At 48.3% G+C, this 70637-nt stretch overlaps 1 protein-coding gene and 1 pseudogene across 1 annotated transcript; one reads left to right on the top strand and one right to left on the bottom strand.

Moving 5' to 3' along the window:
- Nucleotides 1–10266: 10266 nt before the first annotated feature.
- Nucleotides 10267–58067, bottom strand: MAPKAPK2 (MAPK activated protein kinase 2). The gene is made up of 10 exons (XM_017525487.2): nucleotides 57458–58067; nucleotides 16025–16164; nucleotides 15774–15838; nucleotides 15401–15480; nucleotides 14691–14817; nucleotides 14064–14139; nucleotides 13581–13705; nucleotides 13144–13229; nucleotides 12946–13026; nucleotides 10267–11973 (listed from the first exon to the last, which is right to left on the bottom strand). The coding sequence occupies exons 1-10, from the start codon at nucleotides 57737–57739 to the stop codon at nucleotides 11830–11832; spliced, it is 1206 nt and encodes a 401-aa protein (XP_017380976.1). The 5' UTR covers nucleotides 57740–58067; the 3' UTR covers nucleotides 10267–11829.
- LOC119470710 lies at nucleotides 46726–51645 on the top strand (annotated as a pseudogene).
- Nucleotides 58068–70637: the final 12570 nt, after the last annotated feature.

Genomic DNA, 70637 nt, shown 5'->3' with positions numbered 1-70637 from the left:
GAGGGAGGGAGGGAGGGAAAGAAAGAGAGAAAGGAAAGAAAGGAAGGAAGAAAGAAAAGAAAAAAGAGAGAAGAAAAAGTGACATGTGAACAAAACTCCAAATGAGTTTTGCTGATAACCGAGGAGTGTTCCGCCGTGGGGACCTGGAGGACAAATAGAACGGCTTATGCTGCACCCGTCCAGCTCTGCAGGTCCATGAACTTTGCAGGTCCCTAAGCTGTGGCTTGGCCTTGAGCCTTTCTGAGCTTCAGATGCCTTCACTGTCTCCCCTTTGCCTTTGGGCAGTGTCCCAAGAGGTGATAAACCTCCAGTGAACTACAAAGGATTGTTTCCTAGGTACTTAATCAAGCTGAGCCTCAGTTTACAAATGGGGATAATTATTCTACTTCCTTATGGAGTCATTGGGGATCAAAAATACAAAACAAAGGGTCACAAAGGGGAACTGGCAGTCTCTGAACTGAGCTGAAAGGCTCATCATGGGGCTTTCATTTAGGAGCTAGGCTAAAGGTTAACACTGATGCGCTACCTTATTCTCACAACAGCGCTATGACAAAGACACTCTTAAATCACTGTTCTTACTAAGTGCGCAATTGAGGCATACAAACACTGAGGGCTCTGAGCTGTCAAGTGGTAGAGCAAGACCATGAATCCAGATCTGTAGGAGTCGGAGGTTCCAGCCTACACACCACACAACCTCTCTTGAATCTCTCAAGCCAAATTTCCTCTGGTGGTGTGAGCGGGAAGAGCCAGGTTCTAAAACCCAAACTAGACACTGCTGCTCTCACATTTCCTTCCAATCAGCCTTAATCTCTGTGGTCTCCTTTGCTGGGATAGAACCCAGCGGTTTTTTCTGTCGAATTCTTACAAGAGAACGGTACCCCCCAAAGCCAAGGGCCTGATTAATTTTGGCAACTGTGGGAGGGAGAGAAGGGGAGGCATTCTTAGAACTGGGGCCTAGGCTGGGGCTGGCGTGCTCCACTTTGAGCACATTGTAGAGACCATGGGCATGAGGGTTTGAGAGAAACCTGTGACTCACCTCGCCTCTCATGGTCTGTTTCACTCGGAGGCACACTGTCTTCCCATCATCCTCCCTTGGCCCCCACCGCCAACTCTGCTCAGCTGCCAGCACCCCTCAATGACCCACCCACCTACTCCTGCTGCCTCCCAGCAAGCCTACAGCTCAGCATGGCAAGGGCTCCTCTCTGCAAGGCTAAAGAGCCACAAATCCACTGGGACTGAATGCCCCTGCAGCAGACCCTTGTAGCAGCCTCCCTTCTCAATGAAAGCCACACAGTGTTAATAACCTTTATCCCGCAAAGAGGAGTCTGGGAACAGCCTAGGGCATCAACACTGACAACTACCACTCTTATTAAAAGGGCATATGCCAAGCACAGTGGCTCATTCCTGTAATCCCAGCACTTTGGGAGGCCAAGGCGGGCGGATCACAAGGTCAGGAGTTCGAGACCAGCCTGGCCAATATGGTGAAACCCTGTCTCTACTAAAAATACATACATTAGCTGGGTGTGGAGGCAGGCACCTGTAGTCCCAGCTACTCGGGAGGCTGAGGCAGGAGAATCACTTGAATGTGGGAGGCGGAGATTGCAGTGAGCCGAGATAGCGCCACTGCACTCCAGCCTGGGTGACAGAACAAGACTCCGTCTCAAAAGAAAACAAACAAATGGCACATGTGAGGGGATAGAGAATTCAGGAGATGATGGAGCAGGGAAGGGGCAGGAAAGCAGGCTTCTGGACTCTCAAATGCCATCTCCTAAGTGAAATCAACCTGCTTACACTGGTACAATGATGACTACAGTACCCACTACACAATGCGAGAGAAGATATGATAATAATGAGAGCTAACTATGTGCCAGGCTAAGGCTTTTCCATAATTGTTTACATGATTTAACTACACTAAGGCTTTCACATGCTTATTTTTTTTCCCTGATTTTTCGTTTGGTCCTCACCACCTTGTTAGGTTAGTGAGAATATTATAGTCTAGGTTTTCCAAGAAGCAGATGCCAAAACAGGATTACACATACAAGGGATCGGTCAGGGGAAATTTCTTTATGAGAGAAAATAGGCAGTGTGAAGCAAGGCTGGGGGAACCACCAGACAGCGGGTGACCCCACTAAAGAAAGAGGGAGAGGAGGACGGGTGCAAGGGTCCCAGGCACAAGTGTCCATGAAGTTGCCAGGTGCAAAGCTGGCCATCTTTCGAGTCCTGGTTCTCCTGGGAATGGGTGTGCCTTCCCACTACTGTTGTGCTGTTATTGACTGGGAGCAGCAGGAAGGAAGTGTGACCTCCACACAAAGGAGACAGTGAATTTCAGAGTGCAGCAGCTAGGGCCCTTGGACAATTAAGCTCCCCATAATAGGAGGTCTGTGGGGCACATGTTCATGGCGATAATTATCCCCATTTCACTGGTTGACAAACTAAGGCTCAGAGAGGACAAGTCATCTGCTCCTAGTTGGGACCCAGCTTAGAGTAACTCCAAAGATTTCTCTTGTGCTGTCTGCAACTGAGCTACTGACAACCACATCCCAAGCCATCCCCAGGACTGATGCCTCAGATTCAGTACCCACAGAGGGCTGGGAACACAGTGTCACAGTGGGAGGCAATGTGGCTGAGCTCCTGTCTAGTGGGAACTGCATGTGTCCTGTGTGCCCCACAACACCTAGGACCCCAAGTCAAAGCCACCACCTCCTCCCTGCTATTCCTAACCAGAGGGGCACCCCCTCCATAACTTCCCACAGCACGCTGGGCCCGACAGCACCCACCAGAGTCTGCCTATATCACTTATGTTACGTGCACACCTGTCGTCCCCCACAGACATTTGCGTGCCAGTCAGAGAAGCAGGTCAGGTAGCCCAGTCAAGTCAAACACCAGGAGGCTGAACAAGGCTGAGCCTCAGATTTTTGTCTTGGAGTCATTCTGCCTACACACCCAAAATATATGCAAATAACCACAACTGAGTGAGCAGAGCCACTGACATGGGGAGAGGTTAAAGGAATCCCCTAAACCCCTCTATATCTGACTTTTCCACTCGCCCACAATGTGGCAAGGGTCCGCATCTATCAGTTTTGGGAAGTGCTGCAAATGTCCTTTTACTCTTGGCTGACTCTACCCCCAGGTCTGCTGCTGACAGCAAACACTTTCATAAAGCTCTCACTTGGAAAACAGTATGCAAAGTGCATTCATTCATTCATAAATCGATACTGTCTTTCTGGCAGTGCCTATCAAAAGCTAAAATGTATACACCCTTAGATCTAGCCATTCCACTGCTAGGGATCTGTACTACAGAAATCCTTACACATGTGTTCAACGATATTACCCAAGATATTTATGGGATCTAAATCAATAGTAGAAAAAGAGAGGAGAGTAAGTCCTTCAATGCAAATGAGGTTAAAAAATAAATTAGAAAGAAAAGGGACCGGGAATATCCATCCATAGCAGATAAATTGTGGCACATCCCACTACAGAATACCCTGCAACTATTTAAAAAAGAATATGATAGTTCTATGAGTTTGGTCGTGGAAATTCACAATATATGCTAACTGAGAAAGCAGGCTGCATGTTGCTTAATGAATATGAAAATGTTCTGTCAGTTGCACAACAATGTGAACACACTAGTATACACTTAAAAATGTTTACGATGGTAAATTTTCAGTTAAGCGGATTTCATCACAATTTTTAAAAAGCAGGTTGCAGAACAATACGCCTAATGATTCCATTTATACTTGGTATAACTGCCAAAGAAATTTCTTAGTTGTGCTTATAAGTATATTAGTATCTAGATAAATTAAGAGAAACTTTTTGGATAAAAAGTTAAAAAAAAAAAAAAGCTGTTCAATGAAGTTTTTTCTGGAGAGGGAACTGGCATCGCTGAGGTGGAGAGGTTATAAAGAGAAAAGTTCACACCTCACTCTGTATGTCTGTATATGGATATATAATGTCTTGTTTGAGTTACTAAAATTACTTGTGTGAATTTTCCTTTAGACGAATTCATCAATCCAACAGATACCAAGCACCTACCCTGAGTCGGCTGTCATTTTCAGAGCCTGAAATAAACAGATCAGACTGAATTTCTCATCAACGCTTTCTCTTCCTTGTACACTGGCTCAAAGAACACCCCACTGTCATCCCTCCCCTCCTGCCCTCGACCCTCCTGTGGGTGGGTAGGATGAGAGGTAAGGCTAGAGTCTCACTATGAAGACCATTTCCTCAGAACAGTTTTGTGACCAGAATAGGAGACAGCTGAGTGCCAGAAAACCAAAGTCCCCTCTAGGTCTTACTACAAATACCAAGTCTCCCTGCACCTCAGACTCCAGCTAACCAAGGTCTCTGTCTTAGACTTAGATGAGATCGTGGTTTCTTTGAACGGTAAACCTTTGACTGGTGAATTCAGAACCACATGTCTCCAAATCAGAGGGTAAGGGCTGGGAGAACCCAGCTCATTCTGAAACTTGAGGCCTTATTACCCCAAGAGGCAGCAGCTGTTTGAGGAACAAGAGACCCACAGCTGCCTGGACAGAGGAAGGAGCAAGATCACGTTTCACACACTCACACAGCAGTGGTCAGAGCTAGTAATTGCCCTGGGCTAGGACCCAAGCCACCCAGACAGGATGCTTATTTGCATAACTCATACAGAAACTTTGCCTATCAGGGTCCTGGGAACACTACTCCCCTAGGATCAGAGAGGTTACGACTAGCATTTGGTCACCCAGGAACTCAGAGACAAAACCAAAACCCAGGTGTAGGAGAGGGCTAGGAAGGGGGAGGTTAGGAAGGGAGGAGGACTCTTGAAGGGGGAAAGGGGAAAGTCAGGCTCGGTATTTCACTTGCAAATCCTGGCAGCGGAGTGGGATGGCAGTAGGAAACTACTGTCCCTGAGGGCAAGAAAGTTATGCAAACAAATGCATTTGCATGGCAGCCCTGGTCCCTAAAAATGACTTACTATACACAGGTTCCACTGCCTTGGCAGCGCCACCTGATATCCTGCAGGCTTGACAGCCAAAATACTTCCTGGCCAGAGGCTCTGGACGGGAACTTACCCTCCAGGCAATTATGACTCCCTCTAGAGAGGAGACAAGTGAATTCCAAGGTAATCTTACCTGGGAACAAGTAAGTTCCAGATGGTGGTGTGTTAAAAATGGAAAGGGTAGACGCCAAGTATATTGACATTTTTGTGTGTGAACACCAGGGAGGCTCCCAAGGGCTCCACTTCCAAAATGAGTGGAGTAAGAACCATGAGGACAAACGGATAAGAAAGGCTCTTCAGTGGCAGACGGAAGAGGGGCAAGGAGGTCCCTGACAACTGTTCATCCAGCTCTTCCAGAAGGGCTCCCAATTTCGTGTAATGTCATCATTTTTCATGATGATTCACAAAGGGTCTAACTACAAAGGATCTAAGTTTAAGGTGTAACATTGTAAGACTTTTTAAAAAATTAATGAATTGAGTGAGATGTGGCAAGATCCCCATCAGACCACATTCTCAAATTTTGGTTTTCGGGGCGCAAACATCATTTATGAGGGGAATCCAAGTGGGAGGGGCTGGAAAGGGAAAATGGACAGAAAACACCATGGGCACCCCACAGAGGGGAGTAAATCATATTTCCATGAGCAGAATTCATGGGGGGGGGGTCAAAGGTCAAGCTATAGAGATGAGCAGACAGCAGTTCAGACCAAAAGACAGGAGGCGTGATGAACCTGTCCAAGAAGGACCTAGCTCTCACAGAGAGAAGCCAGAGGAGAGTTGCAATGGGGAAATCTCCATTATGCTGTTCCATTTTCTACCATCAAAACCGTCAGTCAGATGCCAGCTTGAAGGGCTCCTAGGAAGCTCTCCTGGGTCTCTGACAGAATAGCTCCACCTATGCGCCCCCCACCACTGCTCCTGTTTTGGAGCGCATCTGCTTTCAGTCTGTTGCACCAGCGTCCGCCACTCCTCCACGGTGAGCTCCACAAAGGCTAGACCCGCTTCTGGACTCATCCATGTGTCTACAAAGTCCTAAGCTCGGGCCGGGACACAGGAGGTGCTCAAGATGCGCTGAATGTGTTGAAAATGTGGCCTTTTCACTCTTAGATAGTGGCTGAGGGTCTTCTTTTCAAAGAACAGCTTGGGCTGAAAAGGCCAAAGCACTGAACCGCTGAATGGTGGCCCAGAGCCGGGGTGCAGGCCTATCTTTGCACGCCCATGAGTTGTGCGTCACTCACTTTTCAGTCTTGGCACAGCCTCATTTAATCTTCACATGCCTGGGTGGGGAAGGACTGCAATGCTCCCCGACAAGGCATGGATGAGGTCTTTGTCCAGAGGACAAGGATCCAGGGTGTAGTTTGCTTTTTTGTTTTGGTTTCTGTTTTTTTATGTCACTCATGCTCATCTCAAAACCTCTTGGGCCCTAAGAGGCTGCCCTATGCCACCTGGGCTTGGATGACACATTGCTCACAGTCTGGAAGAGCCTCTAATGTGTCCAGGCCTGTGGGTACAGGAAAGACAAGCCACTTGCTGCTGCACACAGGCATCTCGTATCTCCTCAGCTAGGTTCTCAAGGACAGGAACTGGGTCCTACACTTCATTTGTTTCTCCCAAAGCACAGGGCACACACCAAGTGTCTGGATATCTAGCAGTTGAGTAGCTGAGTACGCTGGAGAGCCACACTGTCTTCTGACAGTGCAGGATGGCAACAGGGAGATGAAGTCAGCAAAAGGGCCCAGGGTGGCTGGAGCCCCTAAATGTAGGCTTCCAGAGACAGCCAGAAGAGGCTACAGTCTCAGGGCTGATGATGCAGTGGCTGCCCCTCAAAGCCTCCCCTGTCCCCACTCTGCCCCACCAGGAGAGTACCCAGAGGGTTTGTTTACACTCACCAGTAAGTGGGCCAGCCACTTTCCCCAGCCTCACCACCCTCACCCTCCTCCCTTGAATAACTGAATTTCCTTCACACCCTGAGCAGGCCCGACCTACCCGCTACACAGTCGACCAACCCACCGCTATGCTACCCACTCGTCATTCACAGCCTCCTGCATTTCCTGTCTCCAACCCAGTCAAAGGAAAACACCAAATTTACTGTTATTGTTTACCAACCCAACTGCCTGCTCACCACAAGAAAGAGAGACCCCCTCCCCCCCGCCCACCCCGCCCTGAAGCTCAGAGCAGGAGCATGGACCAAGTGTAGGCCACTGACTTGACTCCAAGCCTTGGGCTTCCTGTGCCCCCACTGCTGAGCAGCTCACTGAGGGGTGGAACCCTCCTGGTGATAAAGGCCACCTGACAGCTGGCATTTTAGAAAGTATTTAAATCCACCATCTAGGCTGAATGCAATGGCTAATGCCTATAAATCCCAGCAGTTTGGGAGGCTGAGGCGGCCAGATCACTTGAGGTCAGGAGTTCAATACCAGCCTGGCCAACATGGTGAAACACCATCTCTGCTAAAAATACAAAAATTAGCTGGGCATGGTGGTACCTGTAATCCCAGCTACTTGGGGAGCTGAGGTAGGATAACTGCTTGAATCTGGGAGGCGGAGGTTGCAGTGAGCCGAGATCGCACAACTGCACTCCAGCATGGGTGATGGAGTAAGATTCCATTTCAAATAAATCAATCCACCATCTCACTGAATTCCTTATAACAGCCACGGGCCTAGGACTATCACCCTCATTACCTAGCAAAGAAAACTAGACCTTTCTCAGTGGAGTGGAGTCCAGCCTCCTATCTCCTCTCCTCCCCACCCCCTCCACACTCCCTTGCCAAGACGATGTCCATGTGCTTTCTTTCTTTTTTTTTTTGAGACGGAGTTTCGCTGTTGTTGCCCAGACTGGAGTGCAATGGCACGATCTCGGCTCACCGCAACCTCCACCTCCTGGGTTCAAGCAATTCTCCTGCCTCAGCCTCCCGAGTAGCTGGGACTACAGGCACGCACCATCATGCCCAGCTAATTTTTGTATTTTTAGTAGAGACGAGGTTTCACCTTGTTGACCAGGATGGTCTCGATCTCTTGACCTCGTGATCCACCCGCCTCGGCCTCCCAAAGTGCTGGGATTATAGGCGTGAGCCACCGCGCCCGGCCCCATGTGCTTTCTTAAAGAAGCTCTAAACTTGGAAACAGGAGATCCAGGTCAGAATCCCTGACTAGCTGTGTGACACTGGGCAATTCCCTTTACTCCTCTGAGCCGGAGTTTCTTGTAGATAAGCTGTAGACGAGAATGACTACCTCAGAGTGTTCTGATGATGGTGAAGAGATTGAGGTGAAGAGCCCAGCATCGGCGTTTGGCAGGGACCCAGGAGTCTCTGTAAGCTCTTCACATCTCACACCACTTAAGGGTGTTCCAGAAGCACACCTGCCCCTGAACCCACGCAAGCCAGCATCTGCCCTTAGGGGGATCCCACCCCAGCATTTAGCAGAGGTGTTATGTTCTTTCTGGGGACAGGGACTCACAGGGCCATGCCAGCATGGAAGGTCAGGGGCATGGGCACGGGGAGTAGAAAGGTGTGGCAAGACCCCACTAATCACGCCAGACACCTCCTGGCCTTTCACCCCAGCCATCTTCCCTGAAAGCCAACCCCAGGCTAAATCCTTGCTGACCACAAAAGCATCCTCCTGAACTGGGCTGAGTCAGGGAAGGAAGCAAAACACAAGGGCCAACGTTGGGCATGAGGACAAGGAGGCTGTGAGACAGGCCTCTGTGACAGAATCCTGGCCCCCAGTGATGCCTATGTCCTGGTCCCTAGACTGTGGATATGTTCCTTTACACGGCAAAGGGGACTTTGCAGATGGGATTATGGTTAAGAACCCTGCAATGAGGAGATTATCCTGGCTTATCTGGGTGGGCTCAATCTTATCACACCAGCTGGGTCAGAGAGATGTGACCACAGAAGGATCAGAAATATGTGACGTTTCTGGTTGAAGATGGAGAAAGGGGGCCACAAGCCAAAGAATGCAGGAAACCTCCAGAACTGGAAAAGGCAAGGAAACAAGCCCCCAAAGAGTAATGCATCCCTGCTGAGACCTGGACTCCAGCCAGCCTAGTAAGACCCTATCCCACTCCTGACCTACCGAACAGGAACATCATAAATCCGTGTTGTTTAAGCCATTAAGATTTATATGGCAGAGGCTTTGTCAACAGGAAATGAACACAGCTTCTGAAGACAGCAGAGCTCTGACAACTTCCTCTCCTTCTCTCCTTGACTCCCTCCTACTACCCCTCATTCCTCCTTCTCGAGCTCTCATTGCTTTTAACAACTTCATAAGTGCAAACAAAGTAAGTGGATTTCTCTGAAAGCAAAACCCCATGCTGGTTTGTTTTGAGCAGTGATTTTAGAGTGATGAGTCGAGTCTCAAGGTGGGAGCCAAACTCAGCAACCCACTGTCATAGAGGGGAGGTCCAGGGCCTGCTCTCCTCATGAGCTGAGCGTGGAGATGTTGTTCTTCTGGCGGCAGAGGGGACAAGAAAGTCTCTCAGCAGGGAGAGGGATCTGAGTTCCAATCCCACCATGCAGCTGCGTGACCCCCTAGCACATTATCCCGTCCTCTCAGTTACTTTCCTCACACATGAAACAGAAATCAGCAGCCACCCTATATAGCCTCTCCCTGGCAGCTCTGAGGGTAACATAAGAAAATGCGGGTGACACAGTGGAGGATGTGCTATTTCTCCACCTGACCCGGAGGGGGTGCAATGGGGCAGGCAGCCCAGTTTCTACTTCAGACTCTGCTGCAGGTCAGCTCATCACGTGGCCCCAGTTCTGGGCCTGTCTTCTCCTCTGTGCACTGAGAATGGGCCACAGGAACTCTGAGGTCTTCCAGCTCGGAGGTGGAGCATTTGGCTTCCGCATGACGCCCATCACCGCCTCCCAGAGCGTGCAGGTGCTACACTAACCTGCTCCCCTGGTCTCTTTGCCAGGATTTCAACCAATTCACCACCAACCCCTCTTCCCTGGACCCTATACCAGCTGGCTTTTGCAGGCTAAAGGTGCCAGCACCTGGTGGTGACTATGCAGGTCAAAGAATCATATGCCAAAAAAAGCTTGGCTCCTGATTCTGAATCTGGTAAAAGATGGGCTGAAACCCTTGCAGCCTCCCTGTCCTGCTTTGAGGATGCCCTACACACATCCTGCCCAGGTCCTCACCAATGAGGTGCTGCCTGCTCACCCAGGAGGCCCTCACCTCCTCTCCCAAGGCCCCCAATCCACCCTCCCCCCACCACAAAACCCCTCTGCACATGGAGGCAGTGGGGGCTAGGCCTGAGCCCCAGGAAGAAAGAGGAAAAAAAAAAACTTTCAACTATTAAATCTGTTTAGTAAAGACAATTTCGCTCATACAAAACAACAGTTTACAACAATCGAGTGCTGGACACACCATCTGAGACGAGGGAGATGCTGCAGGTACCCAGCGCCTTCCCCCATGCACAAAGACGACCCTGGACGCCCCTCCACCACCTGCCCCTGAGGGAGAGGAAAGGTGAAGTCTTCCTGCCACCTCTCCCTCCAAGGGAAGGGGGAGTGGGGGGCTATGGCACAGGGAGCCTATCCCCAGTTGCTCCTCATTTGTGCTGGGGGAGGCCCCTCCCCTCACCGGCCCCGAAGCTGAGTTGTTTGGGGTGATGGCAAATGGCTGATGGGCAAGGGAGCCAAGTCGGGACATCTTTGGTGCAAAGACTCCCCCCCACCCACCAGGCCACACAATGGAAATTTGAGGAAAGACCTCAAAAGTGGCCCTGCCTTTGCCCACAAGGTAGCTGGCTGATGCCCCAGAACCAGGGGAGACACAGGAAATGCAAAAGCTTTGTCAACAGAAGCTGCCCAGGCTCACCCACATGAGCTGAGAGGCGGCCCATGGAGAAATGGCTAGAACTTTAAGGAAAATAAACAAAAATGGGTTAATAATGGCAAGAAGGGGAAGCAGAGAGGTCATTCAGTAGATAAGTGCCACAGAAGACCTAGGACCAGCACTAAGTGAGGGAAAGGGGGCCCTGGGGGCTGGGGGTCCAGTCTTCCTGATCGCTGTGCCAGTGCCCGGTCACTCCTCTCTGCCTCCCAGAACTCAGCTAACGGAGACAGGCCACCGAAGGCCTGCTTCAGAATCTGGACGGGCTTCCCAGGCACTGTGGCAGGCTCAGCATGGGCAGGGCAGATCCAAGAAGGGAGAAGGTTCCTAAGCCCCAGCAGGGCCGTCTCCCTCTGCAGCCATGCCTGCCCCTGGCCCCTCGAATGCACGATCCCAGGCACAGATCTGCGCACTCGTACACACGTGTGCACACATACACACACACATACACTCACTCCTATTTGTCTGGCACACTGGAGATGTCTGAGGGCTCTGAGAGAGGAGGTGCATGGCATCCTCCTCCAAGATGGCCGTTAGCTCCCAGAACGCGTGAGCCGGCGGGGACGACCCCAGGCTGTTGTGGGGAAATAGGGAGGGCAGATGGGACAACACAGGGACAATCCCTATGACAGTTTCCACAAATACCCTCTAACAAACCACAAGCGTTTGCAGTATCCAGAGAGGAAGGCGTCTGGTGGAGAGGAGGAGTAGGGGCAGGACAACAAAAGAGGTTTCATAAAAACTCTAAGTCAGATTACCGATAAAATTGCAAAACGAGCACAGGTTCAAGAGTACCTTGCTCACTTCTCTCCACAGCCTCCCAACCTCCCAGCCTCTCCCACTCCGGGGTGGCCAGAACCAAGGCAGAATTCAGCCACTGATGCAGTTCCAGGCTCCATGCAGCTGAGGAGGAGAGGAGGCAAATGTGGACAGTTCTGTGTCTCTTCGTTTAAAAAATATATTCCTGTAGAGAGTTATTGCTTGTCCTCCCGCGGGCAGGAGCAGCGTGGTGGCTCAGTGGGCCAGGGCCGCGGCCTCCAGGGCCCGAGCTTTCTTCCGCCTCTTCAGCAGCAGAGGGTTGGACGCATCTTCAATCTTTTTTATCTTGATCTGCTCATAGTCAACACGCATTGTGGCCAAGGCACTGGTCATCTCCTCCTGGGGCCACAGCAGCACCAGAAAGGCACAGAGAGAGCCAGAAGACAGGAAGGAGAGATGGCAGGAGAGAGACATGAGAGGCAGAGACATGACAAGGGCAGGGTGAGGGCAGCGGGGGTGGAAGCAGAGAGAGAAGATGGACTGGTTAGTGGTCTACGCCGCTGACGGCAGCCTCACCCCAGTGCCGGCCAGCAGAGAGCCTGGCTGCAGCACTGCTGCTGTTCCCTCAGAGCCCCCCAGTGACGCAGCAGGAAAGCTGAAAGAGCCCTGGACCAGGAGTCAGGAAACCTGGATCTGGTCCGCCCCCATCAGTCACCAGCTGCGTGACCTGAAGGAGATTGGCCTCTGCCTCTGGGCCTCGGTTTCTCTTCTGCAAAATTAGAAGATGATTATATCTGATGGTCTTTAAGGTCCCGTTAGAGACCCAGGGAGTAAAGGGATTCAAAGAAACAGCCCCGGCAGTGGCCAGGTATGGTGGCTCATGCCTGTAATCCTAGCACTTTGGGAGGCCAAGGCAGGTGAATCACTTGAGGTCAGCAGTTCAAGACCAGCCTGGACAACATGGTGAAACCCCATCTCTACTAAAAATACAAAAAGTCAGCTGGGTGTGGTGGTGGACGCCTCCCAGCTACTTGGGAGGCTGAGGCAGAGGAACCGCTTGAACCCAGGAGATGGAGACTGCAGTGAGCAGAGATGGTGCCATCGCACTCCAGCCTGGGTGACAGAGCAAGACTCCATTTCAAAAGAAAGAAAAGAAACAGCTCTGGTAGAGTTTGGGCAGGAACAGAATCCTCTGCTCACAACCTGATCAGCCAAGTGGCCCAGTTACTGTTCTTGTTGTAATGAAGACACCCCTGGGGTAAGAGATACAGAATCGAGCTCTCCTCTGCCAGCACCATGCCTCACACCTGGGCACTCCCTGCAAGCCGCCCACCCCACCTGGATCCCCTCTCACCCAGTGGTGCCCCTCACCTTGACATCCTCCCACCGCTCCTTGTCCTCCTTCAGGACCCGGCTGGTGTGCAGTGGGGTTTGAGGGACCTTCGTTGATTGCTGAGAAGAGACAAAAGGGGTCCGAATCAAAGCCTGGGGTGGGCAGAGTCCTGGCTAAGACCCTGTCCTGTGGAACAGTCCCGTGGGACCCAAGGCTCCCCAGCCTGCCGAGCTTACCATGATCCAGGGATGGTTCATAAACTCGGTGATGGTCATTCTCTGGGTGGGCTCTGTTTTTAGCAGGTTCCGAATGAGCATCTTCACTGCGGGGTGGGACAGGGGGCAGGGACAGCTCAGGGGCCACTCTCCCTGGTCTGCTCCTTCTCCCAGTTTTCATGGGGTTCAAAGAGAGGTGGCATGGAGGCAGACTGCCCAAGGAACTCCCCCAAGGACTGTTATGGCTATACCACTTATAGGCACTACACAGACCCACAGCCTCGGCCTTGCCTCCAGCCCTCCACACAGGCAGGATGCACCCTTCAGGTGTGGGTGCAGGTGCTAACCCACAGTTACACCACATGAGATGGAGGCCCACACGTGACACACACACACACACACACACACGCATGTACGCACGCGCGCTATTCCCCTTGTCCTAAAAACCTGGTTCTTACCTTCCTCTGATACTTCTGACCATTCTGGGTTGGGAAATTCATACTGGCCCATTCGGATGCGAGTCTTCATGCCCGGAGAGATGGCAAGGCCGTGGTTGGAGTAGAAGGGGGGATACCCACACAGCCTGCATCAACAAGAGGAAGGAAGTGGGAGACCAGGCAGCTGTTACTTAGGGACCCTGCACCAGGAACAGAATGAGAAACAGGCTCTTCTCCTTGTAAAGGTCACAGAGAAATCGGGGCTCACTGAACAGGCATAACATACAGTCAAGGACTGGGCCCAGGAATCTAGCATAGCAAGTATCTAAGGCACCCATGAGCTGGTTTACAATGCTACTTAGCTACGGGAACTGAGAGAAGGGGCACGCAGGGGACTCCCCTGTCCAAAGGAGAATGCTAACATCTGCCTCTTCCTCTTGACCTGGAGATGTACAGCCTGCCCTGACTCCCAGCCCCACCCAGTCCCCTCCCCAGCACACTCACAGGATGTACATGATGACACCCAGGGACCACATGTCACAGGACTTGTCATACTTCTCTGGGCCCAGCACTTCTGGAGCTGTAAACCAAAGGTCAACATGGGTGGGCCCGGCTCTCAGAACCCTGCAATCCACTCAGTTTCTCTGTGAAAGATGCTCCCCCTCCCAGCCTTTCAGCCTGTCATGAGGTCGCAGCAGCTGGGGCGCAGGAGGAAGAGCCGAAGACCAGCCCCAGGACTGGAACAGACACCGTTCTCCACGAGAAACCCTGGAACTAGGATCTTAAGTCTCATGCCATCCATTTAATCTGACAGACACTCTGAACACGCTTTGAAAGCTTCTTCCATGCCAATGAGCCCAGAACAAGACCTGGGTCCCAGACGCCACTGAGAATCTGATGGAAACCATGGCTCTTCTCAGAAAGCTCCTGGTACAGTCTTCCCTACACTTCCTCCACTGCAGTTTCGCTCTAACAAGCCCTGCTTCTCAGCAGGTCCCAGCAGAACCAGCACCAGAAGGGGCCATACAGACACAACTCTCCTAGGCTCTGCGGCCCCCCACTGAGCCAAGAGGAGGGGGCTGAGAAAAGTTCTGGGAAAAGCCTAGGTCCCTGGGCCTCCTGTGGACTTACCCACATAGTATGGCGTATAACAAGGGGTGGTCAAAGAGTTGTGGCTGGTGGTTTCCTTGGCAAAGCCAAAGTCTGTGAGTTTCAGGATGGCGTTGGGCCTTTTGGAGGTGTATAAGAGATTCTCAGGCTACAGAAAGAGAGACAGAAAAATAACAACCCTGTTGGACCTGGGAGGGGCTGTCAGAAACCAAAGGGGTCCTGGTTCCTCCCTTCCTCTGCTCATCCAGCAACCATCTGCCTATCCCGGGCACTGTCCACCACAAGGAGCGGCAGCTCTCTATGGGTGTCTGCCTGGCCCATGCGCTGCCCACCACGAGGAGCGGCAGCTCTCTATGGGTGTCTGCCTGGCCCATATGCTGCCCACCGCGAGGAGCGGCAGCTCTCTGTGGGCAGGTGTCTGCCTCCGCAGTTTCCAGAGTGCCTGGAGATGAGAGACTGACACACAGAACCCGCAGTAAACACCACAGGGACAGAGAAACCAAGAATGTGTCTGTGAGATTCTGCCTGCGGAGAACCACAGGGCTGAGTGTGGCCAGAGAATGTTTCACTACTGGGTTTATGGGTTTGCCCATGGGCAGAGAGGGCAGAGAATGGTATGCTCAGGAACCAGGCAGTAAGGATGCAGGGTGGCCTGGCAACCATCCCCGGGGTGGCCTAGCCCCCCTGCTGCTCCCACAGTACTCGGGCTCAGGGCTGTGAACAGCTGGCACCTTGACATCCCGATGGGCAATGTTGATGGAGTGCAGATACTGGATGGCCTCACCAATGCTCTTCATGATTTCGGATGCTTCTGTAGAGGGGAGGTAAGGGGGAGTGGGAAAGAAAGTCACGAAGACACATCATTAGACTTGAAAGCCCAGTGCACCAGTCCCACCCCTGTGCAGCCTGAGGTTCCCCACAGCCACCACCCACCCCAGAAACAAAGCCACCAGGAGCTGCCCTGGTCAGCTGAGGCAACCCTTGCAGCATGCTGGAGGGGTATCAGCCTCTACACCCTTCCCCGAGAGCAGGCACTGCAGAGGCCCCTTCAGACCTCCACTGCCCTGCCTGCCTGCACCTGTTCCTGCAGCAGATCGTTTCTACCTCTTTCTGTGAACGCCTGGTCTCCTCGGTCCTGGATTCGGCTAAAGAGTTCTCCACCATCCAAACTGAAACAAAGCCACAGTGAGATCCAGAGAACACTGCATCCTGCCGCCACTCTCCACTGCCCCCAAAAGAAATCAAGTGGTGACATTCCAGGCTTCAGGCCCACGCCTGGGCTGTCCTCAGAGGGCAAGGCACCTGGGTGGGGAGTGGGGACAGGCTGGGCAGGGACCAGAACAGCGGCTGCTTACCATTCCATGACAATCAGCAGGCACTTCCTCCCTGCGTACAGATTCTCATAGACATCCACGATCCGCACGATGTGCGGGCACTGGGAGGCCCGCCAGTGCAGCTCCACCTCCCTGCGGGCCTTGGGGCAGTCCTGAAGCATCTGCAGGCCAAACAACTTCCTGAGGAACTGCACTCTCACATGGGCCTGCTCTAAGCCCCTGGCCCGCATGCCCTGGCATCACCACCGACATACCACAAAGCCCCCACTCCCGCTGGCCACTCCCTACCAGCCCCCTGGCACATTTCCTGAGGCCTCTGCAGTTCCTTATCTGCTCTATATGAAATCTCACCATGACCCTCTTGGGGCCTTGACAACTACACTGAGATCAGCCCTCGGACCATTCAGTCCAGCTTAGGGCCTATCTTCAGTTTAGGCCATGACGTCTGCTCCAGAAGGCAAGCAGCAGTCAGGTACTGGGAAGCAGGGGGTGAAGGGGTTAGGGGGAGAAAGGCAGACTGAGAAAAACCAAGACAGCATTGGAAAGGGGACTAGAGCAAGGAGAGACTCCAAAGTCCATAGGAAAAGGTACCTCCGCAATTACTCAGACCCAGCACACCAAATCCAGAGCGATGTCCTCTCTACCTCTGTGGCTGACTTCAACCAAGCAACAGATGGCCTTGGAAGTCAGCCAGATACTGGTCTGAATCCAGTTATTACTGGATCGGCAAGCTTGAGCAAGTAACTTAACTGGCTGAGCCTCATTGATGCCCCTTCTTCTCCCTGGATCAGTTGGTTGGGAGTATTACAGGAGGCTAGCTCCTCACCAGCCTCAGGAGTTCAATCTTGACTTGTCTAAGCCAGTCTCATTAATTCCAATTCCTTTGCTAGTGACTCGCTTGGGAACAAGCCTACCACCCAACTGACCAAGATCTTTGTAAGAAATCTGCTAAGAGACTTCTTAAAGGGAGCACAGGAAGCCTATATCATCACTCCTGTATATGGCAACTGGGGCCGTGACAAGCACATCATGACCAGTAAGGGGGGCCTAAGAGGATAAACCAATGCACTGAGGAAGGCCACCAGGAGAGATGGCAACCACCTGGATTGTTGCTGACATCAACCAAGGATACCTCATGACTTCTTTCTGACAAGATAATAAACTTTTCTTACTGTTTAAGCTGCTTTTCATGAAAATTTTTATTGCTTGGGGCCAAAAGCATCCTGATCTACCCTTCCTTTGTAAAGTGGGGATAATGGCTTCTGTTTCACAGATTTGTTGTAAGGATTAAATGAATATCTCCACAGAACACCTCAGAGTGAGGTCACATGTGCTCACTAATAGCTGTCATTTTTATCACTGATCGTCTGCTAAGTGCAAGCACAGGTGCCAAAATAATTAAGACAGGGACACTCACAGATCTAGCATCTTCATGGGAAGTCAAGATGTAGTCCACACTCCAGCTGCTTTGGACAAGCAGAGGGCTAGGGTGTCCAGGAGACAGGCTGGGAAGAAAATGGACAGGCACAGGGAAGGCATCCAGGCGGGGGGAAACGTGGGAAGCAGGTGCTAACTGACTGACTGAGGTGGAGTGGAGCTGGGATGATACAGTAGGGAGGGCCGAGAACCTGCTGCAAAGTGTCTGAAGCTTGCAGATAAGATCAGATGGCCAAGATGGAGATGGCGGATGGCAGGGAAGGGCAAATAAGCATTTCCAACAGTAAGGATGGCATACATTTATGCTATGGCCCATGATGTGTTGGGCTTTTCCTAACTGTAAAAAATGTAAAACATTTGACATTTTGCAGGATGAGGAAAGTGAAGCTCAGGAAAGTAGCATGCCCAAGGCTACATTTCTGAGAAAAGGCAGAGCCAAGGCTGGAATCCAGGCCTGGTAGACTCCAAAGACCAAGTCTTTCCACCATACCACCTAGCTTTTAGAGGAGGCTGGAAGCCAAGACTTCTCAGACTGACTCTGCAGAGGCCATTCCCCATCAGGTGTCTAGAGGGAATCAATGACAAGATAACTGGGTCTCTCCCATGGAGTCAAGGTTGGCTGGAGCCCATGGTTGCAGGAGTCAAGGTTCCTACGAGGTCACACTGCCACCTTGTGGCCATATGAGGACACCGCATGGGTCTTGAGTTCTGCCACTTTCAACTTCATTCGGGTTTTTTTGTTTTTGAGACAGGATTTCACTCTGTTGCCCAGGCTGTAGTGCAGTGGCACAATCTTGGCTCACTACAACCTCCCCCTCCCAGGTTCAAGCGATTCTCCCACCTCAGCCTCCTGAGTAGCTGGGATTACAGGTGTGAGCCACTATGTCTAGCTAATTTTTTGGTATTTTTAGCAGACAGGGTTTTAATGATGTTGGCCAGGCTGGTCTCAAACTCCTGGTCTCAAGTGATACCCCGCCTTGGCCTCCCAAAGTGCTGGAATTAGAGGCGTGAGCCACTTCACCCATCCTTCAACTTCATACATTTGGATGTACCAGGAAAAAAGTTTACTTTCGCATGCTCTAAGAGGAGCAGGAGAAGGCACTGGCCAATTTCTTTTGTTCAATCCAACAAGCATTTTCTGAGTTCCTACTATGGGCTATGCATTGCACTGAATGAATGTCAAAACCAAATAGAGGAGTCCTGATCTGGAAGAGCCTAGGTTAGCGGGGGGTCAGAAGATACGAGGGGAGACACAGAAAAATGCTTAAAATCCAGTGAGATTACATGCTGTAAGAGTGCTAAATTCCCAAGGGTTCAGGAACAAGGCTTCCACAGCAGCTAAGCAGAAATAACCTCTATCGCCCCCTACAGGCACATAGGAACTGGAGCACAGAGAAGAATCAAGTTGTCAAATTTACTCAGAGGCAATGTGTGATTGTAGAGTTACAACTGGGGAAGACTTGGCCCAGACTGAAATTTGTCAATTTCTTCTTGCACAGCCTCACAGAGAGGTCTACCTTTCAGAGCCTGTGCCACAGGCATTTAGGAGTGATGATATCTGCCTAGCCTCCCCCTCACAGAAACATCATGAGCATCTAATGAAATAATACCTCTAAAAATGCTTTGTTATCAGAAAGGCATTCATCACTGTCAACCAGTACCATTAGTGCCACGGTAGAGGGAGGTCCCTCTGTCACCAGTGAGTTGAGCCTGGAGCATGTGGATGTAACCAGTACAAGTTACCAGCAAGAGTATAGGCTGGGTTTCTGTCTTCAGCCCAGTTACCACCACAAGGACATCTGCCAACCAGAGCTGTGCTAAATGGGATGCACCAAGGTCCAAACCCAAATGCGTGCTCCCTGACACCCCCTGAACTCCCAGAGCCCATTGCAAGTTCCATGCTTTCTGCCCTAGACACGTTAAGAGTGCATGGCACAAGGCAAAGGAGAGACTGCAGCAAGAAGGGCTGGGTTCACATTGCACTTCCAGACTTGCACAAAATCTCTTCCCATTAGAGGAGACGGACAGATGTAGCATAGTGAACCTGGGCTTTGGAATCATATGCATTTCCAATCTTGGTTCTGCACTTCCTAGCTTGTGTCAGGCAAGGCCATCTATATTCCTGAAAAGTGTTTCCTCATCTATAAAATTAGATTCAACTTCATAAAACAATATCCTTGAAGATGCTTCAAAAACCCTATATAGGGTACTTTTCACTTTCAAAAAACTTACCATTTTGCATATTTATGCCTTATCTCCCCAACCTAACTGCATTTCCAGTGGGCAAGATCTAATTTGATTTCTGTTTACTCCCTCCCCCTTCCTTCCCTCACTTGGTGGTTAGGAATTACTGAGCCCACACCCCCTGATTCTGTTGCGTCTTCTCCCTACTAAACTCTCTCCCCCAGTGACTGAGTGAGGTGAGCTGTCCTCTCTGTCCTGAAGTAAATTGGAAAAGGTAGTATTTTTAATTTCTTAGAGAAACACAGCAAGAATTTCCCATGAAGACTGGTCACTGACATCCGATACCCAGGTGCATGTTTATCAGAAATCCCTGACTGGATAGGAAAATCAACCCAAGCAACGAAAGACCATCAAATGGGTCAGGCAGGCTGGCTGACGTCATGGGCACACAGCCCGGAAGCACCCAGGTGGCTTTGTGCACAAGTGAGGAGTGCAGAAAGCCTGGAGGGAGGAAACCAAGAATGCACTAATCTGGAGTACAGCGCTACGTAAAGAACAGCAGGGGAGATGGCCTGCGCTCGGAGCCAGAGAAGAGACGAGGAAGGAAAGCAGCACTCCTAGGGCACTGCCAGAGGCCACCAGCAGAGTGAGGCAGCAGGTCCACCCAGAAGCCAAGGCTCCCACTCCTTGGGCATAGCCATGGCCATAGGCTGTGGAGGCCAACAGGCCCTGGAACACAGCTCTGAGGACCAGAGACTAGAAGAAGGAAGGGTCTTCCTACTAAAAAGCCACAGATCGTTGGTCAAGAATGCCTGGAGGAATTGTGAAACACTTTAAGCCCAAACTAAGCCCCAGTCCAACATTGTGACTCACCTCAGCCCCACGCAGTTTGTGCCTGAAATTCTCTTACACTATAGAAAAGGTTAACGATTGCATGTGCTTGGCTGCAACCCAACAGGCATGGCCCCTTGCCAACTGTGGCAGGGGCAGGGGGCCAGGCTACAGAGCCCACTGCCTGGGGAGGAATCTCTAGGACAGTGGCAGTGAGGGAGCTGTAGGAGCTGCCTAAACACAGTCCCATGCCTCTCTGTCTCTGCCAGAACCTGAGGGGAAGAGGGACAGGACCCCTCCCCCTATTCAGAGTGTGCATGGTTCCCCTCATCCCCTCCCACGAGTCTGCCATCGTGGAGCCACATGGAAAGGCTCAGGAGTGGTCACCATTTGAACCCTAGCTGGGCCAGAGGAAAGGAAAGCAGCCGGCACCCAGGGCCTGAGGTGCTACTCACCAGCAAGGCGGACATGAGGACAAGACTGGGAAGGAGCAGGCCCCAGGGCCTCAGGGGACCCCCTTCACAAGCCCCGCTGATCACTAGCTGTGTGAACTTGGGGAAGTTTCCAAGCCCTTTGAGCCTTGGTTCCCTTATCCATTAATAGGACAGTAATAGCCCCTACCTCATGGGGTTGCTATTTTAGACAAGTTAATAGACGTGCATGATGTAAACAACTAAGAATGGTGTTTGGCATGTAGTTTACTGCATCCATGTTTGCTATTATTATTCTGCTCCCCACTCCCCATGTGTTGGAGACCCACTGGGGTGGGCAACTGGGATTCCATTACACCCATTTCAATGAAGGTGCCATTAATAGCTCTGGGCAATGGGCAGAGGGGGGACCCTGGGACACAAGGAGGAAAGCAGGCTGTGGCATTCCAGCCCTGCACACTCCCTCACTACACCACCTAGGCTGGGCAGCTGAGGGTGGGGTGCACATGTAATGAGAAAAGGAAGACATCCCTCCCCAAGACAGACTGATTCAGCACCAAGAGTGATGCAAAAGGCTGATTCTGGCACCAAGTGTGTTGTGGGTGTGTGGTGCAGTGTGTGGTACGTGTTGTCAAACAAGACCTCCTCTTCACTCCCAGGAGGCAGCTGGGGGTCAGGAGGAAAGCCACATGTGTCACACACTAACCCACCATGCCTCCAGGCCAGGGCCACCCACTCCGGTCCCTGGACCACCAGTGCCTCTGCTGCACCACATGGAGGATGGCTGGCCAGGATGCTCCACAGGGTGTAAAGGAAAGCAGTCTCGGGAGGGCCGCTGCTGCAGGTGAGCCCCAGAAACCTCTTAGCAAGGTGCTGCTGGAGCAGGCTGCGGGTCAAGGGGCGCTGGCAGTGCTCTGTGCTAAGTGGCTCCTAAGTACTGTTGGCCCTTGAACAACTCAGGTTTGAACTGCGTGGATCCATTTGTACACGGATTTTCTTCCACTTCTGCTACCCATGCAGCAGCAAGACCAACCCTTCCTCTTCCTCAACCTACTCAGTGTGATTTTCTTAATGATGTTTATTTTCTTTAGCTTATTTCATTCTAAGAATAAAGATATAATACATGGAACAGAAAAAATATGTGTTAATTAACTATTTACGTAATCAGTAAGGCTTTGGGTCAACAGTAGACTATTATTTAATAGTAGTTTTGGGAGAATCAAAAGTTTTATGTGAATTGTTGACGGTTCAGAGGTCAGTGCCCTTAACCCTTACATTGTTCGAGGGTCAACTGCACTTCAAATGGGTCATCTCACCGACTTCACCCCTACCCTGGGAGGAAATATCCTGTTTTATAAATGAGAAAACTCATTGAGTCATTACTTCACGACCTTGTGGCCAGTTGTCCCTGGCAGGGCTAGAATTTGAATCCTGCTGTGGCTGCTCCTAAAGCCTCCTTCCCACCACTCCACAGTAAGGCAAAGAGTGCAAAATCTGCCCAAGACTGTCCACAACAGCAACAGCCAGAAATGGAGGCTGAAAACATCTTAAAGTGCAAACCCTTTGATGTTAAAATTCTACTTTGAGAATTTCACCCTAAGGTACTAGTCATAGGTGTATCTTTAAGAATATATACATCTCAAGAGTTATTTACTTTTACTAGAAATGGCAAACAAACTATTAAGAAATACCTGAGACTGGGTAGTTAATAAACAAAAGATGTACCTGGCTCACAGCTGTTTGCATCACAAATCCCAATCTATACTTCCTTTAGTTATCAGAACATGTCTGATGTTAAGTGGAAGTTACAAACCCTATGTACACTATAAACTCAGTGCTATATGAATATTTATTTGGATCTGTATATAAAAACAATAAAAGCATTGGAGCTGGGCGTGGCGGCTCACGTCTATAATCCCAGCACTTTGGGAGGCCAAGGCAGGCAGATCACTTGAAGTCAGAAGTTCATGACCAGCCTGGTCAACACAGTGAAACCCTGTCTCTTNAAAAAATACAAAAAAAGCTAGCCAGCCATGCTGGGACGCACCTGTGATCCCAGCTACTTGGGAGGCTGAGGTGGGAAAAATCACTTGAACCCAGGAGGCGGAGGGTGAAGTGAGCTGAGATCCTACCATTGCATTCCAGCCTGGGCAACAGAGCGAGACTCTATCTCAAAAAAATAAAAATAAATAAAGGCATTAAGACCCAATGAGTTGTTAATAGTAATGATCTCTGAAAGACAGAATCACAGGAGATTTAATTTCCTTTATTATGTCTTTATTTTCTAGGCGATTTACAATTAGTATACGTTACCTTTTAAAAAAACAAAGAAGCTTAGCTCTCCAAATTTTAGTCAGAGGACGGCCATCCACGCCTCAGGCCCTATGGCCATGGAGTATATCTCTGGGGCTTCCAGAAGCCCTGCCAGATGGAAGATGTGGAGCCAGAGAGGGACATAGGAGGAGACACACAAGCACTGGATCCCAACCTCACAGAATGGATCACTCAGCGAACCCGCAGAATGCCCAGCATGTGCCACACACTGGTTTAGAGGATGCCAAGGGTATAATAGAAAACATGACAAATAAGGCCTGTGACTGCAACGGGACTTAACATTTTAGTGCAGAACATACGTAAAAAACAGGTTCAAAGAAAACAGTTTTAATTATACACTGCGACTTATGCTGCAAAGGAAAGAAAGAAGATGCTGCCACAAAAGCAGCAATGGTTTAAGGGAGAATCCCTCTCATCTCTCAAAATTACAGACAGCTGCTTACAGGATGGAGTGAGATGTCACACTTCTCAATTATCCCAGCTTGGAAGTGCGAGAGGTGGCAGGCAGAGCAATCTTGGCTAAACTACTGACTTTCCTCTACATTGACGGGGGAAAAGAAGATGTCCTCCTTTCAGAGCCTCAGCAAAGCTCAGTGAGGACTGACTGATGGTTCTCCCCCAGAACCATGATCTAAACATAAATCCAACAACAGATTTAAAAAGCCTTAGAAGGTTGATGAGATAAAGATGCCACACAGACCCTTCAGGTGGACGCACACATTCCCAAATATCTGGTTGGGAGGCAAAAGCAAGTCTCTATTTGTTATTAATGTTCGTTAACATGATGGGGAAAAGTCCCTATCCAAAACAACGCTAAAACTTACAATGGGGAATCCCAGTACCAAAAGCCTTAAAACCACCACATGGCCCAGAAGATGGGGCCTGGCTCCAGTGCAGGCCACCGTCCCTGTCCGCCCCCTCTGCAGAGTGGTCACAGGCAGTCGCAAAAGCCTGGGGCTCGGCAAAAAGTCAAGAGGCCTAAAAATCACACTGTAAATGACAAATCTTTAAAACACTTGCAACACATGATGGATAAAAGGCTAACTTAACTCAGACAAACAAATTGTAGAAGATCAACAACCCAATATAAAAATGGCCAAAGGATAAGAACAGGCAGTTCAAAGCAAAAGAAACACAGATGGCTGAACGGAAGACGCTCAGTGTAGCTCTAACAGAAATGTTTGGAAAAACAATGATGATCACTCACCAGACAGGCAAAAAAAATTAACATTTGACCAAAACAAAACTCCTGGGTTTATGCAAAGATCTGGGGAGAAAAGGCACATTCTTACATTCTCAGTTGGTAGGAAAATAAACTAGTATTTTTGGGAAGGAATACTGTATCTATCTAAATTGTAAATGTTCAAACCTTGGACCCAGTATTTACCCAGCAGGAAACCATCCTACAAATTATATTCATAAATCATTTTAATGGCAAAAAACTGGTAACAACCTAAATGCCTACCAATAAGAGGCTGGTAAGATAAATGACAGCAAATCCATACAACGTGCGGCATCATAAAAGAATGAGGCAGCTCCCCATACGCGGCGACGGGGAGAGCAGGATGCTATTAAATGGGAAAGCAGATAAGGACCCAGATGATATGATACTTTGGCTTTATCTTTTTAACATCCTAATTTTTTTAATGGAACTGCTTCCACCTTAAACTTAAGTAGCTTTTAAAGTATATTCATAAAGACAAGAAGCAAACACACCAAAAAGTTAATTAGTGGTTCATTATAAATGGCAGTAATATGGATAACATTTTCTTCTTTTGCATATTTTTTACATTTTCAAAAACAAAAACGTACTGAACAAAATATATAGCATAATCCCATTTGAGTATTTTGTTGTTAATGTTTTGTTTTTTTATGGAAGAGAGGAGAGGATATATGAAATTTTAGATGCTTTAATTTTTTTCTGGAGGAATTTACCCAAAAAAATTTTTTAAAAAGGTGGCAGTGTTGACTACGGTGGAATAGGTCCTAGAGAGAAGTGTGTATGATTTTTCTTTTTATTTGATATCTCTATGTATTGTTTGAATCTTTATCATCTGCACGAACTTTTTAAAAAAAAATTAAGTGAAAGGGTTTGGATTCTCAGGTGCAGTATGCTTCAGGCCTTACCCTGGCCTGAGACAATGACACACATGTGCCCTAAATGTAGGCCAACTTTCCTGCTAGAGGGAGAAGAGAGATTTCACATTGGCCACAGGAAGAAGAGAGGCCTTGCGTAACTCTAGGTCAGAGGCCACACTTGACCAGGCCTGGCATCTTCCCAGAGGATGTAACTCTCAGAATTGATAAGGAGTGAGCAGAGGCCCCAAAGCCCCAAACCACTGCTGCAAACCACTTCTGACTTATATGGACATGAACACTGCACAAAGCCGTGATGTCAACCATGCAGGAGTCTTGGGTAGGAAACTGAAAGGCAGGGACAGAGATATTTCTGTTTCTTCTAGCAAATTACTTTGAAAGAGAAAGAGGAATTTTCATTTAAACCACACTGATCGTGTGCCAGGTGCACTTTATATATAGAAAATATTGCCATATTTAAGCTTCCTAGCAGCCCTACAGAACAGGATCGATTGCTGACTCCATTGTACAGGTGTGGCAACCAAGGCCCAAGTTAGTGTTAATAATTTGCCCAAGGCCACATGGCCAGTATGCGCTAAAGCCAGGAGTCAGACCCAATTCATATCTAACCTCCAGTCTCTTTCATTCACAACAAGGGAGGCATTAACAAATAAACCCTGAGCTGCTATTAGTTTACTGTTGGCCTCTCTCATCCCCTCCTAAGTAACTCCATCTTTGCTCTGTTCACAGGCCTACCCTATTCGCATCAGGCCCGGGGCCAGAGCCCAGTACAGAAGAGTCACAATAAATATTTACTGATTAAAAGGGTGGACTGTACACCAGCACAATAAGATACAAGGCATCTTTCCCTAGGAGACAAGGCAGACAGTGGTAGAAAGGAAACACCCTAAATGCTCCAAGTTGGCTTTAAGCTAAGATCCAAATGGCAAGAAGAAAAAGACCATGTTCTTAGTAGTATGTAGGTATTACTAGTATCTACTTTTAAAAATCCACAGAGATGGGCAAGCTAACAAGAGAAATTAAGACAGAAGGAGGTCAGGAACACTGCCTCTGGCCTAAGCAGCCCCTGTGCATATGACCCTGTGCCGCTGCCAAAACAAATCTAAAATTTTACTTTGAAGCAACAAACGCAATCTCACCTTTGTCATCCCAGCTGAGCAGAATGAGACTCGGCAATGTGTACCTGAGTCAACAGATCTAACGGGGGTTGAGGGGAATTGAGAGAGAAAGTGGAAGAAGAGAAGGATCCTACAATTCAAGAGGGCAGTGTGTGCGCGCACACGCACACACACACACACACACACACACACACACACACACACACACAAACACACATCCCCCACCCGGTACATAATTCCACATGCCTAAGACTGGAGACAGCTGGGTGAGGAGAGAAGAAAAAGGAACCAGAAAATGGATCACTGTTGTAATGACATACAGCAGGTTACATGGCCAGGGAGAAGACAGGAACCATTCTTTCCTACATAGTGAGAGAAATGACCCAGACACAAGAGTGAGTTCAAACAACCTAACAAAAACACAAGGTCACCTGTGAGAGAGAGGTCACATCTCCTATGGGCAGGGCACCTGATAAATTCTCATTCTACATCACCTCTCACATAGCTGAAAATACAAGGAAGGGAACTATTACCCTGAACTTAATTCTGACCAGGAAGAAAAATCTAGTAAATTATGTTAATAATAAAAAAAAAAAAACTTCCACTAGTAAAAACAATAATAACAAGAACAGCACATTGGGCAGAAGTAACCTCGTCAATTCAGAGTTCAAAGGAGAGAGGGGAAAAAAAGAGAGACAAAACAATTGTTTAGCCTAGACTTCAAAAAAACCAATATTTAGGTCAGGTGTGGTGGATCACACTGAAATCCCAGAACTTTGGAGGCTGAGGCAGGAGGATGGCTTGATGACTAAGAGGATATGAAAAGGAGGAGGAGGAGTTCAAGACCAGCCTGGGCAACACAGGAAGACCCCGTCGCTACGAATAATTTAAAAAATTAGCCGGGCATGGTAGCACAAGACTGTGGCCCCAGCTACTCAGAAGGCTGACACAAGAGCATCACTGAGCCCAGGAGGTCAAGGCTGCAGTGAGCCATGATCATACCACTGCACTTCAGCCTGGGCGACAGAGTGAGACCCTGTCTCACAAACAAAAAACGAAAAAGAAAAACAATATTTAGATATTAAGACCAAGGAGAATGATGGGCTGAAATCCTAAAAGGGAATACATTTTGAAAGACATGGTCCAAGTCTCTAAAAGTGCATTCTGATCATCTAAAACACAATAGTCCCCTGAGGAAGAAAGCAGGAGACAGTCACATGTCAGGGAGAAGCGATGAGCTCAGATAGTAAAGGATGTGTGCAAAGACACGAGCAACTGCCCATAAGCCAGGACAGGCCCAAAGGGAGCAGTCTGGGCTCACTAAACAGAACAAGTAGAGCTTCTGAAAATGCAAGAGCTACTAGGATCATGCCTTCAAGCTATATCCAAAGCCATAAGAAGAACCAGGGACGAAGTGGCCCGGTGATGGGGACAGAGGTTCTAATACACAAGGTGACAGAGAATGGGGAATGTTCATCTCCAGTATTTCCCATCTTTTCTATCAAGGAGAATGGTCTACAAGACTAGAACAAGCTAAACATTTACACACATTCTCTCTCTCTCAAGGGAAGCCTCAAATCTAAGCCAGACCATGAAACAACTTACAATCACCCAGAATTACATCCCAGGATGCAGAAGGGAAGTGCGGGATGATTCCGGAACTACTGCTGGCAGTGGTTCAGGAGCGGAGGGGAGAGGAGGGGTGATGTTCTGCTTTCTGGCAGCACATGTTCTCTCGGAACCCAGTGTCCACAATGCTTCAGGCACTAGACCAAGCTCACAGGGCTTCAAAGTTCACAGTCAAGCCAAGGGGAAAAAAGAAGCAATATATAAACAAAACTGTTAATAAACTATGATGACTAAGAAGATATAAAAAACTGGGGGGTTGGCAATTTTCTGTTTTTGTTTTTTTTTTTTTTTTTGAGATGGAGTTTCAGTCTGTTACTCAGGCTGGAGTGAAGTGGTGTGATCTTGGCTCACTGCAACCTCTGCCTCCCAGGTTCAAGTGATTCTCCCACCTCAGCCTCCTGAGTAGCTGGGATTACAGGTGCCCACCGCCACCACACCTGGCTAATTTTTATTTTTGTAGTAGAGATGGGGTTTTACCATGTTGACCAGGCTGGTCTTGAACTCCTGACCTCAGGTGATCCACCTGCCTCAGCCTCTCAAAGTGCTGGGATTACAGGCGTGAGCCACTGCACCCAGCTGGCACTTCTGTTTGTTTAAAGGGAGGGGGACAAATAGAATAAACTGCTTAACATCTGTCTCTGGAAAAGCTCTAGAACAAATCATAATCTAAACCATACAAGCTAGCCTGGGTCCCCTATGAGGCCACAGCAAGCTAGTCTCATTTCCTTTTAAGCGAGTTTACTGAATTATAGACCAAAGGAATGCCAGACACAAGGGGTCTGGACCTCTGTAAAGTATATGAACACAGTCTCCTGCCAGACGTTAGAGATGACAGAGGAGGAGGCAGTGAGATGACAAAGCGTTTAGATCATATTTGCAGTTGTTACAAATGACCAACAATAAAGTGCTGTTTAGTGGATCTAGGACAGGCTGCTGAACACGCACCAAACTGAACTCACTGCCCCTTGAATTTGCTCCCGGATCTCAGTAAATGGCAGTGACATCACCATCTAGTCAGGCTCACAGATAGAAATCTTGAGTACTCATCCTCAGCCTCTCTCCCTCCCTCATCCACAGAACCAGTCCAATTTTGTCTTTGGGAAGATCTCCCAAATCTGTCTTTCCTTTCCCAGTCCTGCTGTCGCTTACTGGGTTGTAGCCCCCTTTTCTCTTGTGTGCTTTCTCTTTTTGAGACAGGGTCTCATTCTGTCCCTGAGGCTGGAGTGCAGTGGCGCGATCTCACTGCAAACTCTGCCTCTGAGGTTCAAGTGATGCTCCCACCTCAACCTCCTGAGCAGCTGGGACTACAGGCATGCACCACCATGCCTAGCTAATTTTTTTATTTTTTGGTAGATGCGGAGTTTCACCATGTTGGCTAGGCTGGTCTCAAACTCTTGACCTCAAGTGATCCGTCCATCTTGGCCTCCCAAAGTGCTGGGATTACAGGCATGAGCCACCAGGCACAGCCTACTCCTGTGTGCTTTCTAATTGGTTTCTAGAAGGGAGACTTACTCCATCCCAGTACATCCCAGGTCAGATGCTGAAGGCAAAGCTGAGCAGGACATTTTCTTCCTTAAACATCTCCACTGGCTAACATGATAAAATCCAAATTCCGTAATTTACTCATCCCTAGCTCCTACCCACATCTTCGCTACCCTCACCTCCCAACACATCCGCTATATTTAAGCTACAACACACTTCCTAACTTCAGACAAGCTGGGCCTTGTCATGACTTCAGGTTTGTGCATCCTACAAGAACCATGGCAATGTCACCTCCTCTGTGAAGCCTCTGATCACTTCCAGGCAGTCAGCCCCTCTGCCTCTCTGTGCCCACAGACTATTGCTAAACTGTGACTTCAGCACTCACCAGTGTGATTTATAAAAAACTGTTTCTCTTCTCACTATAGACCATGTGCCTCTAGGAGGTTGGGACAATGTCTTGATCATCTTCTGATTTCAAATCCTAGGCCCAGTACATGGCATTTAGGAGGTATTCAATAAATATCTGCTCGTTGACTAAACCCAAAGAACAACTTCAGTGGTAAACCAAGGAAAGCTACCCTTGACTTGGCCGTGTGTGTGTGTGTGTGTGTGTGTGTGTTAGCGTGTATGTGTGTTTGCATGTGTGTGTGATGGAGTCTCACTTTGTCTGTCGCCCAGGCTGGGCTACAGTGCAGCGGTGCAATCCTGGCTAACTGCAACCTCCGCCTCCTGGGTCCAAGAGATTCTCATGCCTCAGACTCTCAAGTAGCTGGGACTACAGGTGCACACCACCACACTCAGCTAATTTTTGTATTTTTAGTACAGATGGGTTTCACCATGTTGGCCAGGCTGGTCTCAAACTCCTGACCTCAAATCATTCACCCACCTCAGCCTCCCAAGGTGCTGGGATTATAGCAGGCGTGAGCCACCACGCCAGGCTGTCTTTGCCTAGTATTTATATTTTACCAACAAGCTGACTAAAGACATAGTATAGCAAGCTTATCAAACTTCCAAGTAACACCCCCTAAAAAAGCAATGGGAGAGGCAGTGTGTGCTAGGTAGTAGATTTTTAAAAGATTACAGTAGGAGAAAATAAACACCAAAACTAACCAAAAAAAAAAGAGACTTTTCTCAAGCCACATCTTTATAACATGAGTGAGAGCCAAGGTTCTGAAGCCACGCTACCTGGGGGCAGTCCCAGCTCCTCCATTAACCAGCTGTGGGACCCTGAGCATCTTTCCTTTCTTAGACCTCTGGTTTCCTTCACTGTAATACAGAGATAATAACATATCTAACTCACAGGTTGTTATTTAGTGAATAATAATAACGTAATTGCACGTAGAATTGTGCCTACCTCAGTAATATCTTTCATTATTATTTGCTGTTGTTGTTAAAAGCTGCTTCTAAGAACAGGGAAGAGAAGGTGTAAAGCATTGTGATTAAGAGCAAGGGTTCTGAAATTACACTGCCCCAAGTTCAAACACCAGCTTTAAGCTTAATAGTTGCCTGACCTTAACCAGTTACTTCACATTCTAAATCTCCATTGAGCTCATCAATTAAATGGAGTTTATGATAGTATCAGTCAAAAATATTCACTTTAGCATTATTTCAAATTGGGAGGGGCAGAAGGAAATAAACTAAATACCTATTAATAGAAAACTGGGCCAGGCACAGTGATTCACATCTGTAATCCCAGTACTTTGAGAGGCAGGTGGATCACTTGAGCCCAGAAGTTTGAGACCAACCTTGACAACATGATGAAACAATGTCTCTACAATAAAATGCAGAAAAAACTAGTTGGGTGTGGTGGCACAGGACAGTAGCCCAGCTACTTGGGAGGCTGAGGCACGAGGATCACTTGAGCCTGGGAGACAGAGGTTACAGTGAGCGGAGATCGCACCACTGCACTCCAGTGTGGGAGACAAAGTGAGGCCTGTCTCAAAAAAAAAGAATGAGGTAGATTAAGACATACTGAAATCAAAAGTTCTTCAAAACTACATTCTTCTATTGGGTGCAGTGGCTCACGCCTGTAATACTGCACTTTGGGAGGCCAAGGTGGGTGGATCACTTGAGGTCAGGACTTTGAGACCAGCCTAGCCAGCGTAACAAAACCCCTTCTATAGTAAAGATGCAAAAATTAGCTAGGCATGGTGATCTCAGCTACTTGGAAGGCTGAGGCATGAGAATCACTTGAACTCTGAGGCAGAGGTTGCAGTGGGCTGAGATTGTGCCACTGCCAGGGCAACAGAGAGAGAGAGACGGTGTCTCAAAAAAAAAAAAAAAAAATCTTTCTTGAAGAAAGCAAGCTGCAATTTGATACATATAGTCTGATCCCATTTTGTAAAATGTTTTAAAAAGAGAAAAAGCATGTGTGTGTACATGCATGCGTGTAAATATAGGCAGCTCTTGTAAACAGAGGCAGTAACTATAGGCAGCTCTTGCTTTGCACAGTAATGTGGAACCATAGAAATGACCATGCAAAGTAACCTTAATTATCAAGGAGGAAAATTATGGTTTTTCTGTGACATTTAAAAATCTCTGTCAAAACACTAAGAATTCTCTTGCTGTCAAGTTATAAATGAATAAGAAAATGAGAAAACAGTAAAACTATTTATTTTGTATACTCTAATTTAAAACATTAGAGTTGCTGAGAATGAGTGCATTTCTTTGTAAAAAAAAAATGTACCCCAAGTAATTTGAACAGCACTTGCCTTCTCGTTGTTTAACATCCAACATGAAATGAGTATCTTTCCTATGCCTTTGCAAACTGTCATCCTCTTCTCTAGGTTTGGCTCCGTTTCTAACATCTTATCCTTTGCACTTTCGATGTTGTGCAATATCTTCAAGGGTGCCTTTAACGTGAAGTTTCCTTCCCCAGCGTCCCCTCCTCTGGGCCCTCTTCATCCTTTTCATCAAACCACTTTGCCTGTTTATGTTGACATGCCACCTGCACTGAGTTTCCCAGGCTGCATGTGCCACCTGAGCAGTGGCACTGTCCACATTCCCATAGTCTGCTATTTTGAATATAATTCCATTACATTTGGCTTGAATTTCACTACCAGAATTAACACATTTTGTTTATTTGCTGAAATTTCATCTTTGTTGGCCAATTCTCTCTATCAATTGTCCATTTTTATAAAACGTCACCTGAGTTTCCCACTAGGAGACAGGGAGGCAACACAACTACACACTTTCCTGTCTGTGCATGAAGCGAACAAGCAGTGATCAATCACCAAAAGACTGTTAAAGAAAGAACATGATTGGTCAGTGACCATAAAGAACATCTGTTATGTACATAGTGATCTGTGGACTGAAGCTAACAGCAAAGTTTGTACTCTGTGCAGTTACTCATAATACATGTATCTTGGTAACTCAAATTTGAGACAAGTTCTTGGAGGACTGATGTTATTTAACCAAACCATAGTAACTGAAATTCATGCAGATTAGAACCATGAAAAATGAGGACTGTCCATAGAAAGAGCATCATCTGTAAGTATATACGCTAAAGAGCTAACAGTGATTACGTTTCAGGAAGAGCTATGCTGTTTAAATTTTTTATCAGTGACTAAGCTCTACACCTTAGGAATAGGTCTCAACATGGGTTAATTTGTCCGCCACGGAACATGTGGCAATGTCTGAAGGCAATTTCTGTTGTCCTAACTTGGGGGGATGGGTAGATGGTTGCAACTGGCATTGAGTGGGTAGAGGCCAGGGATGCTGCTAACTCCTACAAAATCCCTCACAGCAAAGGTCTGTCTGGTCCAAAAGGTCAACAGTGCCAAAGCTAAGTACCCCTGTTTAAACCAAAGAACTTCTTATTTTTGTTTAAATCAAAGAATCTTTGTTTAAATCAAAGAATTTTTATTAAGCTAATTTGAATAGTATCTTTCTCACCAAGTGGTAGGCAAAGGCTAAATGACACAATGGCAAATAGAAAGTTCACAATAAACGCCATTAGTATTGGAGGCTCTGACTGACTTCAGCTGAATGGGTATCTTAATATGAGTTAGATCTGTGGTATTTTTACAAACATTAACTCATCTGATCTGATGCCATGATGTGGCTGCCAAAAAGTTAATCTCGCCTTCAGCTCGTAGACAGATCAAGCACCTGGCTCAAGACAGGGATCCGGTGCACCCACGCTGTATTTCTGCCATACCTAGAATCCACATGTGGACCACATCGAGCAGTGAGTCCTCACTTCTGGACAACACATTTGTAAAAGAGTACTATACTTCCTGAGGACAACCAGGATATAAAAGATCTGAGAAGCATAACATATGAGCAACAGTTCAATCAACTGGGGTAATTTGCCAGAAGAAGGGAAACCCTGAAGCAGCAACTGAGGAACTGGATGTGGTAACAGTCCTAAAATTCTTGGGTGCACAGTACAATGAGAGGGCAGGGCAGAAAGTCAGATAGGAACAAGAAGTAACAGCCTCCTATAACCTGGCAATCACACTGCTCGTTGTTTATCCAGGAGAAATGAAAACATTACATCCACAACAAGGCTTGTGCAAGAATGTCAACAGTTGCTTTATTCATCATAGCCCAATACTGGACACAACTCAAACGTCCATCAACAGGAGAATGGAGAAGCAAATTATATCACATCTATACCATGGAATACTACTCAGCATAAGAAACTACTAATACATGGCACCATGCAGATGAAATTCACACAAAGGAGTTCATACTGATTATCCCACTTATATGAGGTTCCAGAAACTAATCCACAGTAAGAAAACAACATAACTGTGATTACCTCCAAGGGGGTAGGTGTTGGAGTGACTGGGAAACACAAGAGGGAACTAACTAGGGTAATAAAACTTTTTGTTCTATAGTTGACAGAGGTTTGGGTTCCACAGAGAGAGGCATTTATCAAAGCTTATCAGGTGATACCTTAAGAGTTGTACATTTTTCATTGTTATATAAATTTTATCACCAAAAAAATGCATGAACAAATATTGAACTCGAATTAATGTCTACGTAAGCTGAGATGTTTGACAGCAAAGTACGTTGATGTCTGCAACTTACTACGAAATGCATCCCCCAAAATAAGATGGGCTGGTCAACGGACAGAGAGACTGAAACATGCAGAGACGTGATAAAGTAAACATAGCAAAAGGCTAATGGTAGAATCCAGGTGGTTGCGTATAATGGTGTTCACTGTACAATTCTTTCAAGTTTGCTTCACGTCTGAAATGTTTCATAATAAAAAGCTGTGAGGAGGAGGAAGCAGCAACCAGTGGGGAGCATCACAAGGGAAACAAGAGGTGGCTGGGAGGTCACAGGAGGAGAGCAAGGGGAGGAAGAGGGCTGGTTTCAGCCAACACAGGGGCCTATGAAGGGCACAACTGCAAAAGGCCAGTGTGACCCGGGAACAGATAATCTTAGCTAATAGGGAGTCTCAGCACATGTGAGGCTGCTACTCAGACCTTTACTGTTGTAAGTTCTTGTTCCTGTGGGACCAGCTCTATCACTATCCAACTGTGTGGTCAGGGCAAGTAAGTCCTGCCTCCTCTGGCTTTGGTTGAAGGAATGAATGTGCAATGCAGGGATCCATTTAAAGGATCCTACTAAACACTTTCCAGCTCTGACAATCTATTCTTCACAGCATCTGTGGAAACCATTTTTTTAAGACAGGAATCAAAGAATGCAGAGACACAATTACAGCTTCAGCAAGCTTCAGGCGGTTTCACACAGGCAAAATGAAGGAGCCTCCTGTTACATCACTGTATTCTCAAAGAAAGGGCCTGGGTGCAAGCAGCTCTCAACTGTCTGCAGGTGGACTGTCCGCTTTGTAGTTCAGCCACAGCAGACACTACATCAGTGAGCAGGAGCCCCCTGCCCTCCCCCCAAACCCCTACATACACCCAGCAGAATTCTGGGGCACAGAATCCGAGTGGAGCCAACATGTTCCCCACCTTAGGCATCTCGGTGGAAACCACAGTGCAGAGAGTTGCAGGCGTTTTCCAAGGTTACACAGCCCGTTAACACAGTGAGGGCTACAACCCAGGGCCCTGGGCAGACCACAGGGATTCCCTGGAAAAGCGCTGGGCCCCAGAGAACCCTCCTGAATTTCAGTGCCTATAACCAGCCCCTTCTATCTCTGCCTTTGGGACTCTGGTTTCCAAGGAAACCAGAGTGTAGTGCTTCAGATATTAAGGAAGAAGGAAAGATGTATGTTTCTCAAACCAAAGTCTATTACCTCACAAACCAAAACCAACCTCTGGCAGGACTTCCTTCCCACCATTCTCCATGGGGGGAGGTGGAGTTGGGGACAGACTACTTAGGGGTCAACATTGGGAAGTGGGAGCGTGGAGGAAGTCTCTGGAGTGCCTGGGGGTGGGGGAAGTCCTGCTCCTGCCCTGGAATGACTGTGGTCATCACCTAGGGGAAATCTGGGATCCTCCTCATGCAGGACAACAGGACGCCCGTCTAGGTCCAGATGTGCCACAGCTGCAAGCAGGGCCCTGACAGGAAGTGGAGGCCCAAAAAGAATAAGACCCATGGGAGAGAGAAAGGCGTAGCTGCAGTGCCATCCCCTCCTCCAACTACATGCCTACGATGCTCCAGCTGGAGCCACAGGGCTGCCAAGCTGATGGGGGCTGATGGATGGAACGACAGGTGAGGGGAGAGAATGAACGAGGGGTAGGGAAGGGGCTCAGACACTGCCCTGCCTTCTAGCCCCGAGGGGCACCAGGTAAATGCTCAGCATTCAAGCCAGGACCTAGAAAGAGCATAGCTGAAGCCTCTTCTGAAGAAGTAAAGCCCCACCCAGGGGCAAGAAAATTTCCATAATGACGGATTTGTCTAGAAGTGGCCTGAACATCTTCCCAGCAGCGGTGATGCATCCCCAGCTGAGGGGAAGGAGGGAGTCATCTGCACACTTCTCCTGCTCCCCAGGCCTTCTCCACCCTTACCCCACACTCACCTCGGTGAGCTCAGAGGTTCTTGGCAAGGGCTTGCTCCCTGGGGACCACAGCAAGCCCACAGGGGTCAGAGCTGCTCGTCCCTCCAGAGAGCCTGGAGCCTGGGAGTCTGCAAGTACAAGCCCAGTTGGCAGCCACAGCTAATATTCCTGCTTCCCAAACCAAAGCCTGGCCCACCCAGACGTCCTGCAGGGTAGGGTAACTGCAGAGCAGCATCTGCCCTTTCTCCACTCACAAAGCGGCAATGATCAGAGGGACTGGCTTTGCTCCTCCCCCATCTGAGGGACTCTGGGTCTCTGTGGCTGTGGTCCGGGAAAGGTAGGGAGAAGGCCAGAAGGACTGGGAGATGAAGGACACCTCCCCTAGTTTCTTCTGGGAACAGACTAACTGCATCCCTGTGGGAAGACTGGGAGGGGAAAGTAGCCTTTTAAAATCAAGCAAATAAATAAATAAATAAAACAGAGATAGGAAATCCTGGCCCCACCTTAATTACACTGGAAGTGTATAATCCTCAGGAAGAATAACTAATTCCCACCCCACACTCCCATTTACTCCCGGTTGCCAGTTTCCTGGGAAATAACCACAGCCTCACAGCGAAGCTGCGCCAGAAGGGTGTTGAGGTATGCAACAGGCTCTGGGAATTCCCTAGGCCTGGGTTTGTTCCAAGCGAAGAATCCAGTAAGGCCTCCCAGGTATTTCTCAGGGAAATACCATCTGTAGGACCCATCATTCATATCCACCTCCGACCAACACTCCGAGCACAAGTCTAGCCAGGACTCTCAAATTTTAAAATCCCACAAACTTCTGTAACTCCAGTTCACAATTCTGAATTCCTCCTTAAATTTAACCCAAAATTCTTCTCAGCTCCCCTGGGTAATGGAGAACTAATGGCCTTTCCACCCTGGTCCACCCTTCAGATGCCCTTGGATTGGTGGAGAGAGGAGAAAGCATCCAGCCCACCTGCTTCTTCCTGGCTGTCCCTCAAGGGTCAGCACAATCATCCCCATCGGAAAGGAGAAGGCAGAGAGATAAGGGAGCTAAATCTTGTTCCCCTCCACTTCCAGGATTAGCAAGCAGCTGCCTCAGAATCACCAGCCCCTCCCTCGTCCAACACCCAGGCACTCTCGGCAGCCTGGCCCTCCAGCAGGACTGTCTGCTCATGCACCCCCACGCTGCACATTGCTGCTTCCCAGGCATGACAGATGCAGCCGCTATTCAGTGTTTTCATGCCAGGACAAAAGCTTCTCCAGAAGCACAAAGCCGACAGGGAGGCAGACAGGGCTGACTTCAATAGAAGCCACCTGCCGGGGCCCCTCCTCTGCCACACCCCTCCCCCCGACCCACCGCACACACACATGCAAACATACATACACCTTTTTCAAACCTCTCCAACTTGTGTTGACCCAGAGTCAGGTGACTTTTGCTCTGAATCACTGATTCTCCCAGAGCAGGGAGACTGTTGCCATTTCTCAAACAGTATTCCGTAGGATGTTAATAAGCGCTAAAAAAGGTGTCATACAGATGGCAGACACATTAGGTTAAACCAAGTTAAACAGATTCTTTCACTGCAGAACTTCTCAGAGCCTTTAATTCAGTAATGTGCACTGCAGACTGTTCCCCAATTTAGGTTATGAGGGTGTCTTGGGACTGGTGCTGCGCTTGGAGAAATGGACGGCTGGCTCCTTTTTCACCTAGTTCCCTGAACATAGCTCTTCTAACACTAGAGTACATAAGAAATACCTTGTTTACATGTTTCCCCCTCAATAAGCCTGCAGTGCACAGATGAATGGACAGATTAATAAGTACACACACACACACTTCTGGTGCACTCATCTTCTTATTCAATTCAAGTGGTAATGAAGCTTCTGCAAGGACCATTAGTCTTCATAAAAGGGACTGAACGCATGTACACCCTCAAGTCAACCTTGACTGTGGATCATCTGTGCTTATGTCACACCACTGACAGCTATCAGCCCCCAGATGAGCCGGCTGGTTTTATTCCCTTATCAAATCCTCTCCCACCCAGACCTCACGCACTGTTTTGCATCTGGCTATAAAGGAAGTTTGGTGACTGCTTTCAGTGTACTATACACAACAGCAGTCAGTGAGAAGTCACCACTGTAACCATCACACATGGTCTGGGTGAGCTGAGCCACCAACACCACTAATTCCAGCAACCTGAAAGGAAAAGCAGGGAGGCCCACCAAGCTTGTTTGGCAAGGGGACCCTGGGAGACTCCATCAACCAACCCTCCTCCCTCCGTGGGCCAGATAACAAATGGACAGGTAACAATGAGTGAGAGACACTCAGACAGGCGTAAATCTTTGACATTTCCCCGAAAGTCTAGTGCTTTCATATTTAACAACGTATCTCAGATTTTCTTTTGGATCTGAAAGCAGTAACCCTTCCCAACCCCAGGAAAAACTGTCAGACAGACCCTAACTTTGGGTTGGAAAAATATAGCCTGTGTACTCTGGGGTATACCCAGCAGCCTCTGCAATTTCCTGGGATAGGCTTTTTGCTTCATTCATAATGAAGCAGACCCTGAAAAGGTGTCTCCCACTGACCTCTGCAGGCAGCTGAACCCAGAAACAGATGCTCACCTCACCTATGATGGGGTGCAGGGCACTCTCAAGCTCCCCACCCTCACAAGAAGCCTCTGCCTCTTCAGCAGGCTGCCCCTGCTCTGAAGCCACTGACTGTTCCTGGCCTGCATGTTTCTTACAATGCCTTCAGCAGAGATGCAGACTGTGGTTAGCGTCTGGGTACCTCAAGGGGCTGGGGAATTCCTCATGCTCTGGTTGTGACTTACAAGGGAAGAGGCTCTGGTGTCAGCTTACCCCTCCTGCCCCCAGAAGCATCAGAAGAAAATATGATGAGATACTGCCAGGCATTATGGAAAAGTCTCTATCACTAAATACAAGTGTGTGCTGCCTCACCTTAGGATAAATGCCGGAGCTAATTCCCACCCTGTTTCCCAATTTTTCTTTTGCTCATTTGGCAAAATTAGTTCAATCTATAGAAACTGGGAACGGAAGAGACACAGACAGCCCTTTCTAGGGAAGCCCCTCCCACCTGCTCTCCAAGCAGCCCCAGCCCTGCCCCAGAGAGAAGAAACATGAAGGCCCCTTTTCCAAGCTCCTGCCAATACCCCACCCAGGCCTCTTCCCTCTAGACTCTTCTCAAGGCCAGAGAGAATTCTTTTGTTCCATTCATTATTCCATTTATCTTCTCTAACTGGGTGGGATTATGTTTGGAAGGAGCTGCTTCTGAAGCTGACACTTTAATGCTTGATTTTTTAAAACTCTTATTATTTAAATACCAGTTTTGCCTCTGAGGCAGCCAAACCTCACGTCCTGCCTGTTAATTATCAGCTGCTAAGTAGCACTTTTCTCATTGGAGCTGATGACCTCTGGGTCACTGACGGTAAGGATGCCAGTGCTGGAAAAGGAGGCTCCAGCACTGGCATTCATCAAAACCCAAAAAAGACAAACAGGCAGGAAACTGATCTACTCCTGTGCATATGGCTGCACCTCCTCGAAGTGTCAGGCATGGTGCTTGCTTGCACTTGGGGATATCAAGCAAGTAAGACATAGTTCTTGTCCTCAAGGAGCTCAGTCTAGCAGGGGAGGGCCTGGCAGGGGGCTGTAATTCAATTACGGATTCTGTAATTTGTGCAGGCAGAATGAACTGTCACTAGGGCAGAGGAGGGAGGCAGTTCCGCCTAGAATTGGGCAGGGGAGTAAGGGGGTAAAATCTATTATAAGCCTCAAAGGATAAATACAGTTCTATCAGAAAAAAACATAAGATGAGCCAAGATCCAAGAGAAGGTATGGAAGCAGACAAATGCATGGCAGAGCGGTGAGTGCTCTCCTGGAAGGGAGAAGGTGGAAGGCAGGACAAACCAGCTTGCTTGAATGCCACGTTTAGGAGTTTGAATTGTACACGGAGGTGAAGGGAGGCTACTGAAGGTCTCTAAATAGAAATGACATTTGCCATCACCAGGAATGGATGGCTGAATCTCTCATTGCCTCTGCAGAAAACCAGGTCAGTGTTAACAAGTGTTAACATGCAAAGAAACAGGGACACTTCCCTATGGAGCAGGGTGCAAAGAGGCAGAGGTGCACATGGCCCACACCAGCTGGATGGCCCTTGGGCTGTCCCTGTAGGGCTCCACTAGGATTCAGACCTTTCCTCTGGCTCTCAGCAAGGCCTGACAATTGGAAGGATCCTGGAATGATGTTGCATCTCTGCATCTCCCTAGAGCCCTTGGCAGATCAGGCACTCTGACATACATGTGCCATGACTTGGAGTGGCGGGGACCACACCACAGCTGTCCTCAAACACCTGCTGAAGACTGAGTGCAGAGATGAAGGTGATGTGTTCTGCAAGGCTCTGAAGAAGCAACGAGCACCAAAGGATTTCACAAACTCAAGGAACCAAATCTCAAGATTCGAAAAACATAGAACTTTAACAGCAGCACATTTTTCTTCAATGGTAAGGTTTTCTTGAAAAGGGAGAAAGCTCCTTACCATTGGAAGAATTTAAGCACAGATGTGATAGATTGGTGGTTGCCAAACCCAGATAATGATCACTTGAGGAGTACATTAAAAATGCACATTCCAGATCACCTCCTCTTGGACTCAACTAGATACAAAGAGTGAGACCCAGGAATCTGTACTTGAAATGCTACCCACAGGTGAGTCTAACAGTCATCCTGGTTTGGGAGCCACTGGGCCACGTGACCATCTGTTAGGGAGTAGTCCTCAACAAGATGAACTCAGATGAACTCCTCTTTTTTTTTTTCTTGAGTCAGGGTCACATTCTGTCACCAGGCTGGAAGTGGTGCAATAGCAGATCTCTGCAACCTTGACCTTTAGGCTCAAGTGATCCTCCCACCTCAGCCTCCTGAGTAGCTCAAACCATGTGCGTATGCCACCACGCCCATCTAATTCTTGTATTTTTTTGTAGAGACAAGGTTTCCCCATGTTGCCCAGGTTGGTCTCCAACTCCTGGGCTCAAGCCATTAGCCCACCTCAGCCTCACAAAGTGCTGGGATTATAGGCATGAGCCACTGCGCCTGGCCTTACAAACTAAATACTTCAAGATCCTTTTCTAAATGAACACCTTCTATTTGCCCTCTCACCTGGGTTCAAAACCTCTCCCTGTGTCCTTCCTCAAACCCCTTTCCAGCACAGATAAGTCTTTACAATGATTAGAAAAATTATCTCAGAATCTTGCCCTGTCTAAGAGAATATTCTGTGATGATAAAATGTTGTCTAGATCTGTGCTGTATAAAACCATGGCCACTAGCTAATTACTGAGTGCTTGAAATGTGGCTAGCGCTACTGAGGAGCTGAATTTAAAATTTTATTAATACTTAATTTTAATAGCCACATATGGCCAGTGGCTACCACAGAGGCCAGTGCAGCTTTCTGTAAAAGAGAGCTTCTGTATTCTCAGTAGGATCCAGGCAAACAAGTAAATTCTGGCCCTACTCCCTCCACCACTCCTCTGAGCTCATCTCCAGTCTGAAGAGATCCACCTGATCACAGAGAGATTTAATTCAAAGACGACAGCAGGAAAGGAGGGGCTCTGCAGCAGCTGTACCAGAGGCAACAGGTACAGGGAACACGGTGCTGAACAAAAACTCTCACCCCCAAGGACTTCACCCTGTTCCACTCAGAAAAGTAATTAACACCAGCAGCTGTCACCCCATCCTGGGCAGCAGGGCCTGACACCTGGTGCCATTTCCCAGCTTCCCCGGAGCAAGCAGCCGTCGATCTCAGGGATGACCTAGAACATCCCTTAGTTAACTAACGCAGGAGTCTCAAAACTGGTTTGTACTAGAACTTTTGGCTCTACTGGGGTATGGAAGTCCAAAGGACAGAAACTGAATCTCCAAAGACAGAAGGCAAGCTAAGTTTATTCCAGACCTCAAAGGTTTCATCAGGAAAATAGATCATCTGTACATTTCCAAACACAACTGGTTTCTTTCCCAGCTATAGCACACAGGCCAAAATCAAACCTGACCAAGTACTCCGGATTAACATGTGGCATCTTCTAGCCTTGATTTCTACACCCCATAAACATTCTGGGCCGTTTCTCCGAGCATCTGCCTTGACACAGACACACACTGAATCTACCAACAAAGTGGTAACTGAGTTGAGATGTAAGTATTGCCTTAGCCTTCTGAGACGCAACAACACAGACCTATGCAGCAGCAAAAAATGCCAGGTGGGAATCAGGAAGCACTCAGTGTCTAGGGAGGAGACCAGCAACCTTCCACATATGAGTTGGTGCAACAGCTCTCTCACCTGGAGGACAATGGTGCTTCAAGGTTCCCTCAGTCTACGCATTGACTACTTCTCTTTGGAGACATTGCTGGCCTGCTACAAAGACACAATCTCTCAGAGGAAAGGAGAGTGGAAGGTGTGGGTGGGAAAGGAAGGGCAAAAGAAAAACTACACAGGAAAAGCATTGCAGGGGGAGGGGCAAAAACCACCCATTACAGACCAGATACTTTTTCTGATGTTTCCAAGAAGACGATTTTACCTGCTTCTTTCTTTATAAAGAAAGAAGGAGAGAGAAACAGAGAAAAAGAGAGAAGAAAGACATGTTGCAACTTCCGTTGTCACAGCACGTGCTCAGGAACAAACAGACTCGACCCATTGCTTCACTTTCCCATCTGCACTAATCGTCAGCTCCATCCCAAGCCCTGACCTCTGTTCTTTCAGCTCCTGAGCTGCAAGACACAAACTTGGCCTCCCGATCTCCCTGCACGCAATCTCCCACTCCTTCACCTAGAAAGTTAAACTCAAAAAGGAAGAGATTCTTCAGAGCAAAAGAGAAGCCATATGAGGGCCCAAAGGAGGATAAAAGGGATTCTGCCACAGCTTCAGCCCAGCCATTCCTTTTTCATGCCTCCTCTGCGACTTCTCCCTGGCTCTATGTGACTGTCGGTTCACACCAATCTCAAGCACTGCCTATTACCCAGATTCTCAGAAAGGCAGCATCTCTCCCTCCTCAGCCAGACAAAGTATGGGAGCCCCAGTGGAGTCCCTCACGCTTCTCCTTAGAAACCACCCCACAGGCCATATTTTCATCTGTATCCTCCCCTGGGTGTGTCACAAGTGTGCCACCATGAGTATACTCTGCCCGTGCACGCAGTGATCCCACTCCTCTCCGTCCCACCTTGAAGAGCCCATCATGTATCTCTGCGTCCTTTACAGGCCACCCTGGTGCCCAGACACTTATCCCCCACCCACTTCCTGAACCTCTTCCTTCAGATATAAAACCAGGAACCACACCACCTGGCCTACAAGGGTCAAATGAGAAAATGCAAGAAGTGATATAATCTGGATTCTGAGAGGAAGTCTCCTTTCATTCATTTTATACACACCGGTGTTCGTTTCTCTAAACTCTAAGTTTCCAAAGGCAGGGCCTACAACTTATTCTTATCATCGTAGTGATTTGCACAAAACAAGTATTCCATAAATACTGGATGATAAACTTAAATTCCAGGTCATCTAAGTAACCCATTACAATGGAGTCACAAAAGACCATTAGAGAGGCAATACTGTGAGCCAGAGAGAGCCTAGGTTTTAAAGTTAGACACACTCATTAATAAGCCTCAGGCCTTTGCAATTGCTATTCCTCTACCTGGTCCCCCTTCCCACCCACCAAGTACCTTTTTTGTCTGTTTTAAATACTAATGTATACCCAGAGCCCAAGATAATGCTTAGCACTTAGTAGGTGTTCAATAAATAATTGCTAATGAATGAATTATTCTGTATATGTTTGAACATGTTTCTTCTGTAAAATGGGGACTTTCACTTTGCAGTGAAAGGACTATTTTAAGGATTAACAAGAATGTAAGTAAAACACCTAAAACAATGCTGATACATAGTATCTGCTCAATAAAGACTTGTTATTAATCTGGGAAACTTTCACAGAGTTGTTCAGTTTCCGATAGTGATCCGAACGATAGAAAATTGTCATATTGCATCAAAGACAATCTGCTGTTTTGATCTATCCTTAGGGAAGCTGTACAAGTAACTCTTGGCACTGCTAATTAATTTTCTTGAGTAGTAAGTTGTTTTGGATCTCAAGGGTATAGAAGGCACCCACAGGCAAATCCTGCTTAGAAAGCAGGGGTCTAGTCTAAGCTGCTAGAATGAATCATTGTTCTAAATTCTTCTCATCTCATATAGCAGAGGTATTAAAGGGGTCTAACCCAAGAGGATGACCCTTGACTGTTCTGCCATTCCAAGCTAATCCTGCCATCTGGGCCTCCTGATGGCCACTCAGCAGGGAAGACAGGAGGCAGGCATGGAGAAGAATAAACGTTTATAAACATTGGCTGAGTGAATAAAAACACTGTGGCCAGGAGAAAGGTGAAGTAACACCGTCCTGCAGAAACAGAGGACAGAGATAGTGGCTCTCAGTCCCCGAGGCTCCCTGGGACCCAGGCTGACCACTTGTTTACCAGCATCAGGCTATTTTCCCAGCAGTGCAGACACAACAACAGTGATGAAGAAAGGCCTTCAGCGCAGACCTTGCTTCAAGGTCAAGTCCGGTCCTGTTGATTTCCAAGGAGGAAACTGAGTGAGGCCCAGGTAGGTCCTAGGACTTACTTGGGGCCACAAAGGTAGAGTTACCAGCCAGGTCTCTCAGATTCCAGTCTGGTGTCAGGTTCTTTTTCCTGTGCAAATCTGTTGGGGCATGGAGTTAAGCAGCCCCATGAGGTTCAAATCTCCTACCTCAGTTCCAGCAACTGGGTACTTGATACAGTTTGGATATTTGACACCTTTAAATCTCATGTTGAAGTATGGTCCCCAGTGTTGGAGGTGGGACCTGGTGGGAGATGTTTCCAACATGGGGGCAGATCCCTGGCTTGGTGCCCTCCTTATGGTAATGAGTTATCACTCCAAGTTCATGCAAGATCTGGTTGTTACAAAGAATCAAGGGCCTCCCCCACCACCATGCTTCCTCTTCTCTACATGTGATATGCCTGCTCCTCCCTTCATCTTCCCCCATGAGCAAAAGCTTCCTGAGGTCCTGACCAGAAGCAGATGTTGGTGCCATGATTCTAGTACAGCCTGCAGAACTGTCAGCAATAAACCTCTTTTCTCCACAAATTACCCAGTCTCAGATACTCCTTTATAGCAACACAAAATGGACTGATACAGTGTTTAACACTGGTCCCTCTTGCAACACACAGGAGCATGACCAGCAGGTAGAAAACCACAGACTGTGTTTGCATGTCTGTGCTGTGTCTATAGCTAACTAAAAAATGCCAAGAGCTGTACGAAAGCTGGCAAGCTCCACATCTGTCCCTCCCTCAGTTAAAGTTCTCCAAAGGGCAAAAGGGTCATCTCCATGACGGAACAGGAATAGGACGGGCCCTGGAAGAGGGAGAAGAAGGAGAGACATCAATGGGAAACTGTGGTCAGAGTCCTTATAAGAATGAGAACTCTGTTAGCAGAAATAGAAGGTGCCTGCTTGAGTCAGCAGATCCAACTGGGTAGAAGGAAGAAATGCTCAGAAGACTGCCTAAGAGCAGCTTTTCAGCAGCAGGAAGAACAGGGACAGACACTGAGAGAGATCATCACTCTACCCCAGCTCAGTCTCAGAGCGCATAGCCCAGTACTATCCCACCCTTGGGGCTGCCACAGCCCCTAACTCTGAGGATTACCACTTAGTACATTACATTTATGTCAGTGGCCTCCGCAATTACTCAGTTATCACACCTTTATTCAGCAGCTAAGTATAACGCACAGTGCCAAAATACTCTAGGGTTCTTTTTTCATAGACAGGGTCTTGCTCTGTCACCCAGGCTGGAGTACAGTGACATGATCATAGCTCACTGTAACCTTGACTTTCTGGGCTCAAATGATCCTTCCACCTCAGCCTCCTAAGTAGCTGAGGCTATGGGTATGTGCCAACACAGCTGGCTAATTTTTAATTTTTTTTAGAGACTGGGTCTTGTTATGTTGCCCAGGCTGATCTCAAACTCCTGAGTTCAAAAGATCGTCCCACCTTGGCCTCCCAAAGCACTGAGATTATAGGCATGAGCCACCACACCTGGCCTGAATTTTTAAATGAGGGCATACAGTCACTACATGGAAACAAGAGGATACAAAAATAATGAAGATGCGGGTTTTCGAGGAATTTACAATCCAATCCACTATCTAAAGAGATGCCTCGCATTCCTGTGTGGAATCTGGAGACAATGTGCAGAAATGGCATGTTGAAAAGGGAAGGAAAAGAAGGAAGAACAGGCCATCAGCCTCTGACCTCAGGTGGCTAAAGGAGAGAATGTAGTTGGTGTCTGCCATGTTTTTGCATCCTTCAACGACACTTTGTCTGTCACTGACCTTTCTGTCACCGACCACATCACTGACCTTTATGGCAAAGAAATCATCTGCCGTGTGACTGGTGAGACGAAGGTGAAGGCAGACTGAGATGAATCTTTACCACATGCTGCTATGTTGGCTGCCAGGATGTGGCCCAGAGCTGGGTATCGCTGCCCTACACATCGAACTCTAAGCCACAGGAGGAAGTAGAACCAAGATCCCTGGACCTGGGGCCCAGGCAGTCCTCAGAGCCTTTGCCCACTCCCGTATGAAGATTGAACGGATTGAGGATGTCACCCCAACCCATCTGACAGCACCTGCAGGAAAGGGTTTGCCGTAGTCACTGTCTGTGCACAGGAGTCCTCATATATTTTCCATTAATAAATTGCATTCCTGTTTAAAAAAAAAACACACACACACAGAGAGAGAGAGAGAGATGCCTTATACATAAAGAAATGCACTTAGGCTGGGCGCAGTGGCTCACGCCTGTAATCTCAGCACTTTGGGAGGCCAAGGTGGGCAGATCACAAGGTCAGGAGATCGAGACTATCCTGGCTAACATGATAAAACCCCGTTTCTACTAAAAATAAAGGTAAAGATTAAAAAATTAGCCAGCCATGGTGGCGTGTGCCTGTAGTCCCAGTTACTCAGGAGACTGAGGCAGAAGAACTGCTTGAACCAGGGAGGCAGAGGTTGCAGTGGGCCAAGATCGCGCCACTGCATTCCAGCCTGGGCAACAGAAACTCCATCTCAAAAAAAAAAAAAAGAGAGAGAGAAAGAAAGAAATGTACTTAAACAGTGAAATAAAGGGTAAAGGTGTATCGGTAAGTTTGATGGGGAAGGATGGGAAGGCCCACTTTTGGTGTGAAAGGCTCTGGGAAAGCAGCATCACTGCAGGGTAGAATAGGTAGATCTAGACAGGACGGGAGACGGGCACAGTGCAGAGAAGATGCAGACGGACAGATGCTGAGTGTGAGGGTGGAAAGCAGGTTCTGTGAAAGAAACAACATGTATAAGCCACTTAAGCTGGGGAGAAAAAAAAAAAGTATACATTAAAAAAAAAAACAGATTGAGGCCAGATCTGGGAAGGATTTGGATATCTCATGTATTGTGCAGACAAAGAGACCCACTGAAGGACTTAAGCTGGGAAGCTACACGATCAGAGCTGGGCTCTAGGCAAACTAATCCCCACTGAACGCCAAAGAATCAAGGGGGCAAGACCTACATTCCACAGCTGAGGGTTCTCAGAGTTAGCCACACGTTTCAACCGCCCATCCCACCCCCACTACTTCTACTCCTTCCCTCTCTGGTTACACCTCAAACCCAAATTTATTTTCTTTTAAAGAATCTGAGCCCAGGTAGCCAAATTAAATGCATGAAGTCAGGACAGTCTGAGACCCAAGAGAGGGGGCACTGCTGCCCTTCCTCCTCCCCTCTGTGAGCACAGGTCACTAGAGCACATCAGGGGAAGGGAACACAAAGGGTATGAAGTCACTGAGAGTCCCAAGTGGGCTCTGTTGGAAAGGACATGGTGCTCACGAGCCTGGCACTCAGAGGGAATGACAGCCTTCGGTGTGTCTGCAAGAGCAAGCATTTCCAAGAAAGGTTACTACACATGCTCATTTTCTCCCTGTGGCCTCCATTTGCCAGAGATCTGGGTGTCTGTAAGGAGAGAGAAGGCATGGGATGGCCCCTTGCCGGGCTCTCGGGCTCAGCAGAGCAGACAGGCTGCTCCGAGCTGCAGAGCGCATGCAGCCTCCTCCTCAGGCCACCTGCATTCCGAGGATTCCCCAAGCTCCAGGCACATGGCCTTTAGTGTCCAGGGCTCTCCCTGAAGGACCCTTTGAGCTCTACAGAAGCCAAGCATGACAAGCAATCTGCAGATTCCCCACTTAGAGAGGCTGCCTTTCTCCAGCTCCTGTGAAGTCTGGCCATTAGAATCCTACTAACCTTCTTCCAGGAATCGCAGAAGCCAAGGAAGGCAGTCAGGATAGGGAAAGACAGAGGGTATGGCTATTCTGAGGACAGGGGTTTCTTCTGTCAGAGTTAAAAATAAACTCTTAGCAACTATACCTAACTCTTCCCCTGCACAGGCAAATGGGCCCTGGCAGATAAATCTTTCCTTGCAGAGGAAAGAGGCCCCAGAGGGGAGAGATGGGACAAGGAGGCCATGGAGACTTGGTCAGAGTATGTAACTCTAGCTGAAGGCAGAGGGCTCCTCAAGTCCTACCTCTCGGTTGCCATCACTCTCCACCATGCACCCCTTCCCCCAAATAAACCCTAATCCCAGAAAGCAGACAAAGAGCCCTCCTAGGCCACGATTAGTATCACCACCTGTCCAGGGATTAGAAAAATCAGAAAGAATACTAGCGTCAAACTGAAGAACAGAATGCCAATGTCAGACGCTGCCCACTATCTGTCAGCTAAGCAGATATGCTCGCTACCTGAGCCCCTTTCCTCATCTTGCTCTCCAAGTCTCCAGGATCCCTGGGGAGCAGAGGAAGAGGCCACACCTCCATGGACACACATCAGTATTGCAGCCAAGAGGTGGAAGAAACCCATGCACACTGTGACATTCTGCACGTGGCTGAGCTGGGAGGGCCAAAGATGCCATGGCCTGACTCAGGGAGGAGGTCCTGAGAGCCAGGGCCTAGTTATTCTTGGAAGCTGACAAGATAAGGTCACGCTTTTGAATGTGGTAGCCCAAAGCCTTACACTGCGGAGGTGGAGAACATAATGTAGCAACAGGACAGGAGTATACCGTAGGTAGCATGTTCAGTGACAGGGCGGCCGGGGTGAAGTCCTGTGGCAGACCATGCCCATGTGGGGCTGTCCTATGCATCCCTATGTAACTCTGGCAGAGGCCTGCTTGGAGGTAAAGCCTGGAGGAACCCAGGGCTGGAGGCAAGCACAGTAGAAGGTCTGATCCACTCTGATGAGCTGGGTCAACCTCCTTTTTGTCTAACACGTTCCCTCCTAGGGACTAAGCAGGACAGCTTCACAGAGCTTTCATACACACAAATCTGGACACCAGGAAACACAAAAACCATAGCGCATCTCCTGGCACTCAGAAGAGTGTTAGCCCCAAATCCCTCAAACTGGAAGAGAAAGGGGCAAGCAGAGAGAACATCAGCAAAAAGGGAGAGAAACAGGTCAGCAGTGTGGCAGGAAGGACTGAGACAGCTAACAGGGCCTGGCTGTGAGGGGAGACTGCAGCAGTGGCAGGTTTATTTTTAGCTGTTGGGCAGAGGGGCTGAGTAACAGTTCTGGGCTCTGGGCAGGAGGCCAGGCTGCCAAGGTCTGGTGTGTGCTGGGAGCCTCATTAACAATATGGATCATTAAAATGGCAGCAAATAATCAACTCGATCATCTCCCTATAGACAAGCAGGAGAGTAAGGAGACCCCACAGGAGGACGAAGGTGGAAGAGTAAGCAGGGGGACAGTCAGTGGATCTCCTGTTCATCCCTTCCCCTCAGAGAGATTTCACCTTTGCTTCTGTTTCACAAGAATCTTCATGGAGATGAGCCAGAGAGAAGGCACCAATAGTACAGCTCCCTTAGCTCCCTCGTCTGCTCTGAGACAGAAGAGGCTTCCATCGGGCAACCCCTAGCTTCTACCTCTGGCCACCACTCTTCATCTCTCAGATGAGTGCTGTATGGACACTGGCCATAGAGATGCCTGGAAACATCCCTCAAGAATAAGATGCCCTTTCATATGACCCTTTTGGAGAGCTCAGGTTCCCAGCAGAATGAGCACATTGGCTGGTCTTGCAGAAGAACACCAGACACAAATATGGGCTGACCTTGGGGCCCTGTCCCAGCTCATTCTGGCACACAGAGATGTTTACTGATCAGAGAATAAAGACCCCAAGAACGCTTCAATGCCAGAGGCCCAGCCCAACTTTATGTCTCCCTCTCCTGTGGCTCTCTTCCTCCTCCCACCAAACCTGATGGCCCAGCACATAGGACCCCAAAGTCCAAACCTCCAGAGCTGAAACCACTGCTCTGGCTTTGCAGGGGCAGGAAGAGGAAGAAAGAGAACAGACATCACCAGGCACCCCCTTTTCCTCCCGCTTCCTCAGACTCCCAATAGCACTTCCTGTCTGAGGGGCTGAGGGTCAACTGAATGTAAGCCCTAAGTTCCTCACCAGCTCTGGGAATCAGTCCCATCTCTGACCTCAGAACAACCCCAAATCCATAACTATACCTTTGGTGAATTAGAAGGCATTCTTTTGAAAGAACCCAGCCACAAACAAAGACAAAGCCGAGCAAGGGGAGAGTGGCTAGACTTCAGACCTCCCTTACCTCCTCAACCAGATGCCTGCGCACAGGGAACCACCTACACCAGCAATTACAGTGGACTTCAAATGCCCCATAACTTGAAATGGGAAAGGAATCTCAAGTAGGCAACAGAGTTCCTCATCTTTACTTTGATTACACTAAGATTCTGCCAATTTTAAGGAAAGAGAAGATACACACCCTGCTAAACGACATAGTCTATCCTCTCTGCCGACTCACCAGCTAGAACACCTTCTAAGTCTTCATAAAAGAGAAGGAGCAGCTGGTCAGTGATGATTATTCATTAACCAGACACAGGCTGCCCTGGAGCCCGAAATAAAGCCTACGAAAAGGCATCTATGCTGACCCAGATACTGCTCATGGTCAGACCCAGAGAAAATCAGCAAGCTAACCTGCCTGCCCCCCATCTCTGGCCTGCAGCACCGCCTTCTACTGCCTCACCCTGCGAGCGCTCAAGAAGCTGCACAAGCCAACTTTCTGTGTACTGAGGCCTGGAAAGTTTAGCTGACCTATTCAAGTTCATACAACTTGTTAGCAGCATACAGACTAGAACCTTTCTCTCTATGTATATACTTATTTTTGCTTTCTTATCTAGCACATAACCCATGGTAACAAGCTCATCTCTACATATTTATATCTATATCTATATATAGATAATATACATATATATCTTAAAATACAAAATAACAGTGTTTTCCTAAAAACTAGAAAAGGTACAACAATCTGATTTGGGCGGAGATTGCACCAGCAATCACAGTGGACTTCAAATGCCCCATGACTTGAAATGAGACAGGCGTACATTATTATGCGGTCCAGTGGCATGGCCCCTTCTCTTCACCAGTGCCCCCATTTACTAGGTGATCTGTGTGGAAAGACCCTAACTGATGGGTTAGTGGAGCTCAGTTTTGCTCCACCAGGTCTATAGTCTTCTAGCAACCAAACACCAACGGAGCCCAAACCAAGAGCAGGTCCCAAGGAACCAAGTCTCAAGGTGTGGCTTGGATGCCGACAACATGTAAGACCTTGGACATGCCACTAAACCTTTCTGCACTGGCCCAGCTTCTTCTTCAGTGATGTGGAAGGAGTCAAGAATGACGACCAGGGAATGTGGGATTTAAGTCACTATGAAGTGTGGGTCGCTACATCACTGGGCCTCAAACCATTACCAAGAAAAGCTCCAGAGTTCTTCTCTGCCCATCCACCTCCCTCCAGGACACAGAACCATCTGGAAAGGTACAGTGCAGGGAAAAGAGGCAAAAAGAGACTTCACATGACCCTTGGCAGGGCCTGAAGTAGAGGAAAGGTAAGCAGAATTGAGTGAATCCTGTACTACAGACATCACGCCACCAGGAAGAACCCCAGCTCAGAGCATGGCAAGGCTGCTTGGGAATTGTGCAATGGCTCAGACGCAGACTGTGCCCTGCTCTTCCCCATCTTGGCTGACATTCTTCCTGGCACCCACTCAGCACACTCCTGGGCTCCGGGTAACAAGAGCTTTGGCCCCTCCCCTAGCCCCAGAATTAAGTTTGCCTCCAGCAGTTCTGAGGCTGGGCTCTTCCAGGCCCTTCTCCCAATCCCCTGTACCTGCTTCATTAGAAAAACCATCAACTGTGGATGGCCCAACCTCTCAGGTCCCAAGTAGTGGAAACATCTTCTTAAACCAGGTCCCAGTACCTTCTTCCTCCCACAAAGGAGTTCTTTTGTTTCCTAGACACCCACCAATATTTGGCCCTGAGGCCCAGGGACTGCTTTTCTCTCCCCTCCTGTCAGCCACTGATCCCATATCTTAGCTGAGATTATCTCCAAGCTCAGTCAAACCCAAGAATTCACAAGTAAAAAAGGACAACGAGCAGACCCAGCTTTGATCCTGCCTCAATGGATGCCAAGAGCAATGCTGCAGGAGCCAGGGGGCAGGGCCAGGGTCAGGTGGGACAGGGTCTCTGAAACCAGAAACCCAACCCTTCCTTCATAATTCTGCAAGCCCAACCTCAATGATTCCTAACCTTTTTTGACACCTTCATGCCCCTCAAACACTTTAAAACCTGCTTTGACACAAGATGGGTTAGCTTCAATTTTGAGCTGCCAACCGCTGACCACTCCGACCTCCTGTTCCTCCTCTCAGTTCTAGCCAGGTCAGTGTCACCACACCTCTCACAGACTTGCTCACTCCTCAGAGGCACAGCAATGTCCCACTGACCCCAGCTGGAGCCTCCCTTGGCTCCTGGAATCATCACAGATTCCCATCTTTCAAAGCTCCGCCACTCCCGGCCACACGATTTAGCTCCTAGACCAGCAAAGTGTAGGAGAACTTTCTGCAAGGATGAAAATGTTCTTCTGCACTGTTCAATAGCCATTAGCCACATGTTTACTGAACACTTGAAGTGTGGACAGCAACTGATCTTTCAAATTTAATTTAGTTTAATCCCTTCACGTTAATTAATTTTAATTTGCCATGTGAGGGTAGTGGCCACCAAACTGGACAGTGCAGCCCTAACCTACATGTGTTAATTTCACCTTCTCCAAACAGGTTTCTTCACTCAAAATTTTACAGGCCACTTTCTACATGGAATCCTCCATGCAACTAAGCTTATGACAGATACTCAGCAAACTGTTACCTACCTGTAACCATACTGCATATAAAAGAGGCCGGTTTGGTCAATGAAACTTTCCTCGCCTTGTGACTCCAGCAAGCTCCAGTTTGGGACACTGCCTCTGACCAGCCACAATACCTGTCTTACTCTCCACAGATACACAGTATGAGGTGTGCTGGCGGAGATGGTGCCTGTACTGTGAGGATGCAGGAGTTCTGGAATTTCCCTCCAACAGCATCCAGAATAATCATGAGAGGTTCCAATCATCTCCCCTTCATGAGAACAAAGGAAGCCACATCACAGTGGCACTTCCATGACATACAGAGAGAGGACTGCTGGAGAAAGGAAAGGAAAAGAAACCACAGAACCTTGTTTTCTCTAATCCATGCAATGGAAAGATACACAGAGATAAGTTATGACAACACTGTATATTTTATAAAGCAATAACATGCTTCACCTAATCAGAATGGCACAGCAGAGGAGGACAACGATACGGTCTTTAATTAAATTTGTTGAGCTAACACCTAAGGGTCACCATGACACAGTGAAGTGGCAAGCAGCTGAGGAACCCTCCCAGGGAATACAACTAATTAATACATAAGTGGGTTGAGATTAGGTGTCGTTATCAAAGAAATAATACAATTCCCATGTTCTTGTACAAAAGATAACAAGATTTCTATCAAATACTCCCTTAAAAGGGGGATGGAGTGTTAAAAAAAAAAAAAAAAATGCATGGAACTACTCTTGAAGCTCCCCTGCCAACTTTGGGGACCCAGCTCAGGAGCGGCAAATGCCCACTCAGCCCCCTTTGCTGACCTCAAAGAAGGGCCTGAGGTAAGAGAACAGCTCCTCAGGCTGGAGGCATCCTGGAGCAGCAGCCAGCCATGTCCCTGAGCCTGTGGCTCAGTTAGGAAGTAAGCGAGAAGCCTGAGACTGAGAGTCAGGCAACCTGGGTTCCAATCCTGCCTCTGCCAAGTGAATGGCTATGGTACCTTGAGCAAGTCACTCCCTAACTCTGGGCCTTGGTTTTCTCTTCTGCAAAACCAGGGGGCTACACGAAATGACCTCTCAAGTCCCTTACAACTGTGACTGAAAGTTAGCAAAGGCAGCCAGAAGAGATGGCGAGGTGAGGTCATAGCACCCACCAAAAGCATTTAAACGGGAGCTCTCTGAGTTGGAGAGAGAGAAGCAGCAGGGTGAGCTGGAACTGTTTTTCAAATGCTGATTTCACTTAACAGAGCTAAGAAGGGGTCACCAGACTACAGGCAGGGAGAAGAGCATCTGGGCAGCTGCCAGTTCCCATCAACTCTCAGGGCTGTGACACAGCAGACTTCTGAACCCCAGCAGAGGCCAGGCTGCTGCCCTCCAGCTCTGCCCTAGCCCCCCAGCATTGGCGTCTACACACTGTGCAGAAGAGAGGTCTCCTCCCTTTTTCTCAGGCACCTTCAAAGGGTTAATACCTCCTGCCCCACTCCATCTTCCTCTCCTGCTTTATAATCACGAGCCTTCTAGTTTTGAAAACTATTTCACTACTCTGAGGTTACTCAAAACTCAAGATCTAGAAATCTCTTTGGTGTGTGTCTCTGGAACAGGATTCTTAGAACCAGATTTCCCTCACAGCTGTAATTATGTCTCAGCCAATATTTGGATATGGAAGTGCTGTTAACACTGCTGTCAGTCTCCAAATGCCTTGTCTCTCCTTTCTTCCTCCATTATTAAGTTTTAACACAAAGACGTGTGTGGGAAATCCACAATTTAACAGTTGAGTCAACTTAAAAGATCTGGGAGCAGGCTGCCTGTCAAAACAGACTGACTTCACTCTTCACCCACTTCTAACCTGAAAGAGATAAACTATGAGTGTTATTTAACATGCTGCTGGATTTTTCCTTTCAAAACTATTCAAAGTACAAAAATATCTAAACCTCTTTCCCGTTAGTTACAAGAGAAATCTGAATTGCCACTCAAAAGCATTTTTTAGTATGGTTTTTTGTGTGTGTGTCTATTAAACAGAATATGGAGCAGAAGTTGGGAGCTTTTGTTCTGAAGTCTTTATATAATATTCCAAATATCCAAGAGAATGAACAGCCAGTGTCCCCAAACTACTGATAGGTGAAAGCAGATGGTGCCTCAGAGGGGACAGAAAACACTCCTGTAAAGACCGTCTGTCACTTACTCAAAGATACAGGTTAACTGTGGTCAAAATGTATTCACCCAGCTCCAGTCCCCAAGGTCAGAGCTACGATCAACCCAAACAACAACTCCTCTTGTTCCTTTCCCTTCAGTTATGAGTAAGGAAAGAGAAGGCTGAGGCACAAATATTGAAGTGTTGAAGATACTTAACCCCTCACCAACAGTCAACACTAAACAACAACCGAGATCCCACAGCAAGAACTCACAGTAGAAACCAAAGAACTGTGACAGTGTTGAGTATGAGAGCTCCAAGAAAATAATTCTAGAGGCCTTAAAATCTAGAAAGGGGACATGCTTGCCCTGTGCAACCCCGAAGCACTGGTGCTTTTTTAAAAACATCTTATTGTATATTCCAATAGTTCCACCCATACCTCATTTCTGAGTTTTGTACTTGATAACTGAAATACAGCTGGCTGTGGGGGCTGAAGGGGAAGAGAAAAATATAACACAGGAAGTATTTTTCTCCTTCTCCAATCATTGAGACACCCCAGGGGAACTAGACCTGAGGTGTCACCTTTCGAGATTGGTTTAACCTGAAACCTCTGTGAGAGGAAAACCTTGCTGGTGACCCTGCAAGACCAGCTCACACTTCACTGGGGACCCACCCATCTCATGAGACCTCCCAGCCCAGAAGTCGATATTCTCACTTGAATCCTTATTCTCCCACCACCGCACCCCTTAAAGAAAGAAAAAGGATGGGCTTCCCTGGCCCAAAGGTAAGGTTTCCTCTGACTGCCCATCATCGCATGCGTACAGGACAGCAAGTGGCCCTCTCCGGGAGGCGGAATCAGCACTGGCCAGGCCGCGGGTTACTTACTCGGTTGCCAGTGATCAGCAGGGCCGCGGACACCGCCGGCCTCTCTCCGGAGCTGCCCCGCGCGGTCGTGGGTGGGGGCCCGCTCCGGGATCCAAACAATCCCGCCCCCACAGCCAGGGTGCGCCCCGGACCCTCCCACCGCACACCCCCCGGCCGGCGCGCCCCAAGGCGGCCTGGCTGCCCTCGCGAGGCTCGGGGAAGTGAAATCACACATTCCGGCTCCCAAATAAGGAGCGAGGCTAAATAAACCTCTGCGCTCCGACTTCTCCAAACCAACCGACCAACCGGCTCAATGAGTAATGGGCCTTTTGTGCCCGCAGAGAGAGAAAAACGAGGGAGGAGAAGACCGGGAACCACCCCCCCCGAATCACTTCCTTGAGATGGAGTGAAATTAGCAGAAGTCCCGAAGCCAACCGTTCCGACTCGGCTGGATCCCGCTCAAACGCCAAAATGGCAGAGTCCCAGAGTCCCCGAGTCCCCGAGTCCCCGGAGCGGGTCCCAGGGCTCCCGCACGGGGGCGGCCGAAAGCGGTCTGGGTGGCGAGGGCGCCGGGACCCGCCGCCCGCCCCGCACTCGGCACCCCCGGCCCGGCCGCCCCGCCCCGCCCCGCCCCGCCACCCCTCCGCCTCGCGCCGCGAGCAAGGCCCGGGTGGGCAGCAGCCGCCGCGGAGCTTTAGGGCGCGGGGCCGGCCCCGCCTCCCCTCCCCCGGCCCCAGACCTACTTTAAGGGCGAATTTCTCCTGGGTCCTCTTGTTGAAGATCTGCAAAACTTTCCCGTTGATGCCCAGCCCCAGGACCTGGCTGGTGACCTTGTAGTCGTCGATGATGGCGTTCTTCTTGATCTGCAGGCCGGACTTGACGTGGAACTGCGGGAACTGCTGCGTGGGCGGCGGCGGCGGTGGCTGCGCCGGGGGGTGCGGCGGGGCAGGGGCGGGGGGCTGTGGCGGCGGGGCCGGGGCGGGGAACGGCACCGGCGGGCTCTGGCCCTGGGAGTTGGACAGCATGGTGCCCGGGGGCGCGGGGGCGCGGGCCGGGCTGCCCGCGGCCGCCCCCTCCTCCGGCTCCGGGCCCCCTCCCCGCTGCCCCTCGACCGGCTGCGAAGTTCGCTCCGGGCTGGAGCCGGCTTCCCCGCCCCGGCCCGGCTCCAGGCTCGGCGGGTCGCGGGGCTCCGTGAGTCCCGCCGCGAGCCGCTGGCGCCCACCGGCCCGGCGCCCTCCCGCCCTCCCTCCCTCCCCCCGGGGGCCTGGCGCTCTGGGGACCGCGGGGCGGCGGGGGCCCTGCCGGGGGGAAGCGGCCGCGCGACAATGTACCCAGCCCCGAGCCGGCGGCCGCGTCACAGCCTCGTCTGCGTCCGGGGCCGGTCCTTAAAGGGGAGGGGAGGGGCGGGGCCTGGGGAGGCGTGGTATGGGGGCGGGGCCGGCCTTAAAGGGGAGGACGCCAGGTGCCCGGAGCTGGGAGGACCGCGGAGTAGGTTAGGGGCTGCTGCCTGGGGGGCAGGGAGAGGGGACGAAGAAATCCCAGTTCCTAACCAAGGCCATGCAAAGGGGGAGGGGCGGCGTGTCAAAGGAGCCGCAAATTCAGATAGAAAATCCACCCCTCTCCAATTGTCTGGGCCTCTTGGCGGCAGCGAATGGGAGGGAGAGGGGTGTATTTCCAAGGAGAGGGATGGCTCGTAGGTGTCCAGCTAGATGAGACCTCGGGGTCGAGCTGGAATCACAGGGGTCATTCATCCCAGGGAAAGGTGTGCGCCAAAGGCGGGAGTGTGAAATGTTTTCTTAACTTTTAACATTTTCCTCTGAGTTCTTTGCATCTCTTTTCTCATGAATTTACTGTTTTTCAGTAAAGACGTATTACTGTGTAACCAGGAGCACTTTCGTAATTATACCTTTGAACATGTTTTCATATAAATAAAAGAAAAAGGATGCAGGGTGGGAAGAGGATGGGTTGAGATTGGGGCCGCCTGAATTCCCGCCAGCCTTTGCCATGGATTGGCTGTGTGAGGACGAGCAAGCCTTGCACCTCTCTCTCCGTGGGAAGAACAGCGAGACCTTTTCAAAGGTTGTGGAGAGAGTCAGAAGAGATAACGAAACTGAAGGGGAGGCTCTAAGGAGTGGGTTCTGATTTCCGATGTGGAAAAAGTCCGTAAGAAGTGGGTTAGCCCCGTGTCTCTCAGGAGAAGCCCAGGGGTCTAGCTGGACCCTGCATAGAAGCTGCCAGGAGTCCTCCACACACATTCTGATCGGGTTCCAGATGACCAAGTCCATCCCTGCCGACCTCCTCCCCACTCTGATTAGCAGAGCAGTTGAGAAATAAGACAAGTGACCCAGACAGATGAACACGTAACCTCAGCTTAAGTCCTGGTAAGGCCAGTTAGAGAATGAGGCTTGACCTATGGCTACACATGGCCCCTAATAGGTCCCCAAAACTCCAGAGAAAAGAGAGAGCCTGCGGAAGGGGCCCTTCGGGATAGAACCTAAGTAGGTAAGGCACAAGTGCCAGTGTCTCTTCCCTCATTCACCTTTCCCAGATGCGTATGGAGACAGGAATGGGGAGAGGAGTGAGGGGCGGTAGTCACTCTCCCAACGCTGTCCTTTCCTGGGGCAGGCAGGGCCCACCAAGGAGAGATATGGTTCCCAGGACATGAACATTTGCTCTTCTCAAGCAGTATCTGCTTAGCGCTGTGTACCAGGTGCCATGCTCAGCCCTGCAGTGGCGGATGGTGTTAATCTGGTGGAGAAGAAGACAGATACCAGTGGCACAGAGAGGGTGGCAGACCCGATCCTAGAAGCCCAAAGCTTAGGGATTTCCTTCTGTCTGCAGCAGCCAGCAGCTTCCTCTGAGGCTGCAGGATAGAGATGGTTAGACAGCTCCCTGGATTCCCCTGATTCTTGAAAGACAAAGACACTACCTAAGGCCATGGGGATGGGAAAACTCCTTCCCCCACCACTTCTATGGTACTGCTGTCACCTCCCCAAAGCACACCCAGGCAATGCCCAAGGACGAGAGGAATGCAGGGATGGGGAGGTGGAAGATTCCAGCTGCTCAGGCTCTGGTGTGAGGCTGCTCTGGAGTCTGAATTGGTCTTTTCTTTTCTTCACAGTCACTAGAGGCTCCCTATGGCTTGGCACATGAAGCTGGAAAGAAGATAACTTCCTTCTGTCTTTTCAGAGGCAGCAAGGCACAGTGGTAAGACGACAGGATCTAGAGACAAATGAGCCGAAGCCAAGGCTGTCCTCCAGCTGGGTTACCTTGAGCAAGACATGTAGCGTCTCTCAGTATCTGAAAAAGAAAAGAGGAAAAACAACAAAATCTACTTTCAGGGCTGAGTGAGAATAAAATGAAGTAGTAATTATGAGAAGACATCCTAAAGCATAAACTATAAATTATCATGAAATGTTCAATATCACCATTATTTAGACATCGCTGGCTTGCTCCTCTGCTCTGTTCCCATGGCCTACGGACCTATCCCTAATATCAGAGCTGCTTTCCTACCTCGCTGGAGCTCTGGGGAGATGGCGAAGCCCAAAGATTTAGGAATAACAGGACAACTGAATCCCCACCTGAGATTCTTCCTGGAGTTGCAAAAGCCAAATAGGCCTAGGGGACACGCAGGGACTCTGGGGGTACATACATAATGTATAGGGATTATGTGAACTGCACACAGCACCAGAAAACACACACATATATGAACACAACACATAAGCACGGTGTGCCATGTAACAGAATAAATGCCTAGGAGATGAATAACTGAGGAGTGAGTTGTGCTAAAGGCAGACACATTGGGCAAGAGATTCTGAGTCTTAGGTTCCATTCTGATACTGACTTGCTATGTAACCTCATGACAGCACTTTGCTTCCTCAGGTCCTTCCTTCTCATCTATAAAATAATGACAGTAACATCTACCTTGCCCACCTTGTAGGGCTTGTGCAAAGATAAAATAAAATACTTTCCCACAGGAAGCCGTCCAAAGTCCTGTTTGTGTAACACCAGGCTCTCAGTCATCTGTAATGAACTACTTAATGAACAGCTTTTATGGATGTGTAAAGCACTTCAAAACTTGAAAGTCTATCCAAATAGCAAGCACTATTTTTGTCTACTGTTAACTGGAAACACACATGCCATGCAATACAGTACACATAAAGACAATTTAAGGACCTCAGGTACATAGAAATGAATTAATTATAATCCTTGAATCATGACACACTCTCATTGATCCACGCAGCTCCACTTTTATACAGTTAGTTAATAATTATTTTTAATAATGCAGTAAGGATCTGTGAATCCACTACCCAAAATAAAGACTAGAACTTTGACAATAACATACATCTAACCAGCCACACACACTTCCCCAACCCCTCTATTTCCCTGATCCAAGACCCCATCATCCTGAGTCCTATATTCACCTTTCTTTTGCTTTCCTTTTTATATAGTTTTATTTCATGAAGGCACGTTCAAAGGTATCATAAAAGATGAAACTCAAATCGTCTTAAAAGGGAGGTAGCCAGGGGTGACTTTATCAGCAAGAAAATGGAAAATATCTTGTCGCAGTTTCAAAGTATTCCTCACCTTCTCGTGATGATGATGATGACCATGACCATGTTTGTTGAGTGCTTCCTGAGTGACCAACGCTGCATTGCCTCATTTAAATCTCATGACCATCCATGGCTGAGATTGCTAGTTGGGTGGGCTAATACCTGTTTTCCCTCTCTTTGACAGTAAAGAGCCCCCATATTTAGCTAAACATAAGGCTGCCTGGAATAAAAATAACATTTCCCGGCCGGGTGCAGTGGCTCAAGTCTGTAATCCCAGCACTTTGGAAGGCCAAGGCGGGCAAATCACGAGGTCAGGAGTCCGAGACCAGCCTGGTCAACATGGTGAAACCCTATCTCTACTAAAACTATAAAAATTAGCCAGGCGTGGTAGCAGACATCTGTAATCCCTAGCTACTCGGGAGGCTGAGGCAGGAGAATTGCTTGAACCAATTGGCGGAGTTTGCAGTGAGCCGAGATTGTGCCGCCGCACTCCATCCTAGACAACAGAGCAAGACTCTGTCTCAAAAAAAAAAAAAACTACATTTCCCAATTGTCCAGCCTCCATTACAGCTGGTTACGTTCATAAGATTAAGTTCTAGCCAATGATTTGTAAATGGAAGTGGTTTATGGAAAGAGGTAGGTCCTTTTTCTCCTTCTTTTTTGTTTCCTGCTGGCTGGAATAAAAATTTCACAGCTGGAGCCATCATGGATGGTGAAGTGGAGGTTACAGTTTGAGGAAGACAGAGCAAAAGGACAGAAGGAGTCTGTGTTCTGGTGAACCTGGATCCATCATACCAGCACTGAACCAGCTACCCAGGCTTTTATATGAAAGAGTGACAAAAACGGCCTTCTTGTTGAAGTGACTGATGGTCTAGGTTTTCTATCACGCACAGCCAAACCTTATCCTACTCTTATACAGCCGTATGAGGTCGGTACTGTTATCCCCACTTATCTGTTGTATAAATAAGAAAACTGAGTCCCAGAGAAATTAAATAACTTTCCCAGAGTTATTCCACTAGCAAAGGACAGGACCCAAGTCTTTCTGAGCAGGCATACACTCACATATCCTTCTTAATGTCAGAAATATGGTAGCTGCTTTTTCTGGGCAGGAATCGCCTGAAGAGGTATGGGCTATTCTTTCCATTTTAGATCAACGTAAATTTCCCACCCCTCAATTTCCTTCCATCTTGGCCTAATCTGTTGCAGAGTATAGGTCTATGTTAATTTGCATGGCTGGGTTATATGATAGGCTACATTATGACAATACGTTTCTTCAAGATTCCCCCACTTAGCCATCACACCATCGGGGAGTAAAAGTTTCCTATTTAACTATGATGTGGCATTATGAATGAGTGACAGAGGATGGAAATTTATGGAGGTGGATTTCTTGGAAATTTTCAGCTAACACTCTCTTGATGAGAGAGGGTCATCCACAAGCTGGCGGATCTGCACATGAACACAGATAAAGCAGCTTCTGTATCCATTGCTAGTACCGCAAACAAAATATTGCAAGAAGTGTGATTTACAGAAGAAGCTCTGTCCACTAAAAACCCACCCTTGTAAAGAAAAATGGCTTACAGCCAGAGAGAAATAAACAGTCTTCGTGTTGTAAAATAGTATTTCTGTGATAAAATGAGAAATTCCCTAAGGCAAAAGTGACAGATATATATACATAAGGCTCATTAGTCACAAAAATTTCTGACCCAGAAAGTGACCTCAAAATATTGGAGAGGATGGCCTCTATCAGCCCTTCTATCTGACTTCTCTCTGAAGGTGTTAATGGCTGCTTCACAGAAAGGAGTTCTACCCAAAGCAAGTGCCATTGGTAATGCCCTATGTAAGTCATCTCAGAGGGGAAAAATGCTTCCCCACCACCCACAGTGCCCTCATCTGCACTTTATCCTTTGACAGTTTCATGCCATGGCAGGGAACATCTGGGGCTGTGGCAAAGAATGGGAATAGAAAGAGAAAGAAAGAAGTACCCAAAGGGGAACAGAAACTTCACCTCTGCACATCAACAAACATAATATGGTCCAAAGGGACTACAAATGAGAGTAATTAGGACTGCAGGATGCCCAATGCTAAATCCACAGTTTACAATGGGAAATGTAGGGAAGAGAGCCAAATATTCACGTGTATTCAAGAAGGCTTTCAAGGCTGTTGTCCTTGAATTAAAAACACTGCCCTCCAACCTAGCTTGTATCTGGCGTATCAGTTGCTACTTAGATGAGTAACAGCCTGGATAATGATTGGGAAAGGAGGAAAGGGAAGGGGGAACTATCTAGGAACATAATCAAGATGGGTCAACCAAAAGGATCATGACCTGGTGGTGATGCTGGATTTTTCTCCCTCACTTAAGTAAGTGGAAGTGGAAGGTAGAAAAGGTAGGGAAGAGATACACACGTGTGTATGTGGAATGGGTAGAGATTTCCTAAGGGTATAATGATGCATAGCTTCACATGACAACACAACTTTGAGGCAGCAGAGCATGGTGGAATCAAATCCTGGGCTCCAATCCCACCGCATCACTCACTGCTATACTTAACTGCACTTCATTGTACTGTTTGTATAATGAAAGAAGAAATAATGTTCCCTAGATTAAATACAGGAGTAACATTTTCAACAGTCTCTGACACAAAAAACTTGGTCTCCATAAATGTGAGCAGTTTCAATGCAGCAGGTACTTTCATACTAACCATCTCATTCAATCCTCTCAACAATGCTCTAAGTAGTAGTATTCCTGGTATTTTGATCACTGAAAACATTATGGCTCAGAAAAGTTAATTAACTGACCAGCCATCACACAATCAGATGGGGAAGACCTGTGTCCACATGTGTCAGAGCACATGTTCCTAAATGCTCTTGAAAGTAACTCTAAGACCCTGCTACTCAAGTGGCTGAGATGGGAGGAATTGCTTGAGCCCAGAAGGTTGAGGCTGCAGAGAGCTGTGATGGCTGCATGATTCTCCCATCTGATGGACAACAGGAGCCTCTCCTGACCCAGAGTGGTCAACAGGGGGAGGCCATCTATGCTATTTGGTTAGCCTTGTATTTGGGAGCTGACAGGGAGGGAAGAGGGCAGTGCCAGCACCCTGAGGGCCCAGGATTCTCCTAGATAGATGCCAGACACTACTTCCATATTGTGTAATATACAATAGGCATTCTGTATTGATCTTAGTACTTTTGTTTCTTTTTTGAGACTAAGACTTGCTCTGTTGCCCAGGCTGGAGTGCAGTGGCTCGGTCTCAGCTCACTGCAACCTCTACCTCCCGGGTTCAAGCGATTCTCTATCTTGTGTCTCAGCCTCCCAAGTAGTTTGGACTATAGGCACATGCCACCACACCAGGCTAATTTTGTATTTTTAGTAGAGACAGGGTTTCACCATATTGGCCAGGCTGGTTGAGTTCCTGACCTCAAATGATCTGCCTGCCTCAGCCTCCCAAAATTGCTGGGATTATAGGTGTGAGGCACCTTGCCTAGCCACACTTTGTTTCTTTAAAAACATTTTCCTCCTTTTTATTATGAATTATTATTATTTTTTTTTTGAGATGGAGTTTCACTCTTATTGCCCAGGTTGGAGTACAATGGAGTGATCTCAGCTCACCACAACCTCTGCCTCCTGGGTTCAAGCGATTCTCCTGCCTCAGCCTCCTGAGTAGCTGGGATTACAGGCATGTGTCACCACGCCTGGCTAATTTTGTATTTTTAGTAGAGACAGGGTTTCTCCATGTTGGTCAGGTTAGTCTTGAACTCCTGACCTCAGGTGATCTGCCCGCCTCGGCTTCCCAAAGTGCTGGGATTATAGGCGTGAGCCACCACCCCAGCTATTCTAAATTCTCATATTTATAAAGTGTGTTGAAGTTTGCACAACACTTTCACATACATTACCAGTAGCTCCCTATTGACCAAAGTCCAAAGCCTGAGACGAATTTCTAGCCCTTAAATCTGCCTCTTGCCTTGAATCTTGACACTCTCCCACACAAACTGTATCTTCTTGCTGATGCCTCTAAACAGGCCATGCAGTTTCTTGTCTCTCTCTGTTCTTTTTTTTTGCTAAGCCTTTCTCCTATGTGGTTTTCCTCCTCCACCTAGAGAATTTTTGCCCACCCTTACAGGCCCAGGTCAAATGTCACCTTCTCGATGAGGGCTTCCTGCATATATCTCTCCCATTTATGACCCCCAGGGCACGATGCTTCAACTTTCTCAAGGCTACCCCCATTGAAATAGCTATTACTAAAACAAAAACAAACCCAGAAAATAAATGTTAGCTAAAATGTGGAGAAATTGGAACCCTCGTGCACTGCCGGTGCGAATGCAAAATGGTGCAGCCGTTGTGGAAATAGTATGCAGGTCCTCAAAAAATTAAACATAGAATTGCCATATGATTTAGCAATTCCTCTTCTGGGGATATACCAAAAAGAATGAAACAGATATATGTGTGTATATATACCCGTGTTCACAGCAGTATTATTTTCAATAGCCAAAAAGTGGAAGCAATTCATGTCTACTGATGGATAAATAAACTGTGGTATATCCATATAAGGTAATATCATTCAGCCTTAAAAAGGAAGGAAATTCTGGCTGGGCACATTGGCTCACACCTGTAATCCTAGCACTTTGGGAGGCCAAAGCAGGTGGATCACTTGAGGCCAGGAGTTTGAGACCAGCCTAGCCAACCTGGTGAAACCCCATCTCTACTAACAATACAAAAATTATCCAGGCATGGTGGTAGGTGCCTGTAATCCCACCTACTCAGGAAGCTAGGCTGAGGCAGGAGAATCACTTAAACCCAGAAGGCGGAGGTTGCAATGAGTTGAGATCGCGCCACTGCACTCCGGCCTGGACAACAGAGCGAGACTCCATCTCAAAAAAAAAAAAAAAAAGGAAAAAATTCTGATACATGCTATAACATGGACTAACCTTGGAAATATTGTGCTAATGAAATAAGCCAGACACAAAACGACAAATATTGCATGATTCCACTTATCTGAGGTACCTAAGTAGCCAAATTCATAGACACAAAAAGTCAAATGTTCTTCTAGGCCTGGACAGAACCTCAGGCCCATCCTCCTCCCTCCAGGACCATCATACTCAGCAATGCTCCCCTCCTCATGCAAGATTTTATGTCATTCAGACACTCAGAAAATCTCAAACCCAAGCAGACACCTCCCTTTGTCAGCTCCTTCTAAGCCTGAAGTTCAGCCCAAATGAGGCCTTTCCCACGTGCTATCCCACTCTCTGCCACGAGGACAGGGGCCGGAAATTCTCCATATGTGACACATACAAGAGGTTTACAAAATCACAGAATTCTTTTTTCTTCTTCCCTCCTTCCTTCCTTCCTTCCTTCCTTCCTTCCTTCCTTCCTTCCTTCCTTCCTTTCTCTTCCTTCCTTCCTTCCTTCCCCTCCCTCCCTCCCTCCCTCCCTCCCTTCCTTCCTTCCTTCCTTCCTTCCTTTCTCTCTTTCTCTCTTTCTTTCTTTCTTTCTTTCTTTTGAAATCTTTTAATACATCCACATGGTACAAAATGCAAAAGCCCTAAAGGGCGTCTTGTAAAATGTCTCCCTGGCCACCTAACCCCTCAGTCACTTAGTTCTCCACCCCAGTTTCTTGTGTATCCTAGAAGTAGGTAAGCAAGTTCAACCTTCCATCTAGGAGCTAGCAAGAACTGTGCTTGACCTAAACCTCCAGGAGACCTGATCCCACACTCAGAAGTCACACTATGAAGAGGGAGGCCCTGAACTGACTGTGACAGCCTGTGGGCCAGTGCCCCTTCAGGTCAGGCTTCATTCCTGGGTGCCCAGGATCAAGGCCTCTGCATAGGAGTCTAAGGCTTCGCCTGACATCAGTGAAGGACAGCATGATTCTCTCTCACAGAGGAAAGCACAGGGAGTGGGGAATGACAGCCAAGGGTGGGAGTCAGGCCCATGAGTAGGGAAGAGGTGGGGAAATCCTGAAAAAGGAGAGGTGATGGAGGAAGTCAGTCTGGTTGAGAGATTGGGGTTGGTGATTGCCCACTTGTGTCTGCGGAGCCAATTGGTGCCAAGGCCCCTGTAACTCAAGCCAAGAATGACTGGAAGGGTAGCAAAGAGGGACATATGGGCAGCCTCTCCCCTAAGCCTTCCCCAAGCAGGCCAAGGCCGAGCAAGAGGTGTTTCTTCATGTCTTGGTGTAATCACAGCTGCCTCAGCCACAGACCTCGTGCCTGCGTCACTCGCCAGGAATCTGGTTCTTGTTTACCATCAAGAAGTGTGGTTATTACAGGGCCTTAGTGGACCTCTTCCAGCTTCCCCAGAGAGCTTGTGGAAGAGCTGAGGGCCTGGGAAGGGGAGCCTGGCTCAAGGGGGATGGCTGAGTGAGAGGGGCAGCAGGCTTCCCCGGGGACTTGCCCCTCCTAGGGCTCCCTCACCAAGACAAGTCCTAGAAGAGCCTGGCGGGATTCTAGGGACCTTCCTTGGCGGAGACACCTGGGGTCTATCTTCCTACAGAGTTGGGAAAGAAAGAGCAAGGAAGCAGAAAAAGCAAAAGGAGAGAATGGGTAAGGAACAGAACAAAGGAACAGGGAAAATTGGGTTCAAATTTATTATGTGTTCTGCTCCGGATTAAGAAATAACAGAGGTGGGCAGATCACCTGAGGTCGGAAGTTCGAGACCAGACTGACCAACACGGAGAAAGCCCACCTCTACTAAAATACAAAATTATCTGGGCATGGTGGTGGGCACCTATAATCCCAGCTGCTCGGGAGGCTGAGGCAGGAGAATTGCTTGAACCCAGGAGGCAGAGGTTACAGTAAGCCAAGATCACACCACTGCACTCTAGCCTGGATGACAGAGTGAGACTCCATCTTAAAAATAAATAAATAAAATAAGAAATAACAGAAACCTGGGGAGGGGATAAACCCTCTGATGAGATTTCTATTCTGCTAACTTTGTGTTTATCCCTAGTAACTTGCCCAGCACCTGTCACAGAATATGGCATTTGTATTTTTGCTGGATGAATGAAATAGAGGATGGTGGATGGCACATAGGGAAAAACAAATTTAAAAGGTCAAAGTAATAGCTCTCATTTAGTGAGCACTTACTATGTTCCTACAATGCCTGTGATTCCAGGTGTTGACTCAATCAATGCCCCATAACAACCCTGCAAGATAGGTGTTACTAATATCCTTCCAGGGACCCACATGAGGAAACTGAGGCTCAGTGAATTTAAGCAACTTAAAGTAAGGCCTGGAGTGGGGATTTGAATGCAGGAAGCCAGGACTTAACACCTGTCTTCTCAGCCACCATGTTCTCCTGATCCTGGAGCAAGACTTATAAATGCTGCAATATGGGGTATAAAGTTCCATACTAGGCCAGGCGGTGGCTCACATCTATAATCCCATCACTTTGGAAGGCCGACGTGCGTGGATCAAGAGGTCAGGAGATCGAGACCATCCTGGCCAACATGGTGAAACCCTGTCTCTACTAAAATATAAAAAGTTAGTTGGGCGTGGTGGCATGCACATGTAGTCCCAGCTACTCAGGAGGCTGAGGCAGGGGAATCACTTAAGCCCGGGAGGCAGAGGTTCCAGTGAGCCGAGATTGTGCCACTGCACTCCAGTTAGGCGACAGAACAAGACTCAGTCAAAAAAAAGAAAAAGAAAAAAATCTTCATACTAGAGTTTTTCTTCCTCAATCAATTGCCTTGTTATGGTCCTCATCCCTATCCCAGACCCTAGGTGGGCTTCTCTGGACCCCTATTCTAGGCTTAGAAAAAAATCATAGCGAGAATAAGACAGTTATGTTTTTCCCAACCCCAAATTCCAATAATTTATTAATCTAGCTCAAGATCTGGATATGAAAGCCATAAAAAAGATGTGGGCCCAAGGACTGGAACATGAGCCCAGTGCCCTGCCCAGATGAAATGCTCTTTCTTTCTCTTTCTTTGCTATCCCTCCCAGATGCCTTTTTCTCTCCTGTTCCCCATGCTTCTTTTTTTCTTTTTTAGAATACTGTCCAAATGAGGAGGTCTTTCTGAAACACCAACTTGGTTCATTTCCTCCCCACTTAGCTGCCTGCTCTTTTCTCCCTGGGAAGTTGAACTAATAAGGTAGCTTGAAAATCAGGTCATTTTCACTGTTTCCAGAGGCCATGGTGCTGAAAATGGAAATGTCAGAGTGGGATAATCGCATGGGCCCTGAAGCCCTGTTTTCTAACTACCATTTATCCATAATCGATTCCTGAAAAAGACAAAGGACATGAATAATCAACCAAGCAGATGGAGCCTCAAGCAGTGAGGCAGAGGAGAAAACATGGCCCCCTGAAGGGAGAGGGAAGGAAGGCCTGGGGCTCAGGGAATGTGTCTGCCCTGGATACAGACCCCGTGATCAAGAAAGGCACATAGCTCAGACCTGGCCTGGGCAGATAAGGCATGTGTAGTGGGAAGCAATTAATCACTGGACTTCTCCTTTAACGTCTTCTGACAGCCGTAAGAAGTTCTCTCTAGGAAATGGGGAAGGAAGTAGTAAGGAAGAACCTGAGGATATCACATGAAGAGGGAAGCTTGAGCATAAGAATAAGGTTGAAAGATCACCACAAGTTCTAGAAGCTGCTTATTTAAGGACGCTCCTTGTAACGCACATCAAACACACACACACACACACACACACACGCACGCACGCACACACACACTCCACTACAAGTTGTTAAAGCTTGTGGCGGGGCTACAATTTTATTTGGCCGATTTCTTCTTTGCCTTTAGGTCCAGCCGAGGAGATGGGGCCAGCCACGTATCACTGGACATTTTAGCTAGTTTCACTTCCTGTTTCTCATGCTTAAAACGTAATCATCATCGTAATGATAATAATAATTCTGCAGCCTTGCCTCTGACTTCTATTTATCTAAGGCCTCCCAGTAGTGTGTGCTTCAGTGGGAGGCCCAGTAGAGCACATCTATTCCATCAATCAACAGCTGAGGGTGGAGGCAGGCTTGGAGGTGAGGGTGGGGACATCATAGAAATTAGCAATGGAAATTATTAAACTCACTTGTTCAAGAGAGGGAATCTAAGTGGGTTGGTAATTCCCCAAGTGGCTATTCTTACCTTAGAGACATTTGTAAAGCCCTTCTCCAAAGGTCCTCTAAAAATAAATCATTCCCAAACACTTTTCACCCTTCAATCTGCCCCCCATCAAGTTAATCTTTGTGATCTGTGGCCCAAAACATTTAAGCTAGCTTCCCAGAGTCACACAGCAGGTCAGGAGGGAAGGCTGGGTTTCTTCTGCATCTATCAAAAGCTGTAACCAAAAAGGGAATTTCCAATTCTGTGGGGAACTTGCAAAGTTGTTAGGAAAAAGTACAGCTGCCACTGCTAAGGAAAAAAACATGTAGTTCTTGCAG

This window comes from Cebus imitator, unplaced genomic scaffold (assembly GCF_001604975.1).
Source record: "Cebus imitator isolate Cc_AM_T3 unplaced genomic scaffold, Cebus_imitator-1.0 Scaffold38, whole genome shotgun sequence".
Taxonomy (NCBI): Eukaryota; Metazoa; Chordata; class Mammalia; order Primates; family Cebidae; genus Cebus; species Cebus imitator.
Note: the sequence above shows the minus strand (reverse complement) of the source record. Positions and strands in the feature narration are given on the sequence as shown.

Coding starts and splice junctions, on each gene's coding strand:
- MAPKAPK2 (XM_017525487.2), bottom strand. CDS start 57,739: ATGCTGTCCAACTCCCAGGGCCAGAGCCCGCCGGTGCCGTTCCCCGCC. Junction 15,839..16,024: donor CTGCTGATTGTCATGGAATG/GTAAGCAGCCGC, acceptor GCTTTGTTTCAG/TTTGGATGGTGGAGAACTCT. Junction 13,706..14,063: donor GGTGTCATCATGTACATCCT/GTGAGTGTGCTG, acceptor TTGTTGATGCAG/GCTGTGTGGGTATCCCCCCT.